Source organism: Pecten maximus, chromosome 13 (assembly GCF_902652985.1).
Source record: "Pecten maximus chromosome 13, xPecMax1.1, whole genome shotgun sequence".
Taxonomy (NCBI): domain Eukaryota; kingdom Metazoa; phylum Mollusca; class Bivalvia; order Pectinida; family Pectinidae; genus Pecten; species Pecten maximus.
The window spans coordinates 16,073,428-16,145,516 of NC_047027.1; the positions used below are offsets into that span (position 1 = coordinate 16,073,428).

A 72,089-nucleotide genomic window follows, 5' to 3' on the forward strand; every position below is an offset into this window, starting at 1 on the left:
AATCTTAACTTTGTTTCGTTTTTAACTGCATATCTGCATTTTGCATTGACCGCTACATTGACCAATCACATACTTCATCTTGACCAGCAACGCCACCTGTCGCGTCATATCCGGGGCCAAAACAAAATTAGACGGCTATGCCGAAAAATGAAAGTTTTAATGTGACAAGTGCAGTATCCAGACTTTCGTTAACCATAACAGTACATACGTCCACTGATGATACTTCTATATAGAAAATAGATGTTTATCTTAATGGGTTTTAATGGAAATTCTAGCATTAATTTAATGAAAAAAATATCTCTTGAATCTAGGAAATACAGAGTATAGTGTTATCTATGTTGAAACTGAGATATGATGTTTACCTATGAATTAATGATCCTTGACGACAAACACGAGAACAATTTGGGAGTTTTGTCAAACAGCTACATCATTAACCCTTTCACCTCTACTGACCATATTGGACTTCAAATAATGAAATGAATGGCAGAGTCCACTACAGTTTCTCAGGGTTGAAGGGTTAATATACATCTTTTACTTGAAAGAAAATATAGTTCTATTATCAAATAATATTTATTATGAAATAAATATTCTTCCTCTTCAAAACCTTAATACACCTCTTTTATTATTAATAATGTAATATTTAATATGATATGATATAATATAATAAAATATGATATAATATAATAAGTATACAGAATATATACATTGTGAATAAAACCCATTATACACATATTTAATATCACTTTTGTTGTTTTTTTAAACGGACTGTCCTCAGTGTTAATGACCGTATAAATGCCACTGACGTCATCTATGTAACAACTAGACTCCTGCCAGTGGTATCAATGTCGGACTTGAAATATACACAAGTTACACTATTACAAAGCCATGTATTTATATCTAATATATACACACGTGAGGACATAATGTCACGCGGTGTTGAGTTCAGGGTATAGCGCTCAGAGAGTTATAGACGGGTAGCTACTACATCATGGTATTTAAGTCGATAAGTAGAAAACACTGATTCATATGACTTACCTATGTTTTTCTTTAAGATTTTCACTTCTTGTCCTCAAGTCCTGAGTGGCTTCTTTGTGTATTCAAGTGGCTACATTGTACAACAGGTAGTGGGACTACCAGTGTGGAGGTTAAACGTACGATTGACTCCTATATGTGTACACATGTGATCAGGTAAAGGGGATTATTATATGATAAAGGTTAGCGTGGGCTGTCATGATATAGGTAGCTTAACTCCAGATGATCTTAAGAATGTCCTTTCATATCATGTTAAATAATTTTTCAGTGATTCAAATTAGTACTTTTTGGAATATTATACTTTTTTGGAAAAGCTATATCACAATGAGTATAAATTTTGATATATATATATTCTTGTGAAATAAACCATATTCAAACAAGCGATATTTATATCAACATTTTTTTTTTGTATTTGTTCTATTTTCAGGGATTTTCCGTTTATGATCAGAGATAGCGAAAATAGAATTCCCCAAAACATAAACTCTTGCAGTACTCGCTCCAAGCTATACATCATTGTTACATTGGTTTGCATGTTGATTTGAGGTAGCATGAGCTATTCTGAAAAATACATTTCATTGGTGTAAATGTGTTGTGATGCACTGTAATAATCTCTGAAACAGCTTAATTTAACTTTAGATATAGTTTAGAGTACAATTAATGTAGCAACACCTCAAAACGAAAGGAAAAAGAGCGACAAAAAGTATATTAGGTTAATTAAACTCTATACCAATATTATGTAGTACTGACAATCACGTGTTATGGACAATGATTATTTGTTCTGTAGAACTATTATCATAGCAAAACAATTATATTTGCATTCAAGTGAAATGCTTTAAATGTCATGAGCAGGTCCATCCCAATACCAGGGACAAATGGGGATTATTATATTGAATATCTAATTGATGTTAGAGTGATATGTGTATTTTGGTTGAAATGTGTTGTCGACTTTCTGAACTACGCTTAGTTTATTGTTGGTGGTACATGTCGTTTTAAATTGATTAGACTTTAAAGAGGCATTCCTTCGTTCGCACATCTGAAACATGCACAATTTCTATTGATGAAATCTATATCAGAACGATGACTATACGAGTGTTTGTGCCTTCATGTAATGAAATTAACGCCGAAATGTACAGGAAATAGGCGTGTCATATACAAATACCGTATGTCTTTGTGGTAATTAGTGATACTTCGGGTCGAAATAAGATTTTTCTGGACTTAATATTTAAACAACTTTGGATAATCTTGAGAGTAAAATCGCTATATTAATGTAAAGATTATAACTTTTACTATTTGGAAATAAATACAAACGAAGGAATGCCCCTTTAAGATAGGAAAAACATTTAGATTGAAGTAATGAAGTAAAATGTCAAAGGAACCGTTAAAACCTAACGGAAATTATAACAATTGGCTTGTCTATTATATATATTTATTGTTCACAGGCCGTTCCCCTCCAGGTAGCCAGTTATTGTTAGTTATAAACTAGACTACTGGTTTACTAATTCACTATCAGTTTCCATTATATGTAGAACAAAGCCAGCAGCGATATTCAGACCTCGCCACAGGGTGACATCCCACTCCAGTTATCGATCAAATGCTGATCACCACCTATAGTCGGTGTACATGTATATAATCAACTTCCGTCTTACTTACCTTCAGTACGACAGGGACATGTTCTTCTCAGCGCAAGCATTTCGTGGTATCTTGTCTACTTTGAAGTCATATTAAATATTAATTATCATAATAAACCTGATTGATTAAAACAGTGGTTGTATTTGCATATGGCGTTCGATTTTGACGGGAAATATATTATCTGCCATTCAAAGCGTAGTATATTTACCATGTCGATGAGAGAGGAGGGGGGTCGATAAGTTCGGTAATGACGGTTAACTAGCAGTCAGTGTGTCTACCTGTACTACCGGCCAGTACCTAAGGACAGTGTTTGTTTTATTGTCTGTGAAGTCAATACCCAATACAAATTATTCATAAAACGCAACCATGATATTATCAGGTTGAAATGCATAGTGAAATATCGATAATGATCAGCCTTGCCAATTACATTTGTAATCTTACAAAAATTAACTTGATATTTTTAATTAAATTTAGTTTATACAATTTTTATATCAGCTAAATACATACATGATTATGAGTATATATAATGAAAGTGTAACGAATCACTAGACCCTATATAGTCAGTACCTTGGTATATTTTTTGCTTGCGAAGTCCTATCAATATATATTCATAAAAAGCCACCGTGATATAATGAATCATGTTCAGATAACTTCAGTATGGGGATCAGGGCTGTCGATTGAATTTTTCAAACGTTTTAAAATAAAACTGATGTAATAACAGTCACTCTACCCGTTAGTGTATTCTATGACGTTACACACTCATTGTATTAAAATGTAGCTATGGTAGGTAAGTAAATAAAAACACGGTTATATGTAGCAATGTAAACTGTTTACCCTACTAGGACCTCACACAATATTTACACAACATATTATACACGATGAAAAACGTGGGATCATACTACAATCATATTTTCGCCATGATAGATTTTCACGATTAAAGTTTGGGGATATAGGAGAAGAACATCACTTTCTGTTAAGATAACCATTTTTTACAGATCAAAATGTATTAAAAAGCAGTACTGAAAAACTCATTGGTATTCAATTTGATCTAATTAATAATACAACAAACTTGAAAGATTTACCAATGTTAAGTAATTTGTATATGATGCTACACAATTTAGCAGTAAACATGGTATGAAGTCTAAATTTGTTAGCAGATTTGTCCATTCTCTAAAGATATTAGTTCTAACCTGCTATTTGGCAGTGATGCCAATGTGTTTTATGTTATATGCACCGATGAGCTGTAAATGAGTGGAACTCGTATGCGCGCGGTCGCTGCCACTCAATCTAAAGAATGGAGTGGTGATCTCGGTTCCACTTACTACTTATCTACTGTAAACGTTTTCTTTACTCACTGACGTTTAATTTTCGCGATTTTCCTGACGTGCAAACATTGCGAAACTTAATCTACAAAATTCTAAAGAGAATGAAAAGAAATGATGACAAGAGAGAATAAGTACCCGTGGAGGACTGAATTTGGGCTACATATGTTGTTTGTCCACTTGTTGGTTTTAAACCTTCCTTTATTGTCTTTATGACAATGACATTTGATTAGAATGGACGACCAAGATTTTCTCCATGGAAGATTATTTAGAAGTGGAACGGGTTTAAGCCAATTTTCTCACGGAGCGTTTGATAATCCTATTTTGGACTTTAAACACTTAATCCTCATTATCATTACCCCATATACATGAAGGTGACGAACAGACGCCTACTTTGAATAAAATCTCTTTAAAGCCATCGGTATGGTGTGAAATTCGTACGATTACCAAGACGCTATTTAAGGTAAAACGGCTGGCTCACATCAGACAATGGATGGAATAACACTTTTAGTAGTTATCTTGATCACTCAATAATCTGTTGCGGAATGATCGTAGATTATAGAAATTATCTAATCTACAGTTGTTATTCACACCGATACTTAGTTACAAAAACCATGATGAGGAATGCTGTTTTTGAAGGATCTAACGGTAAAGATGACCCGGAACTGATTTGATATAACCGTCAGGGGGCTGCTCAGTCGGTTAGAGGCGGCCATGTTACCCCCTTCGTACAATCCATGGATATTGCAGACAATGTATTTTAGTCCCAAGAAGGGGTCATTTGTTGGTGTTAATATGATATAGTTATATACCGTGGATGTCATTTTATGTTCTTTCTTTCCTCTTTTGGCATAGCCGTATAATACTCTTTTGGCCCCGGATATGACGCGCCAGGTGGCGTTACTGGTCAAGATGAAGTACGTGATTGGTCAATGTAGCGGTAAAAACGAAACAACGTTAAGATTGAATACAAGTTGAATAAGTGGATGTACATGTATCTTTTCAAATGACACATTTATAAAATTATATTCCTGATTCAAATGCAGTCTTATTATCACCAAAATGATTCAAACTGATATAATTTTGTTATCTGTGCTGAAACACATAAGTTCGTTAATTTATTTCACCAGCGGTTTTACATTTTAGCCACCAGCATTAAAACTGTGCCGTTTATCTGGGTTTTTTTTAAAGATACTTCTTTCTTTCTTTCTTTCTTTCTTTCTTGTGAAAAGCAGTGTATACACTGTCAGCAATGCAGTATAGATATCTCTATAAATAGATAGAGGATATCTAACAGTGTCTTTAGTAATACCAAATATATTTCACGAGTGGGGCTAATATTTTGATTTTTTTTTACGAGTGCGCAGCACGAGTGAAAAATATCAAAATATTAGCCACACGAGTGAAATATATTTGGTATTACTGAAGATACTGTTAGATATTCTGTTTATTACATTTTTTATCAACGAAAAACCTACCCCGTATGCTAACTAGGCCTACAGCGAAAGTTTGCATGCAAAAAATGTAGTTCCCCCTGTCCAGGTGCTGACATATATGTCGGGTTTTCTGATTGGTCAATTATTGTGGTATTTTCTAATCATTAATTTGATTGGTCAAATCAGCAAAAGTGATATTTTTCACTAATGAAAAATATGATATTCTTCACTAGTGAAAAATATCACTTTTATAAAATGAATAATTTTTGATATTTCACTGGTAAAAATGTAATAAATTGATATTTTACCTTTCTCAAATAATAATAATAGAACTTGCGTTGAACTCCGGTGGCCAGACAACTTAAATGTTCCGAGCGTCCGTCTGGTTTTCAGAGGTCCCGGGTTCGAGTCCCGGTCTGGTTGTTGTATTTTCCCTCTCCCGTTACAGAACAGCTTAGCTGTTCATAGACAGTTTTTATTCGTCTTTTGTCTGGTGAAGGTAACAGTGTACATATCGTACCAGCCATCAACCTGTCATATAGTAACATACCGTACGATGTTACATATGGGTCTGCATACATAAAATCTGACTCGGATATTAATCGTACATTTATATGTGTAGTGGTGTAATGTATATATATACACACAATGCAAGGTTTCTCTCTCCTACTTAGAGAGTCATTTGCATGTGACAAAATGTCAGACGGTTGACAGGTAGACATGTGCTAGAATCTGTGTAAGGATAACGGTATACCACTCCCGTCCAACAGGTAAAACCAAAAACAACCACATCTGATAACAATGGTGTAGGTATAAAGGTAATTCTGTATCACATACATGCTCAAAATAATAGAAAATACAAACAAGCCTTATAAATTGTAATGTCATTTTTATCATATTTTTCTTAAATAATTTCATCGGTATTTTATTGAATTGATGTAACATTTGTTTTCACACAACTTGATTTCCCCGAATTCCTTTAAGTTTCGCCATACTTATCCTGTGAAACTGACAGGTCCAATAAGATGGACTCCACGGCTGTATGACGCAATCCTACATACATTATTTGTACATCATATTGAATTTATTATTTTCTTTCTTTTTGTAGTTTTTACTCAGTAATTTTTGTTCCCGATCCCTTTTGGGCCCGATCCCTTTGTGAAATATCAATGCAATAAAATGATTTATATTCAATTCCTTAAATATATATTTACATGTGATATTCAGTTGTGAGTATGTTATACAGTCCTACAATACACACACCTATAAAGTAAACGATAGTGTGTAATTACACGAGTGTCTGTCTATAGTAACAGGCATAACATTTAGAGAAATGTCAATCCTCACTCGTGAATCTGTGCGTCATAAGTTAATAGGTGTGATTTATATGTACTTAATACATACAGTACCATGTATTCTGTCATACCTACGGGTGCAACATTCTGGTTCATCACATAATATTTACATCTCTCCCTTCTTCAGCTTAGCAAACTCTGACTGCAAATAAATTAGCATATACGCAGTGAAAAAAGGCTCAGCGGATTAATAAGCGCAGGAATCGGTAACATAATTATGACGTCGTCTATTTGTGACGTTACCGGAGCGTCAACTAGACGCACCGAAACGATACAAGTATAACAAAATACTTGTAAAGTTCAAATTTGGTTGGTTGAGGTCTTTATTCCTTAGTTCATTCTTAGCTGCGTGAGTTCGATATTCTCTTCAGATCCGTTAAAGTCGGTTGTGTGTCTTTAGTCCCATCTACGTACGTCACGCCTAACGGCGCCATTTTGAAAGGACTGATTAACGCAATTTTAGCGTTTTCTCCTGTTACCCAATTATCTCTGCCCAAAAAGCTAACATCAAGTGAGTATTTTGTCAACGAACATATACTATGGAGCGCTAACCATAGGAAATGGTCGGTACCAACTGCGGGCATACTACCGTATACGCAGTTATAATGAGGTACAATTCTTAATTATCAACTCATGTTGTCTGTGGCTGTTCTGCACAGTAAAGCCTCGTGATTTGATCATAACGTCACAATGAAAAACAATGACGTGATGTCACGGTGTTAATAAAATGGTAGTACCCCCGTACAAACTTGAATAGAATTCTCTGAAACCCAGCTGGCTTTCATCATTAGACACAAGCAATTAGGGAAATTTGGGGATTTTTGCCCAACCTGAGGTTGTCATTTTCGGTAAAGAGCATACATTTCCACTTATAGTTTAAAACAAAACAATGTTTTAAATTTTCAAAATGGCTAAATATCTGATTCAGGATAATGGAAAAAATACGAAAGAAAATCCAAATATGTGAGAAAAATACTCTATGCCATGAAAGAATGGAGGATATAAATATTCTACCCCGGAAAGAAAAAAATACCGTAGCGTCTGAGTCGGAACTCGCAATCTTATTTGGAAACTTATTTGGCTATATTTGTTTATGTCCTCACAAATATGATTTATCGATAAATACAATCGAACTCTCGAGTCAATGTAATATGTAGTAACTATTGAAGCGGAAAGCATTTAATTTTTTTTCTTGACGTCCACCACTGCATGACCTGAAAGGCATTTATTTGTTCTATGTACGGTCTTTTCTCTGCTTTGATCTGATAACATTCCCTCATATGGAATCTACGTAACATCTTAGAGAAGAATTTTGGCAATAGCAATGCTAAACTTCAACTGTCAGCAATTTTGCGTTCAGGAGCAAAATGTATACCTTGCTTACAGAAATGAAATACCTGTATTAAACTATTTCGTTAGATTTTATTTGTTTCATCCTGATCCTAATTACGTCTCCCACAGGGAACCTGCGTTATATTCAGAGATCCGTTTTGTCCTTTACCTTTTCAACCAAATGTTCTTTCTGAACCAAGGGGAATCGATATATGAAGTTTGAGGAAAGCCTTCCAGTACTTTTCCGGAAATAACGATAATAAGGATTGTATGTCAATCACAGACGAAGGGCGGTTTGAATAGCCCACCTTAAATAAAAAAAAAATTATCAGAGAAAGACAACGTAATGCGAAAAGAAAGTAAAGAATTAAGATCCCAAGTTTTGCAATAGGGCCTGAAAATCTTCATTGTATTTTGGTCTCTTCAATGTCCTCATCTATAGAAGAAACTCTCCAGTTTCTCGGGAGACCAAATTTAATAAAGGTGTTTATAAAATTTGAACAATTGTTGACAACATATAAATACAAGCTTTCGATAACTCACTCTCTTCCGTTTGTATGTGCTTGTCATGGTCCAGTCTGGGGGCCGCGGTGGCCGAGTGGTTAAGGTGTCCCCACACTTTAACACTAGCCCTCCACCTCTGGGTTGCGAGTTCGAAACCTACATGGGGTAGTTGCCAGGTACTGACCGTAGGCCGGTGGTTTTTCTCCGGGTACTCCGGCTTTCCTCCACCTCCAAAACCTGGCACGTCCTTAAATGACCTTGGCTGTTAATATGACGTTAAACAAAAACAAACCAGTCTGAAATATTGCAATCATGCTAACTGATAGGACATATAAGCAGCTAAACAGTGTAGTCGACCAGCAATATCACGGATGCATTCCGCTGTCATGAAACTAAATACTAGTATATACCAGCCACAGCTGTTTCTCCAAACTCAACAAATAACTGGAGACAACACCATTTGCTGTCCGTGAGAATGTCTGCTGTCCCCATTTCATGATCGTAAGAGGCGACTAAATTTGACATTCCTTCGTAAGTATTAATGAGGTACCTCAATACTCAATATATCTTCTTTATGTATATGATAACCATCACTTTGTACTCTGACAGACATTGTAATGTGTATTGGTGAAGCAAATCCTTTTAAAAGATATTATGCGATTTAAGATTCTTGGAGAATTCACTGGACTCCTACACGATTTAGATAAATAATATGGCGATACGGACGTAGGAGTTGTTTCCCTTTAATTGACTATGTCAAGAGCTAACTAGGCTATACTTTAAAGTTTTGCTTTGTTTACTTATTTTTTTTCTTCACTTTTGACATTTTATTCAGATTTCCCACATGAAGTATTCATATGCTAGCTGAATTAGCTATAGCTAGGATATGGACAATACCTGAAAACAAACCTTTGCATGGAAAGGCAACATAATTTTTTTTCAGAACCGGTGACAAAATGCAAGAAACAATTCTTTTTTTTTTCAAAAAGATTTTGAAAAAGCCTTTGAGTGTATATAATTACTAGTTTTCAATTTTAGATAAATATCTATGGGTTAACAACCTCCATACTCCAGGGATGGTGGTCGTACTCGCTCGCTGCAACACTGGAGTATATCCTGAGAAAACCGAAGACATTGCTTTGTGTCAGGAAAAAACACTGACCACTCGCTAAAGTGAATACATTTCTTTTGAAGATCACAAAGGAGCAACAACAAAGATTAAAGACAGTCAGTATAACAGTATGGTAATCTAGTATCCCTTTGATGCACAATACGGGTCACAGAGTTTGATAGTATATACATGATGGCGATGATTGTGCCTTCGGAATTTCTATGCCGTATTCTCGTTCTATTCTATTTCGAGTTGGTGGTCGGTCCTTTGATGAAACAGTTGTATGACGAAGTTTGATTCATTTTGGCCCCACTGTGTCGAACTCTCATTTTTCTTAAATGTGCTAATGTCTTGTCTGTTGTTTGTCTTTTTCCTATAGATAGTATATTAATACCCTCGCCAAACGAAAGAGGGATATAGAAATGGGTTCCATCCGTCCGTCCTTCCGTCCGTCCAGATTCGCTTTCAGTACCATATCTTTTGAAAGATTGATCGGATTTTGACGAAACTTTCTTGGTAGACTTATTACCTGAGTCCCTTGCTTAAGTTCGTTTATCGGCATATTTACTGAGGATGCTGTGATCTGATTGGCTGATTGCTTTTCGCACGATATCTTTTGAAGGAATGATCGAATTTTGATGAAACCTTGCATGGTATACTTATTACCTAAACCCGTCGCTCAAGTTTGACTATTGGCATATCCCGCGCTTAAAATTGTAGTTTTATTATAGGAATGGTGCTAATTCTCAGGGATGTCAATGTGATGAGGCTGTAAATATGTTACACACCTGATAATGGAGTTATTGTATAAATACAAAGTTGTTTGACCTTGATCTATAAATAATTTTGACCGGCATTGTATTAATTGTCACAAATGACAGATGTCATAAACCCAATGTTAATCAGTCTTTCTAAAAATTATGTATGTTATCTAAGCAATTATTAAGAATTATGTGAGAATTCACAATCTGACAACTTTCTATTTCGTTTGACATGGTTATAAAGTTACAATGCAGTGCAAATGGAAATATCTACAGATTGTATATTTTGAAGTATACATACTCCGCTTGGTAATAAAAAAAAAATGGACCTTCATATGTTCATGATATATGTAATATTGACTTGATTTATGCTAGGGATATCACAGTTATAGGGACCACATACACTCACTGATAAACAAAAATAATTGACCAAATCATAAATGAACAAATTGTACTCTGTATAATAATGCTTTGAAGGCTTAGAGGCATCGACGGTCGATAAAAGAAGTTAGAACATCTCTTGGTTTCACAGGTTATTATAGATAATTTGTGAAGGGCTATGCCAAAAAAAGCAAACCCCTGAATGAGTTGTTGGTCGGGCACCCCACAGTCAAGGTTAAAACCAAATCTAAGGTTAAGGTTCCATTTGTCTGGAGTACGGAATGTCGGGTAGCATTCGAGACTCTAAGTTGTAAGCTTACCAGCCAACCTATTCTAGCTTATGCGAATTATGACAAACCTTTTAGACTGAATACAGATGCATCCTTGGATGGACTAGGGGCCATACTATACCAGAAACAGGGTGGCAAAGATATGTTATGCCAGTAGGGGTTTAAGGCCGAGTGAATTAACGTTTGTATCCTGCACACAAATTAGAGTTTATGTGTCGAAAATGGACAGTAACAGAGAAATTCAAAGAATATCTGTACGGTAGAGATTTGAAGTCTATACAGATAATTAACCTATTGACATATGTTACCTCAATTGCCAAGTTAGATACTAGGTAAGTTAAACAAGGATGCAGATGGTTTATTCAGGATGTTTTTCACAGAAACAGTTTAGGTTGTATGTCAGGCTGTAGTGACTGACAAAGGGAAGTTGCCTCTGGTTGAAAGTTTGGTACAGGTTCCAGGTGCAGAAGGTGATCAATATTTAAGAGACAGTAGTTCAGGTCAGGTGGATTGGATACGGAACAGAGCAAAGATGCAGATGTCCATCGTGTGATACAGTTGATAAGTTCAGGTATCAGGTTGGTAGGTAAGCCGTTGGTGGGAGAGTCGATAGGGGGCTGGGAGCTACTTAGAGAATGACACAGGTTTGTTTTGGAAAATGGTATTTTATATCATGTCAATACTGCAGATAGCAGATGAATTCTGTTGTTGGTATGTCAAGCTTATCTACAGTGTCGTTGAACACTGATACACTGTAAGTGTGATATTACAGGATTCACCATCAGAGCAGGAATCTGTATATATATGTCTGCGAGAGAGGGGAATGTTCCGGTTTCTGGAGGGATGTTTTCCAGGGGTATGACACAGTCGGGTAGCAGTAGGATCGTCTCCCCTGGATCGTAATCTGGTAACAGGAGTGAGATTACCTCCCCTGTTCCAGTGGGTGTTATTAATCCAGAACCGATAAGAGAAAGCTCTCAAGTGCGAAGGTCCACAAGGATCCGACAGATCTGCTAGGTTCAATGATTTTGTGGACGAATTGTGGAGAATGGTTGGATTTTATTGTAAAATTGCAAATAAAGAAATAGCTGTGAACATAGTGTTTTATACTGAATTTGTCATTTGAATTTTGTCAGAAATTAAGAACATTTGTATGTTTAAAGTATTCTTCGGTTACTGTAGAGGCTGACAGTGATGGAGAAACAATGTGATGATTTATTTGCTTGTACATGGTATAGCCTTGTAGTCATGGATTTCCAATATTCAGAATGATGTTTTGTTTGTTCCCAATTGTTTTATACTTAGGAATGTTGCACATTGCACTGATATAATAATGAACACTTCAGATCTTTTCAGGTGTTCTATTGGAAATGTGTTTTAGCTCATTTTCATATAAATAATGAGTGTGATGGTGGTAATGTGAAAATGTGATTATGCATTTAATGATTAAACATTGATGTTTAACATGTACTGTATCTAAACTAAAGTTTCTTTTTTTATAAATTAATGAACATCAATATTTTTGTCTATTGCAGGTTCTTTAATCTTTATATTTCAATCTACTTCCAGGTATTTCCCAATCGATATTAGATTTACTCACAGGAATTTAGACTGATGACGGGACGACATTTCCATGCAGGGGGAGTATGTCACAGGGATATAAAGTGTGTGTATATATATATATTTACATAATTAAAAATATATAATGTCATTGTGATGGATATACATAGTAATAATAATAAAAAACACAAACCAGACATTCACATTCACACTCTGTGAATTTCTGGTTTGTGTTTTTTATTATTATTATTACTATATATATATATACTAGATTAATCATTATTTAATTAGTTATCTTGTATCCGTATGTCTAAGTACATATGCACGTGCTCCAAAGTTTACTGTCAGTGTCTTCTCTGTATAGTATTCGTTACTGTTCGTACGTTGATGTGTAATCCTATATAGACCCATGTATATAGCCGTGATACATATTAACAATTGATCATGTTACGTCTGTTCCATTGCATCAGAGAAGTGATTTACAGGCGTGTAAATATCACTGGATTTACTCTTAACATGAACCCATTCGAGGCGGGTACCTTTAACTGTCAGTTTTGCTGTCTTATTCTAAATTTAGATAAAAAAAATGTAACATAAAATACAACATTCCGTCATATTCCCGGAAGATCACCTTCAGAGATACTACGAATAGTATATACTGACAAACTACAGGTGAGTGTTCATGGCGACTCAGACATCAGTCTCTGTTGGTTTAAAATCAACTTGACTTAGTAACATTCGTATTTCATCTAGGACATACTGTCCTATCATCCTGAACTCATCGGGTGTTGTCACCAAAATTAGTATATTCCCAGATGAGTTCCGAATGACTGTCCTATACCCGGAAGACTGAGATATATGTACTAAGAAGTGTTGCCGCCATATTGACAGATATTAGCGATATGGCGGCCCAGACACCAATACCTGGATGTCCGCGCCATGAAGGCATGGGATTCATTTACGTGTGCAAGTCGTGTGAGGATCAGTTACTTTGTATGGACTGTGTTACGGAGAGTCACAACGGCCACACACTGGGTAAACTGACTGATAACGTGGCCGAGCAGAAACGGGAAATACAGCAGTTTGTTGACAAGCTTTCCAAAACCGACATTCCCGAAATCGAGAAGGATATCCGTGAATGCGAGACAAATAGTGAAGGATATCAGAAGGTTATCAGTGATATTAAACGTCAGGGGAAACAGCTGAAAGACAACATCGATAATGCCATTGACTTGTTAGTGAAGATGTGTACCGAACTAGAGAAACTGAATACAAGTATTTCTGAGGAAAACCAAACTGCACTAACCAAACATCTGAGAGAGGACCTAAAACCTAAACTGGATAGATGCCAGCAGGTACTGACATCCGGTTCAACTGTTGACGTCACTACATTAACGCGGGAAATCAGGAATACCTCCGTTCACCCACCCTCTCATAAACGTCTGCAGACAGTGGAGTTCAAAGCCGGGACCATCTCAATTGAACTGCTTAAACGCATGCTTGGTAAGATACTTGTCGACGGGGAAGATCAATCCTACAAACAAATTCCAAAACCTGTGGTCCTGTCCGAGTTTACCACGTCGTTTCTTTTCAATGTATGTCGTACATGTCTTACTGGTGACGAGGCATGGTTATCGTTCATGCATAGTGAAAGCTTGTACCGGATGGACTTAAAAGGCAATGTGAAGAAAAAGATCGAGTGTAAAGGTCAAAGTCCAATCGATCTCCGTATCCCCGACCACAGGCAGAGTGTGGTTCTGTGTGCGTGATGACCGAAGTATCCGGGAAATCACGACGGGTGGTGACGTCGTTACACGCTTTCACCGTTCAGATCACACCAATTTCTCTGTGTATCACTAGTGATGACATGGTAGTGGTGGGGATGTAAGGAGGAATACAACTGTACACTACATACGGCCGGGCAGTGTCAGCTGGAGCGGGCAGGCCTTGTCGACAGGTGGCAGTGTGGCCTCATCACATGGTGTCCTGTACACTTACCGGGGATGTGACTGTTGTTGATAGTGACGGTATAGTTGTTGATGACTACTTGGCGGGAAAGAATCCAGACAAACAGCCACACGTCATCGTGATGGGTAAACACCTAAACCTGAAGTTTCGCTGTAAAGACGTTGGTACAACTAAATCAAACAGAAGTTCCAAACAGTCATCAAAGTTTTACCCGTACGATGTTTGTTTTGATGGAGTTGGTGATATCCTAGTAGCGGAATGGATCACCAAGTCAGTGCTACTGATTGACGGGAATACTGGACGCTGTATGAGGACTGTGTATACATCTGATGGAAGTGAACCATGGTGTATCAGTCTACACGAGGACGGTACCCTCTGGGTCGGACACAGCAATAAGAGAATGAAGATAATGACATACAAATAGATGTTGGACAGAATGATCTTTACGTGCCGTGGATAAGAAACTAGAAACTAAAACTTAAACCATTGTATACAATATACTTTCTATTCTTGACTAATAACCGGATACTAATTATTTGAAATAAATGCAATATGTTATGGAGAGAACTTTAATACAGGCTTAGCCTGATGTTCAATTCATTTGATTTCAAATAAAATATGTTGATGAAACAAATTTGCCCTATATTGTATCACAAGATACCACATTTTACGTACAAGATAAATAATTTTGTAGTGATCCAAATACGCCGCGGTGCTATTGTCATATCCAGAAACCGTCATTTCTTATGTAAGTGTATATGAACGATACAATGTAATTTGTGTCCGTCTCAGGAAGTTTTTTTCCATATTTAGTTTGAGAGAATAGAACAGACCTTGGAAACAAAACATGTGTTTGAACATTTCCTCGACTGTACATCCTTACAAATCTAATCCCTAAACCAATCAACCATTTTGTCGGACATTATTTTGTTAGGAAAGCTAATGTTCCTGAATATGAGCAGGAAGATAACGCTCATAAATAAATAAATTTCAAAAGAATAAAAAAGTAAATGGTGATTTATATATAATAAATTAACTAAAAGTCAATGTTCCTGTTACTTATTTTATCAATACCAGTTAAATTGTAAGGAATAACGAACACCCGTCAATTGTTTAACAGTTGATGTTGCCAAAATTTCCAATCCGCATTTTGGACGCAATATACGGTAGATGACTGACCAATAAAGTTGCAAGCTATATTTTCGAACCGCAATTATGTGACTTCAATTATTCTTACTTTGGTTCACATCCGCCTTCAATGTTTTCTAACCTTTCCTGACCTTTCATCTCTTTTGACCTTCCGCCGGCAGTTTCTTAAACTTTGACAACAAGTTAACGTTCTTCCTCACTTGAAGTTGATAATTGGTGTTTTTTCTTCTACAAATTGAAATAATAAATAATCCGCAGAAGTCTTAACTGTGAGGAACCGAGGCTTTATATCGTGATTAAGATCTTGCAATATCTCTGTTTTAGAGTACAACTAGAAAACATGAAGTGAATATTCTGATTAGGTCACATTATCTGAAAATATCCTACATTACATGTACTTTCAAATTTTCCTCTTCCCAGCCAAGATTTTAAACAACAATTCATCAATATATGTTTCAATAACAATGCTTTAAAAAATCGATATGGAAACATCAACCATGAAAATATGTATTAATAAATCTGATATTCAGTTTCTATAATCCAATACATTTTTAAAACAAACCTCAACTGGATTGACTGAAAGTTGGAGTTGACAGTACAATATGACGGTGACAACAAAGACTGGTAGAAGGAAGGTGGGTCCTAAAAGATCTCGATGATATGGTCACAATGGCACGCATAAAATTCAAACCAGCCAAGTCCCCGAGTCTCGTGCTGAAGGCAGGCAAAGTAAAAGAGGAGAGGCTCAAGATCAGAGGAGAGGACATACCAGCAATTGCTTTGATGGTTCATTAAACGACAGAATTAGCGTGGTCGAGATAAAAAGGCAGGTAGAGGAATGGATGAAGACAGTTGGTGAAAGTGGAGTACCAGGGAAGTCCAAGGCTTGGATATATCAGTATGGTGTGCTTCCAAGACTCTTGTGGCCATTACTTGTCTGCAGAATCCCGATAACATCTGTTGAAGCAATGGAGAGGACGATCAGCGGTTACCTTCGGCGATGGTCCGTACACCATACTCCAACTCCCACCCAAGTCAGTGACGGAAGAGTTCAAGGTAACCAAGGTACGACAGGTCATTAAGATGAGGGACAGGGCAGACGACAAGGTCAGAGGAGCTCGGTTGTCACACTGACAGGAAGGAAATGGGATGTCAAACAGGCACTTAAAGATGTAGAGTCAAGACTCCGGAACGGGGATATAGTTGAAACGGTGGCATCAGGGCGCCTTGGTCTAGGAAACTCACAAGACCAAGGTGGAGCAACACTAATCAGTGGGAACAAAGCGACATAGTTCGGGCAGAGTTTAGGGCAATGGGTGAGGAGGCTTGACAGGCTAGGGCAGTTAACATGAGGCAGAAGGGAAGCTTAATCCACTCGGAGGGAGTGAGGTAACGAAATATATCCTGGGGTGAGATCTGGATTATGGAAGGCTACTAGCTTAGTTTTCAACTTAACTCAAATTATGATGTACTGCCAAGTCCAACCAACCTGCTCTCCTGGGACCTTAAGGACAGTGCGGCATGTGCATTTTGTGGGCGACCAGCTAATCTGGCACATATTCTCACATCTTGCATTATACATTACATTTTACATTACATTTTTCTCACATCTTGCCAGGTAACAATGTCGAATGGGGGGAACACATGGAGGCATGACCAGATTCTGAAGGAGAGAGCAGCAAACATTGACTGTACCAGACGGAGAAAATGGACTTTATCCAAAGAGCCAAAATTGCCACCTTCGTGAAGTCTAGATCAGGAGCGCAAAGCAGCGTGGAAGCAGGCGGGAAAGTTGCAAATTCGGGAGACTGGGAAATGAGGACGGATATTCTCCAGAGGATGAGTTTTCCAGTAGAGGTGGTCTCAACACCGCTCCGCCCATACATCGTGTTGTGGCCCCGTGGCCCCAAGTAGGTAGTGATACTTGAATTAGCAGTACCATGTGAAGATGGGATGGAGGAGACCAATGAAAGGAAGCAACAGAAGTACCAGCACCTAGTAGAGGAGTGTAAACAACACATTGTGTCTGCCTATAGAGGTCGGAAGTAAGAGATTCCCCGGTCAGTCAGTCTGGAGAGCCTTACGACTATTATCATAGGAACAGATCGGAAGAACCTGATACAAGCGGCAAGTAGGCAGGTAGAGGTTCCTTCAGCTGGATATGGGGGAAGATGGAGGAACGACGGGGTGGTCACCATACACAGTGCTAGCCACAAGGTGACGAGAGACAGGTAGGTATCAAAGCCGGAGATGATGCCGCAGGCGACAAGATATGTTGCGGAAACAGCCAGGGCATCACGCCTCGATTAGTACAAAGCAAGCGAGACGTCTTTAGTGTAGGACCCACATGATGACCTGGTGTATTCAAGGTATCAGGTGCTTTGGTCAGGAACAAGGTAAATTTTTCGAGAGTTCAAAACTTATTGGAGTTGTGTGGGTGTTCACATAAAGGGTGGGTATCATTACGTATAAAAAGGACCTTTTTGTTTTAAATGTAATTGATGGTGAGCATACTGTAAATATGTGGGCTATCCTTATCTCATACATTACTGATAGAGAAGCTACAGACATATTTAATTAGAATTAAAGAATGAAAGACCGAAAATCGGTTTTTGTAGTAGGAAGTGTCTTAAACCAGCCTGGTGATTCTGATTATTGCTATCATGGTTCCAATTATGAGATTGAAACATTAGCTGGATTTAAGATAAAATTTACATGACGTCACAGTGTCATTCATGAACACAACAGGGCCGGGGCTTGGCATGAATTCAAAACCCGTATAAGTGAATTATATGCAGAGGGGCTTAGTATGAATTCCAAACTCGGGTTCCATATAAATATATTATATGCACAGGAGTCTTAGCATTAATTTCAAACCACCGCCTTGTTTTTAATCTTCTGATTTCCTATCAGCAAAATCTATCAATGGAATTGTGATAAAATACAAACTACATAGTATTTAGGTACAATGGTATGAACACGCCTGAAATTAAAGAGGCTTGCCCGCAGAGAGATCAGAAAAATTGGCTAATAGAAAAAGATTTTTTACACATGACAGATTGTTGGAATTGTTGAGTTTTTCATTTTATTTTCCTTATAAAACGCTGAAAAGTGATATTAAAACCTCATTTTTTAAATATTATTTATTTAATCGCAACCCGCAATAAGTCCCCGCTATAAAATGGAGTCTAATTTGATTGACACATCAAAGAAACAAGCACGTGCACAGTGCCGCACAGTGATAACTTCAAAGGCAGCGGCGATTTACAAAGAAGATTTGCCGTTATATTCTATACATTTCCCTCTCAGGTTGAGTTTTAAAACGTCTTTTAAATACATATTCTGTAATTGTTTTCAAGAAATAAAGTCGGAAAGCCTCTAATTTTGTCACATAGAAACGTGTACTGAAGTTTATTTAGTGATCGGAGATGTGCCGTTTACCGGTCCGTCTGCGGGTAAGCCTCTTTAAGCTATACACACTGCAATAGTACAAAACACTGTGAAAAATTCTCGGGTCCCTGTGTATTTAAGCTGTGATATCAAGGCCCAAATGTAACGTACATGCATAAACAAATGTAATGAGATTGATATACCACAACAAACGAATTTCTAGGAAAGAAAACAAGACCATTTCATGTGTTTATATAATTTTTAATTTTATTTAATGGATTAACAGTAGTTAGGAAATTAAAGATTTATATCACAGAAAAATCAACATCACAGATCTTTAACGAAGCGTAGACATTAAAATGCATCACAGCTCACAGTCTAGTTGCTAATTTTAACTAGCAGGGCGACATATCTTCTATTGACTCTCTATTTTTAGATTTTATAGTTTGAGTCTGAGTGAATAGGAATAGAATACAATGTACAATTAAAAGAAAACACAACATCCATCATCAAATTGATATGAAATTCAAAAATAGAAATGTACCAATAGTACTAGGTGCTTTAGATTTGGCAGAATTTATTTGACTGGGAAATCCCGATACAGAGTGGAATAAATACATGTTTATGACTTAATGATAAAATTTACACATTGTGACATATAATATATTGTTTGACATCGTAGATAATATTGTAAAATACAGTAAATATAAAAATATTTACATAAATACTGCTATATATTTATATTTGTATAATTCTCACGTGCAGTTTGGTATAAACATATCCTGAATTTACATGTACTTTTGGATTATTTCCCTTTGAAATAAGGGTGACTCTATAGTGCTTGGACATATGATAAATGATACATATTAAATATGAATACAAGATGTTGCCCCCATGATTGAAAAAAAAGAAGAAAAATCACGTGTCTGATTTACATGGTGCACAACAATATACCAAATAAACACTCAAACAAATGATGTAATTTCACTTAAATTAGGTGCGACACAAAATGTAAATTACTGCATTCAACCTAATAAGTGCCCTGCGTGTTTAAAAATACCATGGGAAAAGTTTACATGTGAAATCCAGATGGCAAAAATAACTTTTTTTCATTTATTTAACTTTTATGTAGCAAAAACAATTCAGATTCTTTGGTTGAAAGATTGAAGATATTATTGGCAGATCAGTGAGTTAATTATTATTTCAGAAATACAGACACACAAATTAAGTTAAAACTTCAGTATATGAAATAATGAAAGACATGGAGTATACTATAACACAAAATACTGAAAAATCAGGTCAGACAAGTGCGGTATGGAAATTCATGAAAGATAATGAAAATTATCACGACATGAATTTTTATAGTACTAAATCAATTCAGTATTGAAAATGGAAGCAAAGCTCTTAAAACATGCACCACTTACAATAAAACTTATATAAAAATATTATTTTACAGTTCTGGGACATGAGAAAGTCAAATCTCACATGCTATCTTTCCACAACTCTCCCGATAGTGTTATGCAACATTTGGCGCAAAGGGAGTGATACTTAGAATGATGCATACCGCATTGTGGTTAAGACTTGTTACCCACAAGGGAGGTAATTGAGAAAATATTATATTCAAGACCTTTGGAAATAATAATTTGATACATAATTCTCAGATTTTTATGTAAATTTGATACAAATAGAATCAGAAAAGTAATCAATTGTTTCTACATATATACGTGTTTGAGGTCAGTCTATCTCAGTCTCTGACATTTTGAAGCACAATCTATTTGACACATTTCTTTCATCACACTAAGAAAAATAAACTTTTCTTGGATTAAGAGCTAATTAATTAATTTGTAATAATTTTATCTACCTACTGATAATAGGTTTTTGATTTAGATTGGCTCGGCTCATAGTCATAGAGATTAAAGCACTTAACCCATATTTTTTTTAAAAATATCCCTTGGACATAATACTGGTAATTACAAAAAATAACAAGCTTTATTTGATTGACATGATTCATAAGATGTATTTGTCATTAACAATAAACAACAATTTCTTATTAAAAAAAACAACACAATTACATGTACATATATATATATGCCATATTTGTTGTAATATTAAGTGCCCCTCCCCTTTAAGCCCCTCTTGCTCAAATGCCCCTTCTTTTTTTCGAACAAAATATTTTGTAAATGAATATATCTGCATCAATCAATTTACATCAGCATATGATGATATATAACAATTACCAGCATTATTAAGTAAAAATGGAACCTGATCTTTATCACATATCTCTGAAAACTAACATTTTGACCGGTCTTAATGTCAAAATGTGGAGGACAAATTCAAACATAGTCATGCAGCAATTTTGCTGCACCATCTTCAATTCATGAGATCACAATCGATTTCTGTCTGGCACTGCCAATGAAAAATGCTTCATGGTATATTACACTCGTAAAACATGCAAAAATATTACACAGGCAGACTTACTGGATTTTCATGTGATAACAATGATCAAACTATTTGCCTGACATGAACTAAAGAAGTAATTATCCTTCAGAACCAAGGAAGTCACTTTCCCCTCTAGTTTGTCTGCTGGAGTTATTACCCTGTGAACAGCTAGGGTTATTTTGAGGTGGGGCCTCCTTGTAGTAGTCGGTGACTACCTCACTCAGTAATAAATGGGAGCACTGACTGGCCTGTTTATCAGCTTCCCAAGAAATGCAAACTGAGATCAAACCATGCACCCCAGACCTAAGATTACGTGTCTGGCACTCTTACCTGAATGAGTTATCGTGGCCCCGAATTCCCCTCTGACCTCTTGATGGCCTTTTTATAAATAAATCATCATTATTAGCGGCTATCTTTTCATCAATTAAGGACCTAGGTACATATTACAGCAAATACAGCAACAGAAAATCTATTTAGAAATAGTGAGACATAGTATTATGTGTCAGTATTGTTATGGAATCAAGTTAGAGTTAACAGCCAAGACATTAAAATTCCCACAAACTAATAAGCTACGTAATAAAATGCCATTTCCATTGTTCCCCAAAAACAAGTTTCACATCAATTACATTGAGCAATTATTAGTAGATTAAGTCTATTTTCTAGCTATTTTTGAAACTATGAAATATACATTGCACAATATATATTAAATACTGTCTTCACTCTTAACCTAGCAACTCTGAGAGGTTTCAATAAACTCACCTGGCAAATATATAAATAATACATTTCTGTAAAACAATAATAATAACATGTTTTTTTGCTTCAGAGGCAGTTTCTAAAACGCAAATAAAAACGGTTTTATTTTCTTCTGTAAATGAATAGAATGTTATATGTTAAAGTCCACATTTTATCTCATCACCAAAAGATACAATACAAGTGGTAATTTTCAAGGAGTTTTGTGCTTTGAAGGATTTTTTGAGGATTGAAAAAAAAAAGAAAATAATCCTAACTGAAACAACTTAAAAACTTCCCATATGGAAGTTTTAGAGATTTTAAGGCAAGTTTCCTGCTTTCCAATGAAAAAAATTCATGAGGCTGAAGCCTCATATTTATATCAGCATCTGACTGTTGGAGAAAAAAATATACAGGGCATATATTAAATCATCAATTTATCTAATATTTAATGAGAATATTGAGACCGCCTGTGTTTTAGTAAGCTATACATACAGCTTAAATTCTCAAATGTATCAAAGTGGAGGACAATTTTACACAACTTAAATTGACATGAAGTCAATATTAAATTTCAAAATCCTCATTTTTGAAATCTAATCATATTTTATGCAGCAGGCATTATCAAAGGGAGGTAACTCATCTCCACATCTGTTCAGATTCAAGAATGCTAGTAATAGTGTAATTTGGCCGACATTTCTTACTGGTGAAATAATAGAGAAAATAATTACACTATGATACACCATATATGTTTCCAGACACAAAAAAACAACAAATTATTGCCATTTACTGTGCACTCCACTCCCTATAAAGCCAAGATCAGATATAAGAAGTGTTCTTATCAATCATAAAAAATTATTTGATCAGCAAAATGTATGAAATCTCAATTATCGTTTTGATAAATGTAATATTTCATAGGACAATATCATATCAATAGATATTGTTAGAACTATGGCTTGTAAAGAAACACTGTTTGGGACTAAGACATGTTCTTTGAACGAAATTCATTTATATGTTTTATGATAAAAAACATTTTAGAAACAGGCCAAATGATAATTGGGATCTTGCCTCAGTAAGTCACTTGTTTACCGCCTACATGACTCTGCCTATTGCTTGGTCTCATCTCACCAACTTTATAGTCAGTGTTCTCTAGGCATTGAGCCAATAAAATGATGGGCACTGAACGGTGCGGTCATTTAAGATGTCATGAAGGACTGCCACTTTCGATCAGACAAGCTTTTAGTGCGAGGCTATCGCCTTTGCCCGCTGTTGCTTCATTATCTCCTGTTTGGCCAGGAAGATCTGAGCGCGGCATGGTTTAACAACTGGTTTCTGGAACGTATCCCTGTAAACAGTGTCAAACACAATCTCTCCCTCTTTATTTATCGCCTTGTGTTGTGGACGGAAATCCTTGGTTTCCACTACGCCCTTGGGAACAAACGAATCTTTGGTAACACTGATCCCACCAAATTTAGAGACTGGCTGGACGTTGAGGTTCTCGTGGAAGTCTCCGTACCGGACACGCTTCTGTGGTCCCCAGTTTTTCATGAATTCTTTGTTTGTGGTCTGACCGTCAAACTTGTGGCTACTTTGGACATAATTTGTACTAGGGGCAGAAGCTCGTCTCATGAAGTTTGTCTGGATGTCGATAGGTACAAAATCTTTCTGTAAGTTAGAACAAAATCATCAACATGTGAACGACATTCAATGACCAGACTGGGAATCAAATCCAGAACCTCCAAACTTAAATAGATAGATACTCTAACCATTTTATCTACCATGCCACCAGCATACAGCTCAGTCCAGTTCTATTACATAAGCGACAAATGTTTTGCAAAGTTTTGATTTCATATCAGTTTTACAATTAGTTAATTCCAGTTATACTTTAGTAGTTAAACTTGTCTCTGCCTCCTTTTAGTTAGTTTTTACCTTTCTTCTTCTTTCATTCTCAACCAAACAGCATAATTACTATCTTCTATGTGACTCTCAAGATTTATCCATCCATCACTAGCACTATCTGTCTTTCAATTCTCCATTCTGTGTTAACCCCCACCCCTTTTCAATCCCTTCTTCTCTAAAGTTTTATAAACTTGACCTTATCAACATTCCCCCACCCCCACCAATCTGAAGTCTGGGTACTAAAACATTTGTCTAATCTGACCCCTGAATACCCAAACAGACTCTCTAATCTGACCTCTGGGCATTTTGACATCCTCCCGAATCGTATCCATGAGTATGGTACTCCAACATCCTGTCTAATCTGACACCTGTACACTTCAACAACCTGTCTAATGTAACTCCTGGGAATCAAACGTCCTGTCTAATCTGACCCCTGAATACCCAAACAGACTCTCTAATTTGACCTCTGAGCATTTTGACATCCTCCCTAATTTTAACCATGAGTATGGTACTCCAACATCCTGTCTAATGTAACTCCTGGGAATAAAAGGTCCTGTCTTATCTGACCCAAGAGTGCTCCAACATCCAGTACTAATCTGACACCTGGATACTCTAATGTCATGCCAAATGGATAACCCAACACCCTGTACTAATATGACACCTGGATAACCCAACATCCTGTACTAATATGACACCTGGATAACCAAACACCCAGTACTAATATGACAACTGGATAACCCAACACCCAGTACTAATATGACACCTGGATAACCCAACACCCAGTACTAATATGACACCTGGATAACCCAACATCCTGTACTAATATGACACCTGGATAACCCAACATCCTGTACTAATATGACACCTGGATAACCCAACATCCTGTACTAATATGACACCTGGATAACCCAACACCCAGTACTAATATGACAACTGGATAACCCAACACCCAGTACTAATATGACACCTGGATAACCCAACACCCAGTACTAATATGACACCTGGATAACCCAACATCCTGTACTAATATGACACCTGGATACTCCAACTTCTTGTAATAATCTGACCCCGGATACTCCAACCACCCTGCCTTATATAACACCTGGATACTCAAACATCCTGTACTAATCTGACCCTGGATACTCTAACATCCTATCTTATCTGACACCTGTATACTCTAATGTCATACCAAATCTGACACCTGGATTCTCCAACACCCAGTACTAATCTGACCCTGTATACTCCAACAATCTACTAATAAGACACCTGTATACTTTGACACCTTGTACCAATCTGACACCTGGATAGTCCAACATCCTGTCTTATCTGACCCCTGGATACTCCAACAACTTGTAGTAATCCGACACCTGTGTACTCCTATATCTTGTACTAATCTGACACCTGAATACTCAAACAACTTGTAGTAATCCGACACCTGTATACTCCGATATCTTGTACTATTCTGACACCTAGATACTCCAAAATCCTGTACTTATCTGACACCTGGATACTCCAATATCTTGTACTAATCTGACACTTGGATACTCAAACATCCTGTCTTATCTGACACCTGGATACTCCGACATCTTGTACTAATCTGACACCTGTATACTCCGACATCTTGTACTAATCTGACACTTGGATACTCAAACATCCTGTCTTATCTGACACCTGGATACTCCAACATCTTGTACTAATCTGACACCTATATACTCCGACACCTTGTACTAATCTGACACCTGGATACTCCGACATCTTGTACTAATCTGACACCTGGATAGTCCAACATCCTGTCTTATCTGACCCCTGGATACTCCAACAACTTGTAGTAATCCGACACCTGTATACTCCTATATCTTGTACTAATCTGACACTTGGATACTCAAACATCCTGTACTAATCTCACACGTGTATATTCCAAGTTCCTGTCTAATTTTGTACTTTGAAACCCCGACAACCTGTCTTATTGGACCCCTGTGTACTCCAATATCTTTCCTATCCAAGAGTATATGTGTTTTGTAATTTCAATTTATGAAATATTTTAACACAGATAATTAGGTTGTACCTTATGAGAAGTTTCTGTAGTAAATTTCTCTGTCGGTGGGATGTATTCATCAGACGTGAACTTGCAGGGTTTTACCATTGGGTTTTGGACTACGTCGTGACCCCTGTAGATGGCCCGTTGTTCTGTATCAAATGCTCTCCTAAAGAACACAGCATCATCAGACAAATTATGATTTGAGTAACATTTTTTTTAAAAATTTTTGATACCTACATCAACACCATTGTATTTCGAAATTTAACATGGATTCATTTCACATACAAATATGCATTTGTGTATTACGTGTACATGAACTTATGTCTCTATAAAAATATTGTCAAATCAACTTTTTATATAAAAATCTTCATCAAAAAATGGTTAGAAGTAAAATGAAATCAAATCCTATCAAAACTATTAAATCATGCCCTAAGTAGTGTAAAGTGTTTGACTAATTGTGTTTGACTTAGTACACTTGTCCCTATAAGTGTACCCCTAATGTTGTGTAAAGAGGATGCACATGCTTATAATTTCAGTCCATATAAGGGTTGGCCATTTTTACTTCACGGATATGTCAATGTGGGGAAGTGACAGTGACTCACTTTTTCTACTGCCATATTTATTCTCGAATAATCCCCCTCCCCTAGTGTTAAAGTTCAGTACCGTATTTTATAAACCCCCTCCCCTAGTGTTAAAGTTCAGTACCATATTTTATAAACCCCCTCCCCTAGTGTTAAAGTTCAGTATCGTATTTAACCTCATATAAGTCCCCTTCCCTTGTGTAAAGTTCAGTACCATATTTATCCTAAAATAAACCCCCTCCCCTTGTGTTAAAGTTTCAGTACCGTATTTAACCTCAAATAAGTCCTCTCCCCTTGTGTAAAAGTTAAGAACCATATTTATCCTCAAATAAATCCCCTCCCCTAGTGTTTAAGTGTTCAAATAAGGCCCCTCCCATACTGTAAAAGTTTAGTACTGTATTTATCCTCATATAAACCCCCTCCCACAGCATAAAAGTTCAGTACCGTATTTATCCTCAAATATTAACCCCCTTCCCTAGTGTATCATCAATCTTTGTCATCAATTTTTAAAATAGAAAGCTAAAGGTGGTTTACAGATAAGCCCCTCCCCAAATTTTAATTCTATTATTTACACACTAAGACATGAAAAGAGCCATATATGAAGATACATGTTACGATAACAATAGATTTCGGCCATACTCACTTATTATCAAATCTGAGGTCAATAGTCGAAGGAGGGGGACAAGCAGGCCTCATGCGGGTGGGCATTCCATTCGCATATCCAGGAAAGTCATGCATTGACTGAGTTTGCTTTTGGAAACGCCCCAACTTTTTTCCTAAATCAATTTTCGGCTGTTGGAAGAAGGCATCTGCCCTGTGGACCCCCTCAATTTTCTTGTAGGTATCATTATGCGTTGTGTCCATGAAGAATTCACCTAAAAAGTAAAAAGTTAGTTTCCTCCTTAAATTAAATATATTCGTCTGGATTTTGTTTATTTTTCCTTTCTTAGCATCAATTGAGTTCATCTTTAAAGACACATGACATATAACGAGACTTGTCTGGGTTGGTTTTTTTACAGTTCTTTTTATATAGCCTCATATTTTAAACATGCTTGTATTTAGTTTGTTTAATTAAATTGTTCTTTCATTGTATGCCCAGTTACTATCAGGGTGTTCAATTACTAACTAGATGTTTTATCCATTGTTTGTATATGAAACTTAATTTGTCATATAGAACAATGCTTCATTTAAAAAAAAATACTGATATTTAAAACTGTAATGAAAATACAATCCCTTTGTAAGATATTATGAAAATTGACATTTTACAGGGAGACAAATGTAATAGAGATTAAAAATGACAATAAATTTCTAAACAAAAAGAATCTGGTGTCAAAAAATGTCTGAATCTGTACATTCTCTCCTGTATTAAGATATTTATTGTACATGTGCACGCTATTTCTCTTTTCTCCATATCTAGATTTATTAAAATTCTGAATATAATTCCTATGTCAAAAAATTAGTTATCACATACCAAAAATAAATTGATTTTAACTAAAAAATATCAGAAAGTAGTTCTTGAATCCAATGAGAAATAAAATTATCAATATTTTTCATCTTCAGAAATTAGATTTGATTTTAAGCACTGTAGCAGTGTATTGAGTAAGCTATGGTAATATTTGTGACCTGGCGTGGTAAGTATTTGTGAATTATATATCAAGACAAATAAAGATCAAGAATGAAAGTCTTAAGATAATGCTATTGGAAAGTAACATGCAAATATCAGTTACAGAAATCATGCAGTGTATTATTTGTGATTGCCAAATATAATTATACAACAAATATAAACATTTTAAATCTGGGATACACCAGTATCACAAGAAAAATAAAATCAATTTACAAACATAACCATGTGTAGGTGTTATATTTATGTATGACATTGTGCAGAATCATGCTTTGGTGAACAACTTGATTTTCGCCAAGTTCCTATACTAGGGCAAGTGGATTTTGTATTTGGGCTTGAGTGAATTATTGTCATTTTTTCAATTTCGATATATACATTGTATATAGTATGTATTTTTTTTTATAAACCAATAAGTATTTGAGATGTCAGTGTCACCTGTCCCCAGTGATCACATAACCCTCAAAATCAGGGATGAAAGGGACATAATAGCTTAGGTTTTAAATGTCCAGCAGATAAAAAAAAACTCAATTATCTTCTTTTTAAAATTAAATTTTTTCGGTACATAATCATCACATTTTGTGTATTTGGATGACATATTTCTTATTTTTCATTATTCATTTTTTTTAAACTTTCAATTATTCCTAATACAAAAAAAAATCTCATCAAAATGTAAGCAATAAAATATCAGGTAAAAATCTGGTGAAATAACTAAATCAAGAAAGTTGTGACAATGAATTTTTACACACCTTGATCAAAATATAAAACTCAAATTAAACAATATTCTGGCCCCTTTAATACATGTGATTGAAGCATGACTACACAATACTTTGTGGATTGATGACAATTAATATTTAAATCCTTACTGCCATCAAAGTTGTCTTTTCGCTGCACCTCAAATTTAAATATATTAAAAATTACACAGGAAAATTGTTAATGATGGATTTACAGGTACATGTATATTCAAAAATTGATTATTCATAAAAACATTTACATCTATAAGGTTATGCAGTTTCATAAAAAAAAGAGTATGAATTTGTTTAGAAACTTTGAAAACTGATCAGACAGTACTTAGTACTCATCATTCATAGAGAAATGAAGCTGACTTTTTGGGCTATTGTTGTTTTATACATGAATGCTTGGATATAGAAATTTAAAAAAAGAAATAAGACTATGCCTATCAATTTCTGAAAGGCATGAAGTGATTCCTAGCCAGACACAATAAGTTTATAAAGAGATATAGATGTATGTAATTATTTTATCTTTAAAATTTTCTGCAGAAAAATCAACATCATGATGGAATGTTATGTTATGTTTTATTCATTGCTAACCTGTGTACAGTTATTTTGACAGCAATCACTTACAAAAGTGTCAAAATTACAATTGTGACGTAACGGGTAAAATAATTTGGTAAAAGGGGAAATAACTCAGTATGCCCTATACACAATATGCAATGTTGATTCTTATCCGGAAAACTAATACATTTCTTGTATATTATTCACACACAAAATTCACATTTAATATGGGAATTTATATTTAAGCATTTCTTTTTTTAACCTTTCATGATAAAATTTTCACAAGTGGGTGGATATTGAGACTCTACTGGCTAACTACCTTCCATTTTAATGTTCGCCTCGTCCAGTCGGACAGCGTCCGGCCTCTTCTGGAACTCGCCTTTAAATTCCTCCTTCGTCTCACTCTTGTTCTGATTTCTGTGTTTGGTTTTAGTGTTGGGGAACAGTATAGACCCTGGAATATCAAATTGGTTACTCACCACAATCAAACATCTCAAGTGATCATGAGTTTTATATATAACTTAACATCTCAGTGATCATGAGTTTATATAACTAAACATCTCAGTGATCATGAGTTTATATAACTAAACATCTCAGTGATCATGAGTTTATATAACTAAAGATGCAAGTGATGATGACTTTACACAAACATATGATGAATGATCATGACTTCATAACTAAACATATTAGAAGTAATCACGACTTGGTCCCTTTGGCCAGTTGATCTAAATAGCTCAGTTTAATAACAAAATCTTAAGATATTTAAATGTTAACTAACTATTGGGCTAGATAATACGCTGTCAGACTCTATAAAATACCTGTGAAGCTTGGAAGCTCTCCAAATGTTATCGTCGGCTGTCGCACCCATTTCTTAAAATGGTCTTTGTTAGTTGTGTTATCATCAAACTTCGCAGACGAACTGATGTAATTACTAGCTGGCTCCATCCCTCGATATTCCTTGGGGAGCGGTTTCTTCATGAACTCGGTAGAATAAGAGGTCTGTCCCTCCATGGGTACATCTAGTGCCTCGTAATTTGCATCCTAAAATAGTGTTTTTCAATTGACTTAAACTTCAATGAAAAAAACATACCTGCCACAGACAACAACATATCATTGTTTGCAAAAGATATTTGTAAAAGACTTGTTAAAATAAGCGTATCTTAATAAAAAGTGATTGAATATATAAATATATCTGACAATTTTGAACATTTTGAAACACCATAATTTATGCTGTATATATTTGATGTCTAAGATAAAATGTTCATGTACCGCATATTAAGGTATATGAGTAAAATCTTCACTCATTTAGGATGTCAGGTCTTTTTGTCTCTTTAGGGAAGAAAAATGTGAACTTGGAAGGAAATGTTAAGGTGTTAATTTGTAGGAATTTGCCTTTGATACTGTTTTGCTGATTAGCTCATTAAAATACCCATGCATACATTGATCAAGTTGTTTTCCTAGAAAATGTAAATTATGCGATTGAATTCTAATTTTGAGTCTGGTTACTGCAGATTGATCAAAATAATGACATCCCCTGAAATTTAATATGATCTTGTAAAACACTTACAGGAACTATTGCCATGGTGCGTTCCTTGACCTGAGGATCCTTGAAGTCATCACGCTGATTTGTGTCAAACACCATTCTGATCGGCTTGTTGAGAACCTCATTTACACCGCCTGGGGAGTCAGGCGGTCTCTTGGAAGATCGTGGACGGGGCTGTTTTGCAGCCTTGAAAGTTGATTGGTAGTCTGTTTCTGGAAATTGAACTCTTTTGACTCTCCCCTGCATTGGATTTCTAGGATGTCGTCGTTTGTGATGGCTGCAAAAAAAAAAAGAAAATGTCTGTAAGATAGAATTGCCCCTACTGCCAATCGACACCGCAAAACCTTAGGAATTCCTGGGATCAGCTAGTTACATTGCATCGGGACGGGACAGACACCGTAACACTTTATGCCCCCACCGCCACCCATTTCCTGACAGGGGCATGAAAATGAAACTATTTTCAGACATCGACTCAGTACATTTTTTTTCGCATCCTTGATGTTTTTATATTTATTATCAGTGTAGTTTTAAACTCTAGGATGCATCTGATTGGCCATACATTATGCATATTTTTCAGTTCAAATATGAATCTATTGACTTTGAAAAGAACAAAAAAAAAATAAGCACAAGTCATTGAAACTTATCAAATGTTATTCCCAATTTATATTATATACTACATAGAAACACAGATTTTGTTCAAAGGATTTCTTTTGTGATTTAATTATAGGTTAAATCCATTGAAGGTAATATTGAACGAAAATATATTGTATAGTGTAAAAGATAATTCCAGGACATCAGATACATAATTCTTTTTGATCCTTTTATTTTTTTTTACAGTTTAAAAGGTCAGCAGGCAGTCAGTTTAATATTCATACTGATGTGACCACTCATGACTAGTCTGACTTGTTTGCATAAACATATTATCAATATATGGATAAATATCACAGAAAAGAATTCAGCCAAATGTTTGCAATGATTTTATCTTGTTTGCATAAAGAAATTAAAAATCCATTAGAAACCATGACCAGTGAATTTTTTATTCAGTACCAAGCTGGGATATTATAGACTTGAATTGTGGACAATGGATGATTTTTCTCCCAATACTTTAGAAAGCCAGATGGAGTTTAAATTGTGATGTGTTCTTCGCTCTTTTTACTTGTACAAACACTTCAAATGACTCCTGTTTGTTATAGCTGTTAGAGCTTAAAATGTTTTCAATAGAAAGAAAACTTCAATCTACATATGAACATCATACTGTATGTTTTGGTCTATAACCTATTTAATTAGTTACATGTAGGACGTACTGGAGTGCTTTCTATATTGGAATATTTATGAAGCCTAACTATCATGAAAATACACAAGTTTCTCAACCAACAGAAACCAATACAATTATAAGGATAAATTCTTCTGTAAAAACTTAGATAATGTATTATGCTAATTGAGTGTTTGATGTGAAAAATAATGGGTTTTGTAGTATATACATTCCAGTCAAACCATTGATAAGAGGCAGTAAATGATGACATATCCTTTTGCAATTATGATTTTATGAATGCAGTCATATCTGTACATAATCAAACATTCAAGACAATTGCCATAATAAGACACCAGAGATGGATATGTCTCACAATTAGGACTACACATATTTTCATATTCCACCACAAAAATCAAGGATCATGTTCAATGTAGTATATACAAATGTATAATTTCCTTATATTCAATAAAATGTTTAACATAATCGAGGAACATTAATTGTATCATAATCCAATTGCATAAGTTTTGACAACAATTGATTATGGATACTGAGTATAATATGCTTTTGTTACAGACGGTTTTTCAATATACTTTTCTTTAGCTTGTTCAACAGAATGTCAATGACAAATCCCATTCAATAATTAAAAAAAAAATCATGTCCTAATAATATATTGAAAAATTGTACATTGTAGTAGAGGGTGTAATCATCGATTCAATATAATAATTATTTGAACGTTTGTATTAATACTGAGCATGCAACAGTTGGATGGAAGTTAAGTATACACCCATGTATGTTCGTCAGAAAATAGTCTTTAATCTACATTTTATTGCAAGAACCCCCCTCCCCCCCTTACTACTTCCCATCATTTTTCATCACACCTCTACAACTTTTAAAAATAGTTTCTGTCTTTCACTTTGAAATCATTTCAAACGACATAAATTCAGGATATAGGGGGTAACTATAAAGGAAAGTAGAACCCCTTTTTTACTTACCCACAATCACAAAGGTCAGTGACGGACACATCATCAGGAAAATGTTCAGCTAAAATCTGCTGCACATCCATGGTGGTCAAACTATTAATTGGCGCGTGCTAGCAATTATTTACCGAATCTAACCTAGTCTACGATGATATTCCGGTAATATGTAGCACACAACACTACATACTTTCAATGAATATCAATTTAAAAATCTCGACCTCGTCTTATCGGTAAACAATCGGCCGACATATGTACATAATACGGATATAAGCACACAGAAGCAATGTACTCGTAACCACCGGCGAAAAGTCCTTAGCGACGTATATTAGTAACGGCTGTTACATTTAACCCCCTAATTTTATATTATCGAATACTAGATATCTGTTTATTTGAGGTCTTTTCGATAAGAATAGAAGTATTTTCAATTAATATGTTTGTAACAGATACAATATTATAGTCCATTTTTACGCCAAAACAATAAAAAATATACGAAAAGGTGGAGATAAAAATGCCAAAAATATTACGTAGCCCATTACATCATTCAAAATTGAAAGCTCATTGTCAAGAGAGGGATGTACTTTTAATATCGTGAGAGAAAATTGATTTTTAAACACAATCCTGCACAAAATTTAGGGCAAAGTATACACACATTTCTCAGTAAATTTAATTTATAATGGTGTAAGCGATAATTTTGTACATATGTCACATGACCTGTCAAAATGGCGTTGGACTTGCGTTTAAAGAAAATCAACAAAGTTTACAGAGAGGGGGTAAGCTCGGCACGGTCGTCAAATTGACAAGATGGGTTTATTGTTCCCTGTAGAAAATTGACTGATTGATTTAGGACATGGCATTGCCCTGATGCCATAGATCTAAATTTAACCTAGATAAATACATAACTCACACCCCTCTTGGCCTCGAGTAGACTGCACGGATGCGGCATGCGCATCACAGAGGGTGTAAAATATGATGTCTGGTATCTAGATCATAGCCGAAAGAAAAGCATCTGACAGATTCATTTTTAATTTTGAGACATTCTTCATGTACTTTCAATCACAAACAGAAATTTTGGGCAACTTTCTAAAGAAGAAAAAATAACGTAGAATCTTGCATCTAAGTGCTTATAGGCCATTCCGGATTGAATTATTATTTGGCGTGGTAAATTGTGTAATTATTCTGTAATATTTAATTGTCAAGTGGAGCCTTTCGTTGCCAAACCGGCCTCGAGCGACTTAACTGAAGCGGAATATAGGTTCGGTATTGTCAAGCGTTTGCGTGACTATGATCGATTGTATAATATTCCGGTTAACGCGCGAGTCATCAGCAGGTTGATCGTTTTTTGACAGCACTTTCGAACTTAGTCAATCAACGATGGAGTCGTCGGACGATTCTGTCCTTGATGACGAGGACATCGACGAGGCCAAATCAGTACTTCTTTTCAAGCAACACGAAATTGAACAGGCCGAGTTCTACAATGAATCTGACATAGAAATTTCTGACGATGATGAAGTCGAATCTGGTGATGAACAAGAAATAAAAGAAATTTCTGACGATGATGAGGTGGATTACAGAGTCGAATCTGGTGATGAACAAGAAATCAAAAAAGAAATTTCTGACATATATTTGGACATAGATATAGCTGCTGATGATGAGGTGAATGTATCCGAAAGCTGCTGATGTAAAGGAAATCGAAAAATTGAATGTGGAATGGACTCGGTCTTTATCAGAAATTGTTTTGCCTAATTTCACAGAACCTAAAGGTGTGAATCATGGCTTGCCATCAGACGCAAATCAGCTTCAATATTTTACAAGATTTTTGCCCCAGAGTTTCTTTGAAACCGTAGCAGAAGAAACCAATAGATATGCAGACCTAAAATGCCCAGATTCAAAGTGGATTCCGACGTCAGCATCAGAGATATGTTCCTTCATTTCAAGTAAACATAATGATGGGTGTACGCAGACTTCCAAGGTTATCTAATTACTGGAGTACAGATGTACGGTTTTCAGACCCATACATTAGTTCAATATTAACAAAAGGGAGATTTTTGCAGTTGAACAAATATATTCACCTGAGAGATACCAGTAACATGCCTGATAGGAACGACCCAGGATATGACCCTTTATTCAAAGTAAGAACCATGATTGACATGATAGTCCCAAAGTTAAAAGAAAACTACATTCCAGGACAGAAACTCTCTATAGATGAAGAGATGATAGGTTTCAAGGGGCAAGTTCACTTCAAACAGTATATGTCAGCAAAATCTAGAAAATGTGGTATCAAAGTATGGCAGATTTGTGATGTAGATACTGCATACTGTTGTAACTTTCAGATCTATTCTGGAAAAAAACATGGAGCTGATGGGAAACACGGGCTAGGGTATGATGTTGTTTGGAGCTTATCTGAGCCTTACCACAACCAAAACAGACATTTGTACTTTGATAGATTCTTTTCATCAGTGACATTAGCTGAACATCTGGAGCGTGTAAATACCTATGTTTGTGGAACTATAATGTCAAATAGAGAAGGTATTCCAGATGATGTAAAAAAGGCGAAACTGAAAACACGGGGTGAACTTGTACAGATGCAGAAAGGAAATCTCCTTGCTACAGCATTCAAGGATAAAAAAACACAGATAACATTTCTCTCCACATCAGAACAGCCACACATGAATGTGAATAAACCTCACGTAAATGTGTCGTACGACATGTACATGGGCAGTGTGGACAGATTCCATCAAATGGAATCTTACTATCCAGTCGGAAGACCAGGAAACAAGTGGTGGCGATATGTCATGTGGTACATTGTGAACTTAGCTGTTGTAAATGCTTGGATTCTATATAAAAAAACGGAGAAAAAAGTTCCCACACCGAAGAAATATTATGATCACCTACAATTCCGTGTTGATGTTGCTGATCAGTTGCGGGCAGGATTTACGTCCAGGAAACATCGAGCTGGAATTAGGAGGTCCACAAAGGAGGAAAATCATCCTGTTCTTGGTGATCATGATATCAGTCATCACAAGCTAGTGAGGATTGAGGGTCGAAAGAGGGTGTGTCGGGAATGTGTGAAACAAGGACGTAAAACTCCGAAGGGACGTGCAGTGGAGACATCTTTCATGTGCCAGTTCTGTACTGTGCCCTTGTGCAGAGTTGGATGTTTTACTGATTATCACGACAGAAACTAATTAATTCTCAAACTGAACTTGTGTGAAAAGTGACTAAATTAATGCTTTAAAAACTTACTATTTTTGGAATTGGCATTTGAAAATATTTACCTGTATATCTCACCTGGCCTGTTGTTGTTGACTTATATATCGACCAACGAGGAACAGTCATCAGACTTAGCTGATAAGATGATTCTACCAGTACATCACATTAGTGCCTATTTGGAGGATTCATTACCAAAATGTTGTTTTATGTAGGTACATTACGTATACACTGTTAGCATTAATATACTAAGGATTTTGATTACCCGTACATATTTGTGGTCATTAATTACAATACCATGATCTTATTACCTAATATAAATTGAACTTACCTGAGGTATATAAGTAATAAGTGTAACTTTCTTCAGGAAAAATTCTACTTTTACTGCTGTATTTAGAAATCAATGATAACAAACACATATAAATGCTTGAAACATATATTTAACAATGTTCAGTCCTATAAGGATAGATGGTACAAGTCCTATAAGGATACATGATACCAGTCCTATAAGTCCTATAAGGATACATAGTGCCAGTCCTATAAGGGTACATGGTACCAGTCCTATAAGGGTACATATATTGTACCAGTCCTATTAGGATACATGGTACCAGTCCTATAAGGGTACATGGTACCAGTCCTATTAGGATACATGGTACCAGTCCTATAAGGGTACATATATTGTACCAGTCCTATTAGGATACATGGTACCAGTCCTATAAGGGTACATGGTACCAGTCCTATTAGGATACATGGTACCAGTCCTATAAGGGTACATATATTGTACCAGTCCTATTAGGATACATGGTACCAGTCCTATAAGGGTACATGGTACCAGTCCTATTAGGATACATGGTACCAGTCCTATAAGGGTACATATATTGTACCAGTCCTATTAGGATACATGGTACCAGTCCTATAAGGGTACATGGTACCAGTCCTATTAGGATACATGGTACCAGTCCTATAAGGGTACATATATTGTACCAGTCCTATTAGGATACATGGTACCAGTCCTATAAGGATACATATGGTACCAGTCCTATAAGGGTACATGGTACCAGTCCTATTAGGATACATGGTACCAGTCCAATATAAAGGGTACATGGTAGTATTATGGTACCAGTCCTATTATAAGGATACATGGTTCAAGTCCTAAGGATGAACGTGGTAAAAGTCCTTAGGATGTTTTAATTTGATGCAAGTCCTATAAGGATGTACATGGAACAAGTTGTAAGGATGTACACAGTACAAGACCTAAAGATGCGACATGCATATATATATGGTGCAAGGCCATAGATGTCTGAGTTCCTGTTTCAAGACTTTATGTCCGGAGTAAGGTTTAGCTTACACAAACAGTATACGTAACAATGCATACAAGTGTGCGTTGTCAGTATACTATTGGTGTAAAGATAAACCTTGTATATATATATTTTATATCTAAACTGATGACTCTTAGATGTCTGATTTCCTGTTTCAGGACCTCGTCCCCATAGCCGAGCGTAATTAAAAAATAATGTATATATATATAGATGTCTTGACTTCCTGTTTTGGGACCTCGTTGTTTCGGGACCTCGTTGTTTCGGGACCTCGTGTCCGGTGTGATGGTATCATGCTATGTATGTCTGATCACTTGATTGTTTCAGGACCTCGTGTCTGGAGTGGTGGTGGTGGAGAGCAGAAGCGATCTGCAACATCAAGGTATCCTCCTTGCGATGGAGGGGGCTGTCACTCTACAGCTCAGCGCCAAAAGTGTTGGTTTGTTTGAAGCCTTTTACAACTCTCTGAAGGTAAGTAAACAGATTATTCAGACATTTTTAAAAACAGGCAAGTCTAGATCTCTCAGTCCCCACCAAAATAGCGAAAACATGTAAAAATGAGCAAAAGAAATGACAGAAGTTTTATGTGACAATTTAATGTAGTAATATATAATCATTATCATCATATCGCACCATTAATAATGTGGATGTAGTATACATGTAGGAACAGAGTTTTCCCTGACACTGCAGGTTTCCTGTGCCTTGCATGCAGAAAAAACATAAAGGGCTCCCAAACTAAACGTCTGTGCATCCTGGGGATGCATTGTAATTCTGAAAACAATGTAGAAATAAGAGTTGATTTCAATTAATACTAGTGTTTAATTGTGTTTGTGGTTTATTACTTAAGGCAACATTGTTATACCTGATAACCAACTTGGATGTTTTACCCTGATTTTGTCAATTTTAAAATGTCATGGGGCTCTAGGATTTTAAAATAGGACTTCCAATATAATTGTCACATCTGAGAGTCGCTGGGACCCCGCATATCAAAATTACAGGGAAAACCCTTGATATAAGCTGGGGGGGTTATTACTGGCGAGGTACTTCAGTCTACTAGATGGTGAATTTGAGGATTGCATTCAGGACATGAGTCATGAATTTATCTTCCTGCATCATTTGTGTTACTACAAATATGTTTATATCATATGCACAATTTGTGGTTAGTCTAAAGAAGGTTAAGATTTTCCTGTTGTAGTTTTCCTGGGTTGACTACTGGTAATCATGCAATGAATGTATTACAGTATTTTGGGTATTAAAAAGTTTTTTGTGGGTTTTAAGGACATAATTTTTATGTATATATGTTCTCTTCATCTTTAAGCTTAATTAAAAAAAATTGCAGTCAACTGAAAATAAAATCAAAATGAGTCGCATGGCCACATCCTGATTTGGTGATAAAAAATCCCTGGTTAACTGACATTATGACATATTTTTATCAATAGTTTGAGATCAAAATGTGTCAAGCTTATATAGATACTGTATTATCAACAACAAAAACAACATTATGCAAATTACTCATCTGTTGCAATCTAACAGGCCCAAGGCCCTTTTTAAAATAAAAAGTTTGTGGCCTTATTCCCAAATGAAAATATTTATTTTTTTCAGCTAGATTTTAAACAAATACTTTTTCCTTGTCAATTCAACATTTTCCCTTCAAATTGAGGCAAAAGGTTCATCCCAAATTAATGCAGTTATAAAAGTCCTGGTTCATTAACACCACCACATGATAGATATTGATCTAGATACTACAAGGTTGAATCACAGGGACCTGACACATTGCTATGACCAGTAATTACAACTTAATTAACTCTATGGTCTTATCTTTAGATCACATTATTATATCTAGGGTTACATATGCATCATTTGAGTGATCTAGGGATCAGACCATAAGTTTTCATTCTGGTTCATAGAAACATGATCAGTGCACAGGAACTTGTCATATTCCTTGGTCATAGAATAGAAGTCCCTGTGCAATCAATTATATTGATAAGGGAAACTGCAAAAAAAAAATATTATAAAGATGATTAATTAATTTTTTTCTCTCTGATCTTTTTTAGCCCATCCAATTGGTAAACTATACACTAGAGATTGCCAAGCCTGGTCGCCTTCCTTCAGGAAAAACAGAGATCCCTTTTGAGATTCCACTGAAAGCCAAGGGAAATAAAACTCTGTATGAGACCTATCATGGAGTTTTTGTTAACATACAGGTATGTATGAGAACCTATCATGGCGTTTTTGTTTTGCTGTTCAAAAGTTATAATTTATACATGTATACCAGAGCAGAGGGACTGTGGGTTGGAAATTCCTGCCAAGTCCGATGTTTTTTCTTAACCCTAAGTTTGGAGCTCATATTCAGTCTGCATTCATGTTTCAAAGTGATTAACATTTTGCCCAATTATTTTTTTGTTTTACCCATTGGAAAATGTAAAAAAAAAAAAAGATGTTGAAAGTTGAAAGATAAACTACCATGTTACTCGATCAAAAACCTCATCACTGGAAAAACTGCCTAGCACTTGATAAACTACCTCGTCACTAGATAAACTACCTCGTCATTTGATAAACTACCTCATCATTTGATAAACTACCTAGTCACTAGATAAACTACCTCTTGTTTTACAACATTATTGGTCAATTGTTAAGTATGTATTAAATAAAAGTTAAAACACTAAATTTCCCAATATTAAAGGCCCTGGCCCCATTCCAGAAAAAGGTATATAAATCACTAAGTCCCTGTGTACAAGAGGAGAACCTGAATGCAACAGGGCCATTAACAGAAATATTTCCCATACAAATAAAAAGATGTACGGTATGACAACCTTCGTTAAAGAGTTCTCCTCCTCTTTGTTATTTGTCGGGCCTTAACATTTAGTACTCGATAGTATTTTTAGAAACTGTTTGTTTTAATACAAATTTGTCTCATTTCAGTATACGCTCAAAGCTGACATGAAGAGGTCACTGCTGAACAAAGATCTACAAAAAACATGTGAATTCATTGTTGAGTATAAGGTAAAGATTGTATAAACTTGTACCACTCACTGAACAGTAAATTATATCTAGCTGAATACTAGATGCCCCAAATGTTGATGAACTCGGGTTTTTTTTTAGGACATTGTATTTTTAACAGTAATTAATGTCTTTCAGACATGTTATTTAATAAAGTTGAATTATTGAAGATTTTTCAAACAATGTAATAAATACCATCAATTAGATGTGCTTGTATATTTCCATCTTATTTAAAAGTATGACCAAATGTCTACCTGGCAGTTTGACTAAAATTATAGGTCCGAGTTTGACTAAAATTATAGGTCCTTGAATACTGACATGGAACATTAACAAAACAGTTATCACTGTTTGAAATGTAATTCTCACTTAAGTGTACATTTCTGTTACTTTTTTATCAAAAGGTAAGTGATAAAAAACATTGTGTAATTTTATCAATCTGCTCCTATTCAGAATCAAGATGAAAAACCCAAGTTGAAACCAGTGAACTTCACAATTACACCAGAAACTCTAACCAATGTGAAAGAGGTTGGTATAGTGATTCACAATTACACAGAAACTCTGAGGTGTCATTTTGCATATCGTGGAATGTTGTGGTTGGATTACAAATTGTGTATGAGGAATGCTCTATCACAATCACTAGGAATTTCCTATTACAAAACATCGCAATTATGATTGGTAATTAAAAAAAAGACCAAAATGTATGGATTTCCAGGAACAAAAGTTTACATGTAGTGCCAATATCCAGTAAATATGCTATGAGTTATAACAGGAGGACACTAGAAATAAAGAAATCCTATGATGGCTGGCAGGGCTTTTTCTCACTGGTTTGAGAAAGGGCTTTTTGGTATCAGTTTGGGAAGAAAATTGGTGCATTGGGAAAATTTTTTTCAGGAGTAAACTGTAAATTTTGGGAATTTGGCTTAAATATGAAATAATTTCAATTGGGAAAGGGGCCCATTAACGCCCCCAAAAAGCCTCCAGAAAAAGCCCTGGCTGGTGCTAGAGACAACACAGCTTATTGTACTGAAAATGTTCAGATTTTATAACTTGGTACAACAATGATTCCTGTCGTTGGGTAGATATTTCACTGGAGTCGCCCATACGTACTGTTAAGTTTTTTATGAAGAATTTCTCTTTGTTTCTGCCTCATTGTGTTGCATTTATCTATTTCCAAAAAATAACAGAACAAATAATGTCCAAGTTTTATACAGTTGTTGACTTAGTCAGTAATTAAACATTTTTATCAATTTTGAATGCCTGTTGTGTTTTTAGAAACAAAATGTGCCCAAGTTCAAAGTGCGAGGAAAATTAGAGACATCAACATTATGTATCACAACACCTTTGAAAGGGGAGGTAACTATATCTTAATACTTTCTTTCTGTCATTTGCCATTCAAGACTCAGATTATGTTTTTTATAATTTATACACATTTTTAGCCCACCATCATCAGATGGTGGGCTATTCAAATCGCCCTGCGTCCGTGGTCCGTCGTCCGTCCGTCCGTCCGTCCCTCCCTCCGTCCGTCCGTCCGTCCGTCCGTCCGTCCGTCCGTCCGTAAACAATTCTTGTTATCGCTAATCCTCAGAAAGTACTGAAGGGATCTTTCTCAAATTTCATATGTAGGTTCCCCTTGGTGCCTAGTTATGCATATTGCATTTTGGGACCGATCGGAAAACAACATGGCCGACAGGCAGCCATCTTGGATTTTGACCATTGAAGTTTGTTATCGCTATTTCTGAGAAAGTACTGAAGGGATCTTTCTCAAATTTCATATGTAGGTTCCCCTTGGTACCTAGTTATGCATATTGCATTTTGGGACCGATCGGAAAACAACATGGCCGACAGGCAGCCATCTTGGATTTTGACCATTGAAGTTTGTTATCGCTATTTCTGAGAAAGTACTGAAGGGATATTTCTCAAATTTCATATGTGGGTTTCCCTTGGTGCCTAGTTATGCATATTGCATTTTGGGACCGATCGGAAAACAACATGGCCGACAGGCAGCCATCTTGGATTTTGACCATTGAAGTTTGTTATCGCTATTTCTGAGAAAGTACTGAAGAGATCTTTCTCAAATTTCATATGTTGGTTTCCCTTGGTGCCTAGTTATGCATATTGCATTTTGGGATCGATCGGAAAACAACATGGCCGACAGGCAGCCATCTTGGATTTTGACCATTGAAGTTTGTTATCGCTATTTTTGAGAAAGTACTGAAGGGATATTTCTCAAATTTCATATGTGGGTTTCCCTTGGTGCCTAGTTATGCATATTGCATTTTGGGACCGATCGGAAAACAACATGGCCGACAGGCAGCCATCTTGGATTTTGACCATTGAAGTTTGTTATCGCTATTTCTGAGAAAGTACTGAAGAGATCTTTCTCAAATTTCATATGTTGGTTTCCTTTGGTGCCTAGTTATGCATATTGCATTTTGGGATCGATCGGAAAACAACATGGCCGACAGGCAGCCATCTTGGATTTTGACAATTGAAGTTTGTTATCGCTATTTCTGAGAAAGTACTGAAGGGATCTTTCTCAAATTTCATATGTTGGTTTCCCTTGGTGCCTAGTTATGCATATTGCATTTTGGGATTGATCAGAAAACAACATGGCCGACAGGCAGCCATCTTGGATTTTGACCATTGAAGTTTGTTATCGCTATTTCTGAGAAAGTACTGAAGGGATCTTTCTCAAATTTCATATGTAGGTTCCCCTTGGTGCCTTGTTATGCATATTGCATTTTGGGACCGATCGGAAAACAACCTAGCCGACAGGCAGCCATCTTGGATTTTGACAATTGAAGTTTGTTATCGCTATTTCTGAGAAAGTACTGAAGGGATCTTTCTCAAATTTCATATGTAGGTTCCCCTTGGTGCCTAGTTATGCATATTGCATTTTGAGACCAATCAGAAAACAACATGGCCGACAGGCAGCCATCTTGGATTTTGACAATTGAAGTTTGTTATCGCTATTTCTGAAAAAGTACTGAAGGGATCATTCTCAAATTTCATATGTAGGTTTCCCTTGGTGCCTAGTTATGCATATTGCATTTTGAGACCAATCAGAAAACAACATGGCCGACAGGCAGTCATCTTGGATTTTGACCATTGAAGTTTGTTATCGCTAATTCTCAGAAAGCACTGAAGGGATCTTCCTGAAATTTCATATGTAGGTTCCCCTTCGTGCCTAGTTATGCATATTGCATTTTGAGACCAATCGGAAAACAACATGGCCGACAGGCAGCCATCTTGGATTTTGACAATTGAAGTTTGTTATCGCTATTTCTCAGAAAGTACTGAAGGAATCTTTCTCAAATTCCATATATAGGTTCCCCTTGGTGCCTAAATCTTAAATTTTATATATAGGTTTCCCTTGTTTGAAAAGTACTAGAGGTTTCTTCTGAATTTACACAGATTAGTAAGACTTAGAAGAAGAGAAAAGTAGAGAAAAGATCAATCTGACATGGAACCTATGAAGAACATTCAATGGTGGGCGCCAAGATCCCTCTGGGATCTCTTGTTGCATGTAGAGGGAGAGAGATAAGCAGAGATAAAGAGCAATGGAGAGAGACTTGAAGAGATAAACAGAAATAGAAATCGATGGAGAGAGACTTGAAGAGATAAACAGAAATAGAAACCGATGGAGAGAGACTTGAAGAGATAGACATTTAGAGAGCAATGGAGAGAGACTTGAAGAGATAGACATTTAGAGGCAATGTAGAGAAAGACTGGAAGAGATATAAACAGAGATAGAGAGTAATGGAGAAAGACTTGAAGAGATATAGACAGAGAAAGAGCAATGGAGAGAGACTTAAAGAGAGACTTAAAGAGAGACATTTAGAGAGCAATGGAGAGAGACTTAAAGAGATAGACACTTAGAGAGCAATGGAGAGACACTTGAAGAGATATAGACAGAGAGAAACTTGAAGAGATGGAGAGCGACTTAAAGAGATAGACAGAATAGAAACCAATGGAGAGAGAGACTTGGAGATATAGACAGAGATTGAGAGCAATGGAGAGAAAATTGAAGAGATAGAGACCAATGGAGAGAGACTTGAAGAGATAGACAGAAATAGAAACCGATTGGGAGAGAGAGATTTGAAGAGATAGACATTTAGAGAACAGAAATAGAAACCGATTGGGAGAGAGAGATTTGAAGAGATAGACATTTAGAGAACAATGTAGAGAGACTTGAAAAGATATAGACAGAGAAAGAGAACAACGGAGAGAGACTTGAAGAGATAGACATTTAGAGAGCAATGGAGAGAGAGAGAGAGACTTGAAGAGATATAGACACTGATAGAGAGAAACAGAGAGAAAGGGTTTACCCTGCTCCAGTCACTAGACATATGTATATGTTAGTTGCTTGTGTTAAGAGTTTGTGGTTGATACCATTCCTAACTATCTCCTTCTAAACACTTGTTTATATCTGTTTGTATCAATAGTTGATGGTTGACAGCTGTGAGTCTCAAATCAAATCTATAGAGATACAGTTGGTACGAGTGGAGACCTGTGGGTGTGCAGAAGGATACGCCAAGGATGGTAAGATTATTTTATTATCTTAACGCCAAGGATGGTAAGATTATTTTCTTATCTGAATGCCAAGGATGGTAAGATTATTTTATTATCTGAATGCCAAGGATGGTAAGATTATTTTATTATCTTAAAGCCTAGGATGGTAAGATTATTCTATTATCTTAAAGCCTAGGATGGTAAGATTATTCTATTATCTTAACACCTAGCTAGGATGGTAAGATTATTTTGTTATCTGAATAAAAACTTAAAACCAGTAGTTATATCATTGTTTATAGTACTGAAATTAATACATGTTCAAAAAATAAATTAGGCGGCCCTGGCTTTTCAGCACCATGCTCTTCAGCACTACCGGGTTCATATATAGCTCTCAGCTATACCCTATCTGGTCCAAGGGAGGTAACTGATAAGGTGACAAGCATCCCTTGTCCGCAAAAATTCTTTTATAATACTGTCGTTTGTTAATTGTGGTGTAAATTTCAGTATAATTTGGTATCAGTCTAGGATACAATATATTAGAATTATTAAATACATTGAAAAGTGACCTACACATGACATTATTTGTACATTTTTAGCCCACCATCATCAGATGGTGGGCTATTCAAATCGCCCTGCGTCCATGGTCCGTCGTCCGTCCCTCCGTCCGTCCGTAAACAATTCTTGTTATCGCTATTTCTCAGAAAGTACTGAAGGGATCTTTCTCAAACTTCATATGTAGGTTCCCCTTGGTGCCTAGTTATGCATATTGCATTTTGAAACCAATCAGAAAACAACATGGCCGACAGGCAGCCATCTTGGATTTTGACAATTGAAGTTTGTTATCGCTAATTCTCAGAAAGCACTGAAGGGATCTTCCTCAAATTTCATATATAGGTTCCTCTTGGTGCCTAGTTATGCATATTGCATTTTGAGACCAATCGGAAAACAACATGGCCGACAGGCAGCCATCTTGGATTTTGACAATTGAAGTTTGTTATCGCTAATTCTCAGAAAGCACTGAAGGGATCTTTCTCAAATTTCAAATATAGGTTCCCCTAGGTGCCTTGTTATGCATATTGCATTTTGAGACCAATCGGAAAACAACATGGCTGACAGGCAGCCATCTTGGATTTTGACGATTGAAGTTTGTTATCGCTATTTCTCAGAAAATACTGAAGGGATCTTTCTCAAATTCAATATGTAGGTTCCCCTTGATGCTTAGTTATGCATATTGCATTTTGAGACTAATCGGAAAAACAAAATGGCCGACAGGCAGCCATCTTGAATTTTGACAATTGAAGTTTGTTATCGCTATTTCGTAGAAAGTACTGAAGGGATTTTTCTCAAATTTCATATGTAGGCTTCCCTTGATGCTTAGTTATGCATATTGCATTTTGAGACTAATCGGAAAACAACATGGACGACAGGCAGCCATCTTGGATTTTGACAATTGGAAGTTTGTTATCGCTATTTCTAAGAAAATAATAAAGGGATCTTCCTCAAATTTCATATGTAGGTTCCCCTCGGTGTCTAGTTATGCATATTGCATTTTGAGACCAATCGGAAAACAACATGGCTGACAGGTAGCCATCTTGGATTTCGACAATTGAAGTTTGTTATCGCTATTTCTAAGAAAGTATTGAAGGGATCTTCCTGAAATTTCATATGTAGGTTCCCCTTGGTGCCTAGTTATGCATATTGTATTTTGAGACTAATCGGAAAACAACATGGCCGACAGGCAGCCATCTAGGATTTCGAAAATTGAAACTTGTTATCGCTATTTCTAAGAAACTGATGAAGGGATCTTCCTGAAATTTCATATGTAGGTTCCCCTCAATGTCTAGTTATGCATATTGCATTTTGAGACCAATCGGAAAACAACATGGCCGACAGGTAGCCATCTTGAATTTTGACAATTGAAGTTTGTTATCGCTATTTCTAAGAAAGTATTGAAGGGATCTTCCTGAAATTTCATCTGTAGGTTTCCCTTGGTGCCTAGTTATGCATATTGTATTTTGAGACTAATCGGAAAACAACATGGCCGACAGGCAGCCATCTTGGATTTCGAAAATTGAAACTTGTTATCGCTATTTCTAAGAAACTGATGAAGGGATCTTCCTGAAATTTCATATGTAGGTTCCCCTCGATGTCTAGTTATGCATATTGCATTTTGAGACCAATCGGAAAACAACATGGCCGACAGGCAGCCATCTTGGATTTTGACAATTGAAGTTTGTTATCGCTATTTCTAAGATAGTATTGAAGGGATCTTTTTGAAATTTCATATGTAGGTTCCCCTTGGTGCCTAGTTATTCATATTGCATTTTGAGACAAATCAGAAAACAACATGGCCGACAGGCAGCCATCTTGGATTTTGACAATTGAAGTTTGTTATCGCTATTTCTCAGAAAGTACTGAAGGAATCTTTCTCAAATTCCATGTATAGGTCCCCCTTGGTGCCTAAATCTTAAATTTTATATATAAGTTTCCCTTGTTTGAAAAGTACTAGAGGCTTCTTCTGAATTTACACTGATTAGTAAGACTTAGAAGAAGAGAAAAGTAGGGAAAAGATCAATCTGACATGGAACCTATGAAGAACATTCAATGGTGGGCGCCAAGATCCCTCTGGGATCTCTTGTTATTTATGTTTCTGGACATCACGCATGTATTACCATAAACTCATAAAACTGATATAATATGACAGCTTAGGACATGCTGTACTGTTAAACATGCACTGTATATACATACTGATGGATGTTTGTAATTAAGTATATAAATCAAGATATTAGTGGATAGAGCCCGACTTCGTGTGAAATGTCAGAGTTGCTACACTAAAGTATATGGGGGGGGGGGGGGGGGGGGGGGGGGGGGGGGGGGCAATTCATACACAAGTTCGAAACCCATGTGGGGAAGTTGCCTGTAATTGACCATAGGCCAGTGGTTTTTCTCTGGTACTCCAGCTTTCCTCCACCTCCAAAACCAGGCACATCCTTAAATGACTCTGGTTGTTAATAGGACGTTAAACAAAATAAACCAAGCCCAGCTGAGATTTTAACAAAAGGCTGGGTCAGAATATTTCAACGATATGTCGTGTACCAAAATAGGACACTTTAAACTTTGATTGAAATACTTATCACCTTTTACCAACATCAAAGGAAAAAGTTTTTTATTTCTTGGTGTATAATCGGTGGGGGACTGTACTTCACAATCTGTGGGGGATAGCACTTCACAATCTGTGGGGGATAGTACTTCACTATCTGTGGGGGATAGTACTTCACAATCTGTGGGGGATAGTACTTCACAATCTGTGGGGGATAGTACTTCACATTCTGTGGGGGATAGTACTTCACAATCTGTGGGGGATAGTACTTCACAATCTGTGGGGGATTGTACTTCACATTCTGTGGGGGATAGTACTTCACATTCTGTGGGGCATAGTACTTCACATTCTGTAGGGGATAGTACTTCACAATCTGTGGGGGACTGTACTTCACAATCTGTAGGGGATAGTACTTCACATTCTGTGGGGGATTGTACTTCACATTCTGTGGGGGATAGTACTTCACATTCTGTGGGGGATAGTACTTCACAATCTGTGGGGGACTGTACTTCACATTCTGTGGGGGATAGTACTTCACATTCTGTAGGGATAGTACTTCAAAATCTGTGGGGGATAGTACTTCACATTCCGTGGGGGACTGTACTTCACATTCTGTAGGGGATAGTACTTCACATTCTGTGGGGAATAGTACTTCACATTCCGTGGGGGACTGTACTTCACATTCTGTAGGGGATAGTACTTCACAATCTGTGGGGGATAGTACTTCACAATCTGTGGGGGATAGTACTTCACATTCCGTGGGGGATAGTACTTCACATTCTGTTGGGGATAGTACTTCACATTCTGTGGGGGATAGTACTTCACAATCTGTGGGGGATAGTACTTCGCATTCGGTGTGATACTGTAATCTGCAGAATTGTCGTTTTCTTTAAAGTAAAAAAGTTGCAATTTTTCAAGAACATTGGCTCTACAAGTATAAATTTCCATTATTTTTTTTCTTTATTTTTTTTCTGGTTTGGTTACTCTCTCCTCCAAAGCTAGCAAAATTAAACAATCCCTTAACATGATGAATTGTACAGTACTCTTCTTCATTCTTCATTTCAGCCACGGAAATACAGAACATACAGATAGCAGATGGAGATGTGTGTCGTGGTATAGCGATCCCCATACACATGGTCTTCCCACGACTGTTCACCTGCCCTACATTATCTACAAACAACTTTAAAGTTGGTATGTATGATGTCCCAGCTCCTTTGAATGATGAGATACATATGTCTTAGTACTGGTTATTGTTTTCATTTTTGTGGATCTTGTGAGTTTTGTCCAAGGTTAATTATTGAACAGTTAAAATATTATATAAAACTTAAAACATGCATCACCCAGACATTGTACAGCAATCTTTGTTAAAGTAAACAAGAAATATCTTAAAAAAAGATAAACGGCATAGTTTTAATGCTGATGGTTATAATGTAAAACTGCTGGTTAAATAAATTAATTAACGAAGTAATGTGTTGCAGCACAGATAACAAAATTATATCAGTTTGAATCATTTTGGTGATAATAAGACTGCATTTGAATCGGAAATATAATTTTATTAATGGGTCATTTGAAAAGATACATCCACTTATTGATTCAGCTTGCATTCAATCTTAACTTTGTTTCGTTTTTAACTGCATATCTGCATTTTCCATATAACACTACATTGACCAATCACATACTTCCTCTTGACCAGTAACGCCACCTGTCGCGTCATATACGGGGCCAAAAGTATATTGTACAGCTGAAAAATTCAATTAGGTGCCAAAGTTTCCATCCAATTTAGTAATGGGCATAGGTTTTTATATACAGATATCTTGATGAAACCTGAGGCATATTATATATGCATCCCCACAGACACTTTAATACATACCTACAATGTGATAAAGATTTATTAGGGAGGAGTGCTTTCTGCAAAAAAACAAATGTTTATCTTTCTCTTCCAATGACCCTTTAATCACACTTTTGATGTATTTTTCAGTATGACAGGATGTTTAGGAATTTAGGTTCTTCTCTGGTTTATTAATGAGTTTATGGAGTTAAGTATAAAAACAAGGAAGTTATTGCTCCTAAGTACATAAAGTTTTGGTTACATTTTGTGTAAGTAGTGATTTTTCTGTCAAAATGAGAGATTTCTGAGTTTCAAAAACATTCATCTGATGATAAATCCGCCATGTGCTTGATAGTTTACCATATAAGTTTTAAAACTTTAATTATAAAATGATTTTTTTTCAGAGTTTGAAATCAACATTGTTATTGTATTCCATGATGACCACCTTGTGACAGGAGAATTTCCCAATTAAGCTGACGAGATTTTAGAGACCAAGACTCATTGAGAATGTGTGACAAGTGGTGCCAGTATGAATGTGTATTAGTGATGATGAAGACTTTTATAGTGAGAGTTTACATTACCAATGATAAAAAAGACTTTTTAAAGCAGGAACATTTTCAGTAAATGTTGAGTCTTCCATTCTGTTATAAAACTTTTTTATGACAAGAGTTATTTCCCTTGAAGAAGATGGAAATTATAGATTTTTCTATGAAAAAAAAAGGATTGTTTCTGCAAAAGAAAGGGAAACAGAACAATTATTTTTGAAGGATGGACATTGTTCAAGAGCGTAAGTTCATAGACATGTTCATAGACACCTAGTGTTAAATGAGTTTGTGCCATGGACGAGACATGTATGGTGCTAGTGAATTCTGAGTAGAATTAGATTTTTAGAAGAAATCAGATTTGAAAAAATGTTAGCATATGAGCATATAATCACAGATACCAGAATTTAAGTTTCAGTGCTTGGTCTACTCTCATGAATTTTCCTGAAGGTGATCTGAAATAGGTGCTCTTTAAAAGGATATAATTAATTTTTCTTTGTTTTCATGGTAAATACTCAAATGTGATTGGTCGAAAAATTCTTTTCATTCTTCTATGAAAGAAATTCCGAGAATGGCGCGAAAAATGTGACGTCACAATACGACAATTGACGTTGCGTATTGATTTGAGAAAAAGAATCCCATTTAAAACCAGTAAAATTGTACATAAAACATGTTTTAAATTAGAAAATCATTTTCAAAAATTAATTTGTTTTGCAAACTTCTGTAAGAATCAGCTATGCGGATTCATACAGTTTGCAAACAAAATTTGTTTCATCCCCGTTATACCCCGATGAAACTAAAAAAAAAATGACATCAATGCTTAAATAATCGACTGTATGACTGAAGCATGGCATATTTATGTCACAGGTGAAAAAAAGTCTAAAATTTCATGTTAAGATGTTGTGCTTGTTTGATATAACACATGATTATATAAATGTCATCAAAGTCATTAGGGTTGGACCAAAACTATCTGTGTGGGAGGGGTGGGAGGCATTTTTTGAGAGACCCCACCACCCATAAAATAATTAAAACATTTACCCATTTAATTTAAATGCATTTGCCTCCCACCCTTCCCACAAAGATAATTCTGTGTAAGAACAGTCTTTAGTCTTCCCCAACATTCTGACCAAACTTTCAAATTAGAGAACATTACCAAACTTTCAAATTAGAGAACATTAAACTGATGAATTTGGTTCAAAACTTTGGTCAGAATGTTACGGAAAAGTACAGACTGTTTTAGCAAATATGAGGTATGGATATGTCTAGAAAACAGTATGACATATATGCTCACAACTCTGGAAAGTCTTTATAATGAGTACTTTCTTCACTGATGACCGCCATTTTGAGTTTGTATCTTCAGACCACCCGATCCCCACCATGATAAAACGTATTGTGAAATAAGAAAAGTAAATATATTGGGTACTCGTGTACTGGGTAGGTAGACACCTAGCTATCTCAAAACCTCCCTTTAATGAAAATAAATCTGTCCCGGGACTTAATTGATATTCTGTACACAGGTAATTTATAAGTGGTCAAATGCGACCTTTGAACGTGATCCTTCCCTGCAGATCATCAGATCTATTCCATTGTAGAACTTTGTTGTTATGTTATTGAGTGAATATGAACAAAATCTGTTGTTGGTGTTCATGAGGAATATTCTACAGATGTCTATTTTTTTCTTGAAGGAGCAGATTAAGTGCGACTTTCTATCTTGACCAGTAATTACCAAAATGTAATAAGGTAAAGAATTTAATAGTATAGTATCTTTTTGTGAACACAAACATTGTCATCAGTGTCTATCCTAAATTTGTTCTTAGTTGCCCATTGTCTTCAGTATCCGTATCCTGAAGCCGTTCGTAGTTGCCCATTGTCATCAGTATCCGTATCCTGAAGCCGTTCGTAGTTGCCCATTGTCATCAGTGTCTATCCTAAAGTTGTTCTTAGTTGCCCATTGTCATCAGTATCCGTATCCTAAAGTTGTTCTTAGTTGCCCATTGTCATCAGTATCCGTTTCTTGAAGTGGTTCGTAGTTGTCCATTGTCATCAGTATCCGTTTCTTGAAGTGGTTCGTAGTTGCCCATTGTCATCAGTATCGGGATCCTAAAGTCATTCGTAACTATTCATTTCATCGTAGTAACTGACTTCGAGTACCTCCATGTTGTCATGAACTACGGCGTTGGGAATCACATATTCCCCGTCATCTTAACAGCAGGGAGCATACTTCTCCTCTCGAGTGGTCGTTGTTACTGATTGTAACTTAGTTCTATGGTGCTGTCCATAGAATTTGTTTGTAAAAACGCAGTATAAATGACAGGATAATGAACATAATGAAGAAAGGGTTTGTCAAGGGTGACCCTTGATCTCTATTTGTGATAACTAAAATGAAAAAGGTAAAGAATATAATTTTATGTTGTGAACACCAACATGTAGGCATTTTCCTCGAGTGTCCTCAACTAGCAGCCATTCATAGTTGCCCGTTTTGATAGTTGATGCCATCGAGTATTGCAATGTATATGTGGTCAACGAAGTTGGCAGCTACATACTCCAGGTCGTCTTAACACGACCGAGCACACGTCTCCTCTTGAGTTGTCGTTACTGATCGTAAGTTCTATGCTGTTCATAGAATTTCTTCAAAAAGCATGATAAAAATTGGTAACAACATGATGAAAAAACAAGGCATGTTTTCAACACAGGCCTTTTTTCGAAAGTTAAAGTATTTTTTGTTACTGATCATTAGTTATTTCTATGCTATTAATAGAATTTCTTCAACAAACATGATAACAATTGATAACAACGGGATTAAAAAAAACAAGGCATGTTTTCAACACAGGCCTTTTTTTCGAAAGTGAAAGTAAAAGGTGACCTTTAATCGTGACAATGATTAACAAAATGTGAAAAGATAAATATTGAATGGTATAATATCATTAGCTTACATGGCCTGAAGTGTCTCTGAGCTTATTCCATGGCGCAGCGTCTGTCTTCCCCGTGTCTGTGTCTGGCATGCAGCAACTTGTCAACATTTCCTTTATATCCCTATTAGTCCTGAGCGCCAGAATGGATTTTGATGAAATTGTGTCTGGGGCATTATTGGGCAAAGTTGGTCTTATGTTGCATAAACTGAGGACGTGCCTCCCCTGGGGTTGTAGGGGCAGGGTCCCAATATGAGAAATGGAGGCAAACAGTTAACACCTGAATGGATTTTGATGAAATTTGACATAGAAAATTATATATATATCTTGAGCAAATGGGATCTTATCTTTTTTAAGGAAAGGTGTGGCTACATTTTGGCTGGGGAGTCGGGGCCCAATAAGGGAAATATTTATAAAAGATACTCAAAGTACTTCATCTTTTTCTTGAAGAATGACATGAGTTGTTCCACATTTGGTTTGAACCATTGATGGGAATGGCAGCAAATAAAGTATAGTAATAATTGTAATGTAACTTAGATGAAAGTATTTTACCATGATAACTGAAATACCCAGGTGAGTGATGCAGGCTCTCTGGCCTCTTGTGTTGTGAACACGAACATGTCACCATTCTCCCCGATGTCCTCAGCGCTCAGTCATAGATAGTATCTTTTTATAGTTCGAGTCATAGAGTATCACCATTTTTTTTATATCAACGGCTCACGCTCCCTTAGTTCAATTTCTTGGTAAAAACATGGTAAAAGATTGTAACGACAGGATGATAAACACGAGATCTTTTCTCCACATGCCTTTTTAGAAAAAAAACCATGTAAAGCGTGACTTTTAATCTTGACTGAAGATTACCAAATTGCAATAAGGTAAAAATTTGATGTTATAATGTCATGTTGTGAACACAAACATTCTCATCGTGTCTGTAATCTGCAGCCATTCGTAGTTGCATATTCTCATCAGTGTCTGCAGCCTGCAGCTGTTCATAGTTGCCCATTCATCTAATCGTAGTTACTGACCTCGAGTAATTCGATGTAGTCATGGACTACGGCGTTGGGAATCACATACTCCCAGGCGTCTTTACAGGAGGGAGAAAACGCTTCCTCTTGAGTGGTCGTTGTTTCTGATGGTAAGTTCTATGGTGTTGCCTTCGTAAAAAACGCGGTAAAAATGAGAACACTAATAATCGTTGGCTCAAATATATTTAATCCCTTTCCCTTCTCAATAACCTAACTAATCTGTCCGAGTGTTCACGGGGTATATTGCTGGCTTGTGCTGTTATAGTCCAACTTACAAAGGACATAAATAGTATACTATAATCTTAGCGTCCATGCGTTTACGTGTTTCTATGATAAACTCCCTTTCAAGATATCATATGAAACTACCCTAATTGCGCTGGATAGCATGCGATGAGCCTCCCATATCCAGTGAGGTAGCCAACATCCACTCCAATATGACACTGCTTCAAAAATGACCTTTCCTGTTCACAGGGTTTTAAACTAAAAAAAAACATGTTTGTCTGTGACATTTGTTGAATTGTGGTGTACTCATTATCAGAACTGACATTTTAATCATTTTTTCGTCATACCCTCTTGTCGTTGGACCGTAAATTCCTCCTTTGAATCACGAGACATGTTGCCATTATTATCAGTATCTGATCCTAAAGTCATTCGTAACTATAAATGTCATCGTAGTTACTGACCTCGAGTACCTCCATGTTGTCATGAACTACGGCGTTGGGAATCACATACTCCCAGTCGTCTTTACAGCAGGGAGCATACGCTTCCTCTTGAGTGGTCGTTAGTTACTTCTATGCTGTTGTCCATAGATAATTTATTCCTAAAAACGCAGTAAAAATGATGATGCCAACATCGTAAACCTAATGAAGAAATTGCAGGTCAAGCGTGACCTTTAATCTCGATTGATGATAACCAAAATGTAGTAAGGTAATGAATATAATATGTTGTGAACATTTAACCATTCTCCTCAGTGTATATGTCCTGAAGTCTTTCATAGTTGCCCCTTATCCTCTATGTCTGTATCGTGAAGTCGTTCGTAGTTGCCCATTTATTCGTAGTTACTGGCATCTACTAACTCGATGCTTTCAATATCTATGGCATTGGGAACCACGTTTTCTCCAGGTCGTCTTCACGTGGTGGTAATTTAGTTCTATGCTGTTGTCCATTGAATTTCTTCGTAAAACACGGTAAAAATGATAACTACAAAATAATGATTGGTGGCTTAACTTGATATATACCACTAGCTTGTTCTATTATAGTACATTTATAAAGGGGATGTAATATAATCACTTTTCTGTTTATCCATGGTAAGCTTGTGTATGGAACATCTCCTGGACATATTTAGTTCATATTCACTCACCATAGCATCACACTATCACTTGAGTTTGTGAGATACTGCAGCAAATTTGAATTTGTGAGATACTGAAACTAAATTGAATTGTTGAGAGAGATACTGCAGTTAAGTTTAATTTGTTAAGGTTAGTGCAACACAATTGAATTGTGAGAAACTGCAGTAAAGTTGAATTTATGAGATATTGCAGTTATATTGTTAGTTGAATGAGGTAAAAACTGCAAAAATGTTGAATATTTTAAAACTGCAGTTAAGTTGATTTTTTGGAGATAGTGTAGCAAAGTTGAATTTGTGAAATACTGCAGTTATATTGTTAGAGGAATGAGTTTAAACGTTTACAAGTTTAAGTAAGGTCTGATTGAGTCGCTGGTAATACTTGTCAGTATTTTGATTCTGCCATCCACGAAACTTCAGTGGTTCGAGGCTACTTTCTCTGTGTAGAGCGGGGAAGTGGATCAGAACTCATTGAGGAGCAAATATGGCTATATTCTTAATATTAGTCCGATAAAGAATCATGCTATCTGTGACATATATCAGGGGTTTTAGTGTGAATGTCAAGCTCACTATTACTATTTTAGTGGCGGCGGTATGGGTATTGCTTTACCAATAGCCAGTACAATATATATGCTTGTTTCACAAGATTGTCAGCATTCCACGTATATGATGATGTAATGCATCCCAATAGAAATGCGAGATCTAAGGGAAATATATGTAACAACCTGACCTAAATGCCTGTGGCTTGTCGATTGGTCATCTAGAAAAGTCAGCTACATTATGTATATGCATTGTATATATATTTTAACTATGTGCAATATAATAAAAAATGTCTTGAAAATGGGATTTTGGAACTTTTTGTTGTGTATTTTTAATAATATACTTAACAAATAGCTTATTTTCTATATCATAACCGAATAAAAAAGAAACAATCGGAAAGTTACCTGTACAAAGATCGCCTCACATGGTATATCACTATACATGTACCCCACACTAGCATTGGATGGGCGAGTTCCTCATCGGTACAAAGCTCTCCTCACATGGTATATCACTTAACCTCACACTAGAATTAGGGGGCGAGTTCACCATCGGTACAAAGCTCTCCTCACATTGTATATCACTATACCTCACACTAGAATTAGGGGGCGAGTTCACCATCGGTACAAAACTCTCCTAACATTGTATATCACTATACCTCACACTAGAATTAGGGGGCGAGTTCACCATCGGTACAAAACTCTCCTCACATTGTATATCACTATACCTCACACTAGAATTAGGGGGCGAGTTCACCATCGGTACAAAACTCTCCTCACATTGTATATCACTATACCTCACACTAGAATTAGGGGGCGAGTTCACCATCGGTACAAAACTCTCCTCACATTGTATATCACTACACCTCACACTAGAATTAGGGGGCGAGTTCACCATCGGTACAAAGCTCTCCTCACATTGTATATCACTACACCTCACACTAGAATTAGGGGGCGAGTTCACCATCGGTACAAAGCTCGCCTAACATTGTATATCACTATACCTCACACTAGAATTCGGGGGCGAGTTCCTCATCGGTACAAAGCTCTCCTCACATGGTATATCACTATACCTCACACTAGAATTCGGGGGCGAGTTCACCATCGGTACAAAACTCTCCTCACATGGTATATCACTATACCTCACACTAGAATAAGGGGGCGAGTTCGCCATCGGTACAAAACTCTCCTCACATTGTATATCACTATACCTCACATTAGAATTAGGGGGTAGGTTCACCATCAGTACAAAGCTTGTCTTGCAATGTATCACTATGCATCACACTTATCATTAGGAGACGAGCTCACCAACTGTAATCTGCATGTATATCCCAACACACTGATATTGTAACAAGACATATTGCAATATTTAAAGGAAAAATATATAAACGTGTTTAAATTAGGTTTTGCATCGAAGGAAACATTGAAATTATCTTTTTATGGTAAACTTTTTTCCCGAAACAATTATTCATTCCTTCTCCGATAAGAAATAGTTAACCCCACAGCAATTCCATAACCAAATAGAATACTTATTTAGGAGTGAAGAACATTCTTTCAACACTTTCACCAAAAAAACTTATCATTCAGAATACAACGCCGACGCCGGGTTGACAATATAAGGTCCCCTCTCATCAAGAGGCGAGCTAAGAAGATATAAAATAAAACAAATAATGGCATACAATTGAAATATAGGGAACCACACTGTCGTCAATGAATTTCGTCCATGTATGTTTAGTACATTGTCAACTTTGAGGTTGACTATATAGGACGAGTCTAACACAGGGATCAGACGTAGGCCGTGAAACCACCCAGTTAACACTGGCGCAAGATGAGGAAGGGAATTGTGTACCAATGAGGACGATCAATACCCTGATCAATTAAATGCACAACAGAGTCATTGTATCCACTGCAGCTTCCCTAACAGATGACAGAGTGGTTACATCTATATTTCAATCACACCATTATTGCAGGTCTATAACATCTTTTTTCCCTATAAATTAAACCAGGGCAATTTCTAATTGTGTTTCTTGTTCCTTTTCAGTATTGAAACAATGGTGTTATGTTGTTAATTTTTCCCTCCATTTCCCATGTGTATAATTACAATACATTGTAGTATGATATTGTGATTTTTTTTTGAAACTATAGGCTCAATATAAACCATTAAAAATATCAACTTCAATTTTTGTGTCAGATGAATTATTGAAAATTAATTAAGCATTTATCTAATTATTTGTCTTTTTTTCATTTGTTTCAGTGTTTAAATATAATAAATCAGCAGATATATAGCGTACTGTAAACAGACCTGGTTTGTTTCTTCGTTTATAATTGACATAACTCATTGAACCTCTATATAAAGGACACCTCTCTATAAAGGACACTTGCCTTATCCCTTAGGTGTCCTTTACACACAGGTTTGACTATATATTCTCTCAAACCACCAATTTCATTAGTATTGCACTTAAATGATATTTTTAGCCCACCATCTGATGATGGTGGGCTATTCAAATCGCCCTGCGTCCGTGGTCCGTGGTCCGTCCGTCCGTCCGTCCGTCCCTCCCTCCGTCCGTCCGTCCGTCCGTCCGTCCGTCCGTAAACAATTCTTGTTATCGCTAATCCTCAGAAAGTACTGAAGGGATCTTTCTCAAATTTCATATGTAGGTTCCCCTTGGTGCCTAGTTATGCATATTGTATTTTGGGACCGATCGGAAAACAACATGGCCGACAGGCAGCCATCTTGGATTTTGACCATTGAAGTTTGTTATCGCTATTTCTGAGAAAGAGCTGAAGGGATCTTTCTCAAATTTCATATGTTAGTTTCCCTTGGTGCCTAGTTATGCATATTGCATTTTGGGACCGATCGGAAAACAACATGGCCGACAGGCAGCCATCTTGGATTTTGACAATTGAAGTTTGTTATCGCTATTTCTAAGAAAGTACTGAAGGGATCTTTCTCAAATTTGATATGTGGGTTTCCCTTGGTGCCTAGTTATGCATATTGCATTTTGGGACCGATCGGAAAACAACATGGCCGACGGGCAGCCATCTTGGATTTTGACCATTGAAGTTTGTTATCGCTATTTCTGAGAAAGTACTGAAGGGATCTTTCTCAAATTTCATATGTTAGTTTCCCTTGGTGCCTAGTTATGCATATTGCATTTTGGGACCGATCGGAAAACAACATGGCCGACGGGCAGCCATCTTGGATTTTGACCATTGAAGTTTGTTATCGCTATTTCTAAGAAAGCACTGAAGGGATCTTTCTCAAATTTCATATGTAGGTTCCCCTTAGTGCCTAGTTATGCATATTGCATTTTGAGACCGATCTGAAAACAACATGGCCGACAGGCAGCCATCTTGGATTTTGACAATTGAAGTTTGTTATCGCTATTTCTGTGAAAGTACTAAAGGGATCTTTTTCATATTTGTTATGTAGGTTCCCCTTGGTGCTTAGTTATGCATATAGCATTTTGAGACCAATCGGAAAACAACATGGCCGACAGGCAGCCATCTTGGATTTTGACCATTAAAGTTTGTTATTGCCATTTCTGAGAAAGTACTGAAGGGATCTTTCTCAAATTTCATATGTAGGTTCCCCTTGGTGCCTAGTAATGCATATCGCATTTTGGGACTGATCGGAAAACAACATGGCCGACAGGCAGCCATCTTGGATTTTGACCATAGAAGTTTGTTATCGCTATTTCTGAGAAAGTTTTGATTGGATCTTTCTCCAATTTCATATGTAGGTTCCCCTTGGTGCCTAGTTATGCATATTGCATTTTGGGACCGATCAGAAAACAACATGGCCGACAGGCAGCCATCTTGGATTTCGAAAATTGAAACTGGTTAACACTATTACTAAGAAACTAATGAAGGGATCTTCCTGAAATTTCATATGTAGGTTCCCCCAGGTGCCTAGTTATGCATATTGCATTTTGAGACCAATCGGAAAACAACATGGCCGACAAGCAGCCATCTTGGATTTTGACAATTGAAGTTTGTTATCACTATTTCTCAGAAAGCACTGAAGGAATCTTTCTCAAATTCCATATATATAGGTTCCCCTTGGTGCCTAAATCTTAAATTTTATATATAGGTTTCCCTTGTTTGAAAAGTACTAGAGGTTTCTTCTGAGTTTACACAGATTAGTAAGACTTAGAAGAAGAGAAAAGTAGAGAAAAGATCAATCTGACATGGAACCTATGAAGAACATTCAATGGTGGGCGCCAAGATCCCTCTGGGATCTCTTGTTTGAAGTAAACCTGCTTGATTAATTCCTTACTCTGGAGGACGAAATAGCTGTATGTTGCATCTTTTTCCCTAATTACTACTCAGTATTCATTGTATCTTAATCACACTTAGAAATGTTATCCACTTGTGTTTTTATACAATCACGTGACTTCAAATTAAGCCTGTTTATTTTCGTCATTTTCCCCCCAGATGTTCGATCAATAAATAACATGCATTGTATTGCAGCACGCGATACAGGTAACTAGCCGGTGTCTATGGTACACGGTTTTATCGCCGTCTTCCCGACTTGTTTACCTCCAGATATCCTTGTTTATACACCAATCTAATATTGACTTCCTTGTCTAAACAGCATTCTGAGGTACAGATGGAAACACTGAAGACGGAATCTCCTGTTTGACGTACCATTGCATTACCTGTATACCAAGAAAATTTCAGGAACTATTTGATATTTGGCTTGTAAGTGGAACGTGAGGGCAATATATCCGGACTCGCAAAGCTAATTCAGCCAATTCAAACAGCTGCTGTTTCACCCGAGCCAAGTGTGTTTCTGAGGTTTGTAGCTCTTTTCCGAAGTAATTGACATATGGATTAGACACTCTTGTGTACAAGAATAAAGTCTTAGATTAATCTCTTAAAACCTGAAAACCAAAAATACAGTAATATACTGAAAATAGAATATGTGAAAGTGTTGGAAATTCCCAAGGTTAGAGTTTCCCCGTCCCATGTAAATATTAAGATTTTTGTATTTAGAATGCCTGTATGTTTTTATATGCCATTAAAACTATCTAGTAATATCATTTCTCAGATAGTGAAAGCATTCAAACTTTAGTTTGATATCAATTTCACATCAGTTAAACTTCAAATTAGCGATTGATAAGTTGTATTCTCTAGTTATAACATATAGTGAAACATTTAGTTGTGCGAGTCCTTAAAAGCCTGGTCAAAAGATCTCTAATACTCTGTACGTTTTACTTCAGTCAATATGTTAACATGATTAATTGTTTGTAATTGATGCATGTTTGTTTTCATCTAGTCACGTTTATGACGTGTATGTTATGAAAATGAAGTTCGAGATATTACTTTAATGAACAAACAGCTGTCAAATCTTGTCCTACCGTCGTCCATTTTGTTTTCCTCTCGTAAACGTGCTGAAACACGGAAAAAGGAAACAGTTCTTCCACTGCTTTGATCAAAATTTTAAAGATATATTTTTTGTTGATTATGATCATATAAATACAAAGACATCCCTGTATGTAATATCTAGTAAGGATTTGACATTAAATGGATTGGTAACTCCTGTTGGGTCGTGACGCTGATGAAGAGAAGGTAGGTAATTTACTATTTTGTCGTGGTATTCGTACGTTCAGGTACATCGCATTTGTTTCAATAATTGACATGCAGGCCTTTTCATTCTCAAAACAATTTCAACTTACATTTATTGGTTCGCTGATTGGTTTGGTTGGGTTTTGTACTGTTTAACGTCATATCAATAGCTATGGGCAGTTAAATACCGCCTCTCCTGTGTGCAAAATACATACATGTAGTGGTTATCTTTATGCGTTTTTGTAAGTTGAAGTATCGTCCTGCCTGTCTGCTTGTGATGGTACGGAAATGATATCAACTTTATAGTGCTATCTCACTGAAGAATAATTCCGAAAATGCCACGTAGGACACTCAATCTAGTCATATCATACTGACAACGGGCACGTTATTGTAGGTGCAAGCTTTGTTTTTCTCATTTGTCTTCTGTTATTGAAATATTGGAAAGCTCTAGAATAACGCCACTTCAACACACAATAGGTCATATAATACCAATAAATGGTCAGCAAAACGTATAAAAAAACCCAGCATAAAATAATATGTTTCCCTATCCGGTCACATTATACTGACAAGGCGCAAACAATTCAATCGAATTAAAATCTAAATGGTCATTCTCACTACGTTACACGAACATAAAACAGCATCGCATAAGTGATCACGTTCTTGTGAACATTGTTATTTCAATATTTCACTTTCAGGTCGAATTGTCAATTTTTCGATGTCATCGATCTCATCCTTTCGTAACATTATGCATATGAAGCTAACCATTTCGGTACAGCATGCATATAGCTATAGGCTTTGTTGGACGAAATGACTGGGAACAGATTGACATATTATGCAAGCTATACACTCTAGCTATGGTATTTCACACATACGAAATTTACGAAATCCAAAATGTCATCCTGACGTGACCCCTTATGCGATGTCGTCAGCTGTTCATGTAACTTAGTGAGAATGAGCATATATATTTTAATTAGATTGCAAACAATTCGTCCCACTCCCGCAAACGCTGAGGACGAAGCAGAAGTAGCAACTACCATTTTTTACATACCCTGGTATGTCTCAGCCAAGGGTCAGAACCCAAAGCCTTTCTCACAGCGGCAAACGCTCAACTCAAGGTCAAAATTGAGGTAATGTGAAGAGAGATACTAGAAAGAAGAGAAAATAAAGGTAATATGAAGAAGTAATGAAAAATGTTCTTCCCCGGGCCTCGTGCAAACTGTCTTTCTCTCTCAAAGCAAACATCCTACCACTAGGTTAAAGTGTACCCTGAACGAAAAATTATATTTTAATATGTTATTGGTATTGATTAATAAACAAGAATGCAGAAAACCGCATCAAAATCGGCCGACCCATTACCGAGTAATTGCGATTTTTCTCGAAAACACACCTGAAGCCCAAAGCCGAATACCTCGTTTTGGTGACCTCTGACCTGTGACGTCACAGGTTGAACACGATCGGAGCGGCCATATAGGAAATATGTAGAAACAAACGTGAACACGTGCCTGTAATTAATGCGAATAAGACAACAAAAATGAAAGTGCTGAATAAACTCTCTGAGTTATATTTGTGAATTAGTTAATAACAAGTGCTACCGAAACCAGGGGCATATAATTTTCTTTTTAAACGGGCCATTTTCTCCCATAACGAGCCACATACAACATGTAACATCTTACTAATTTTCTATTCTAACGGGCCAAATACAACGTGTATCATCTTATTTATTTTCTATTATAACAGCTGGTCGTATATATTACAACAGGTCGTATATAACATGTATATTTAAATTTTTATTTTTTTTATTTTAACGAGTCGTTGTAACATTATGACATTTGAATAACGGGCCGTTTAAAATGACTTACATCGATCATATAGCCTTAATTATGAGGGTATGACCGGTTTGTTACATACAAATGTACCAGTATTGATTTTGGTTACAATACTTCAAGTAATACAAGTTTAAAATGCAATTCATACAAGATGTGAAATAAATGCTAATCATTTTGATTTTTTTATTAGCCAAAACAGCAATGATACCGTTATTTGTGATTTTTGGGTAATTGTTCGCAATTGATAAAACGTGTCCATGAAAGATTATTAACTCCCAGACAAGATTCATAGAGTAAATTTTCAACATCATGGGTATATGAATGAGGCAACGTAGGTTAATTATTCTATAGACAAACCTTTGAGGTACGATTTTTTTCGTTTGTAAGGAAAACGACTCACTTCATTCCAAAAATAACGTGTTTGATTTCAACAACTTGAAGATGTATTCCCTATAGTATAAACGCAATTTTAAATAAAATTCAAGCTCAATTTATGTACAACCTGTAAAAGCATGTCTTCGGAACTTTTTTGAAGTGCACATAAACAAAACACGTGAGCTCACAAGCAATTATCGGCGTGTGTCGATTAGGCTGTATCTCCATTTGCCCACTTTTTAAAATCCTATAACGAGGGGAGTGTTGTGACAAGAATTATAGTCTACTTCAGAGTAGTTAACCTAAATTTACCTGTATTTTTTATCTGTGTTTTTTACCTGTGTTTTTCACCTGTTACCTGATTATATCATGATGGTAACTTATACTTATAGGATGTACATATCAAGAAAAACTTATTAATTAAGAAAAAATGCAATAAATTACAATATATATATATATTAATTGCATTTATAGACTATAATGAACTAATTATCTAAAATCAAAGATTTTCTAATAATCATTTTATCATTACTTATAATAACAATAAAATTTCACCAATTTACAATGATCATATGTAACAATGTCCAATAATATTAATGACTGAATGATGGAGATGACTCGCGGATCATCAGCTTTCCAACCACGGACAGCTTATTTGACCTCGCCAACGCCGACACCATCTACTGCGAAGGAACATTCTTCACCTTTATTATGCAAACATTTCAGTCTCCATGTTAACTATACCAGTGCGATTTATTGTCTAATGTTAATTATTTGTGTATATTCTGGTGTTGCTCATGTATCGTATATATGATCTTAGTGTCAAATAAAAAACTTCTGAAACTTCTGAAACCTGCCCAAGCTTTTCTATCAGATTTATACCATCCATGCAGACATAGACGGACAGATGTACCCACTAGTCTACACTTTAGTATAAATGAATTGTTTCCATCTCATGAAATTTACATGTATATGGTAAAATAATGTTTAATTAAAATGTAATGATATGAAACTGTAGTCGATATGTATCGCATAATGTATTTAAAGTAACATATTGTTATGATATCTAAAATATGTCTTAAATGAATGAAGGGATTTATAGTGTAATATCTTCCATAAAAAAATGAAATTAATGCATTTAGTTTTTTCTTGGTGATATATGTTGCTGATTGAAATGTATTATCTATATACAATTTGTTTGTCTGTCGTTGTATAATTTAGTTTTATGTCATTAGTACTCATTACATGTCTTCTTTCTAAAACATTTAATTTTTAATTAAAATGTATTGATATGTAACTGTAGTTATGTATCGCATAATGTATTTAAAGTAACATATTGTAATGTTATGTAAAATGTGTCTTAAATGAATGAACGCATTTGTATTATAATATTTTCCATAAAATGAAATTAATGTAATATTAATGTTACATCCACAGGTATATATATCTCTATTTCCCCACTTTCTCCAGGTAGCACAGGTAAATGACTACAGGTAAAACACAGGTAAAATTAAAATGGAACAGACTATAATTGGTTTTCCTTTGTTCTCCTATATCAACACTTTTCTTTGAACTTTAAAAAGTGGGCAAATGGAGAACACCCCGTCGATTAGAACACCAGAAATCACAGACACCTGTGGTGCAGTGACAGGTGTGACGAGCTTGTGGACCGTAATTTCACACCTCGTAATTGTTTAGTGGTATACTAACCCATTCAAACATGTTTAAGTGAAGATATGACTTGCAACACGAATGGAAAGCAAAACCACAAGGCTCTCGATCACTTCACAATAATGACATAATAATAGCAAAAAATACATAACATTTGAAAAAAATCATACACGAAAATCATTGCGAGTTTATAAGTATTAGTATTAATAATGATTAGTCACGATGAAATAAGTTGTATGTGTTTTATCATAAAAAACGGAGCTAAAATGATGGTTTTAATAAGTACCTATGCTTTATACATGTGCAGAAAGTATCAATTATATCATAAATGTTGCGAATCACTTTTATATAATTTCAATGACAACGATCGTATATAAATTATATCTTTCTCAAGCATTTAATCGTTCTTAATCCCGGAGATCATGGCATGTAAAAAAAGGGATAAAATCGGTATATGTAGAAGTTTGTTGTAGACTTCAACACTGGTATTCATACGTGAGAGATTTAGTCTATTGAAGATCACGATGATTATAATATATTACTTTCTAAATTAAGTGTCCTTCATGACTAGAAGCGGGTTTTGTATAGAATATATATAACGCATGAATTTACTGTACGTGTGTTCGTCTTTTCTCACAAACCAGAGTATCCAGAACTGTTGTATTGTTGGTATGTTTATTTGAATATTAATTTGCGAATGAAATGGCACATTATTTTATTTAAAAATGTTGATACTGTGTTCCTTTCTTTGGTAATGATTAAGAAATGGTAAACACATAACTAATATACATTTATTGGTGATCGACCGATTATAACACCAGTCTGTGTTAACCAAGCGGTCATTTTCAGAGTCAATTTCACTATTTTGTTTTTTATTTTTTTTTAAACTCAAACTTATATTGTTGGATTCCGACTTCTTGTCGGCAATATTCGTCAAATTCAACAACCTCAAATCTCATGTCAAGATCGTATTCAGACATGTTTGTGCTGCTTCTGTTCACACTGTCCTCTATGCTACTGGCCACCATAACAGTCACTCCGTTCAACCTGTGACGTCATAGACTGAAGAGTTCCAAATTATCAGTCGACCGACAGGTGCAAATCGCGTACTTCGATGTGCGATATCTCGGCACTCGGCCAACCGATTTTGATGCGGTTTGCGACATTCTTCTTTGGTGGTTACAAAGAATAACATATTTGATTACCTTTTTTCGTTCAGGGTACACTTTAAAAGGAAATTCCCCATACCCAGAGCTAGTAAGATGAGCTACTCTCCACTTTTATATATAAGATCCCAAATCTAATCTTTGCCTTTTACGTTCATGCTTTGGGAGCAGTAGATACAATTCTTACGCCATACATAAAGGGCAGTTATCGTAGGTTCTCTGCAGACAGCTCACCATGTTTCCCTCTAACTGTTGGTATCTTATTTTTTGCTCAGCATTCGTTGCTCTCGAGACCCTTTGTCTGTACTGATAGTTATCATATTCTTAACGACCCACCAACACTGAAAGAGTCATTAGGGGCAATATCGTCAGTCCTGATAGAGTTGTTGTTTGGAGACTATCGTCAGTCCTGATAGTGTTGTTTGTTGTTTGGAGACTATCGTCAGTCCTGATAGTGTTGTTGTTTGGAGACTATCGTCAGTCCTGATAGTGTTGTTTGTTGTTTGGTGACTATCGTCAGTCCTGATAGAGTTGTTTGTTGTTTGGAGACTATCGTCAGTCCTGATAGTGTTGTTGTTTGGAGACTATCGTCAGTCCTGATAGTGTTGTTTGTTGTTTGGAGACTATCGTCAGTCCTGATAGGGCTGTTGTTTGTTGTTTGGAGACTATCGTCAGTCCTGATAGAGTTGTTTGTTGTTTGGAGACTATCGTCAGTCCTGATAGAGTTGTTTGTTGTTTGGAGACTATCGTCAGTCCTGATAGTGTTGTTGTTTGGAGACTATCGTCAGTCCTGATAGTGTTGTTTGTTGTTTGGAGACTATCGTCAGTCCTGATAGAGTTGTTTGTTGTTTGGAGACTATCGTCAGTCCTGATAGTGTTGTTGTTTGGAGACATATCGTCAGTCCTGATAGTGTTGTTGTTGTTTGGAGACTATCGTCAGTCCTGATAGTGTTGTTTGTTGTTTGGAGACTATCGTCAGTCCTGATAGGGCTGTTGTTTGTTGTTTGGAGACTATCGTCAGTCCTGATAGAGTTGTTTGTTGTTTGGAGACTATCGTCAGTCCTGATAGTGTTGTTTGTTGTTTGGAGACTATCGTCAATCCTGATAGAGTTGCTTGTTGTTTGGAGACTATCGTCAGTCCTGATAGTGTTGTTGTTTGGAGACTATCGTCAGTCCTGATAGAGTTGTTGTTTGTTTGGAGACTATCGTCAGTCCTGATAGTGTTGTTGTTTGGAGACTATCGTCAATCCTGATAGAGTTGTTGTTTGGAGACTATCGTCAGTCCTGATAGAGTTGTTGTTTGGAGACTATCGTCAGTCCTGATAGAGTTGTTTGTTGTTTGGAGACTATCGTCAGTCCTGATAGTGTTGTTTGTTGTTTGGAGACTATCGTCAGTCCTGATAGTGTTGTTTGTTGTTTGGAGACTATCGTCAGTCCTGATAGTGTTGTTGTTTGGAGACTATCGTCAATCCTGATAGAGTTGTTGTTTGGAGACTATCGTCAGTCCTGATAGTGTTGTTGTTTGGAGACTATCGTCAGTCCTGATAGTGTTGTTGTTTGGAGACTATCGTCAGTCCTGATAGTGTTGTTGTTTGGAGACTATCGTCAGTCCTGATAGTGTTGTTTGTTGTTTGGAGACTATCGTCAGTCCTGATAGTGTTGTTGTTTGGAGACTATCGTCAATCCTGATAGAGTTGTTGTTTGGAGACTATCGTCAGTCCTGATAGAGTTGTTTGTTGTTTGGAGACTATCGTCAGTCCTGATAGAGTTGTTGTTTGGAGACTATCGTCAATCCTGATAGAGTTGTTTGTTGTTTGGAGACTATCTTCAGTCCTGATAGTGTTGTTGTTTGGTGACTATCGTCAGTCCTGATAGAGTTGTTTGTTGTTTAGTGACTATCGTCAGTCCTGATAGTGTTGTTTGTTGTTTGGTGACATATCGTCAGTCCTGATAGAGTTGTTTGTTGTTTGGAGACTATCGTCAGTCCTGATAGTGTTGTCGTTTGGAGACATATCGTCAGTCCTGATAGAGTTGTTGTTTGGGGACTATCGTCAGTCCTGATAGTGTTGTTTGTTGTTTGGTGACTATCGTCAGTCCTGATAGAGTTGTTGTTTGGAGACTATCGTCAGTCCTGATAGTGTTGTTTGTTGTTTGGAGACTATCGTCAGTCCTGATAGAGTTGTTGTTTGGAGACTATCGTCAGTCCTGATAGAGTTGTTTGTTGTTTGGTGACTATCGTCAGTCCTGATAGTGTTGTTTGTTGTTTGGAGACATATCGTCAGTCCTGATAGAGTTGTTGTTTGGAGACTATCGTCAGTCCTGATAGTGTTGTTTGTTGTTTGGTGACTATCGTCAGTCCTGATAGTGTTGTTGTTTGGAGACTATCGTCAGTCCTGATAGTGTTGTTTGTTGTTTGGATACTATCGTCAGTCCTGATAGAGTTGTTGCTTGGAGACTATCGTCAGTCCTGATAGAGTTGTTTGTTGTTTGGTGACTATCGTCAGTCCTGATAGAGTTGTTGTTTGGAGACTATCGTCAGTCCTGATAGAGTTGTTTGTTGTTTGGTGACTATCGTCAGTCCTGATAGTGTTGTTTGTTGTTTGGAGACATATCGTCAGTCCTGATAGAGTTGTTGTTTTGAGACTATCGTCAGTCCTGATAGTGTTGTTTGTTGTTTGGTGACTATCGTCAGTCCTGATAGTGTTGTTTGTTGTTTGGAGACTATCGTCAGTCCTGATAGAGTTGTTTGTTGTTTGGATACTATCGTCAGTCCTGATAGAGTTGTTGCTTGGAGACTATCGTCAGTCCTGATAGTGTTGTTTGTTGTTTGGAGACTATCGTCAGTCCTGATAGAGTTGTTGTTTGGAGACTATCGTCAGTCCTGATAGAGTTGTTTGTTGTTTGGTGACTATCGTCAGTCCTGATAGTGTTGTTTGTTGTTTGGAGACATATCGTCAGTCCTGATAGAGTTGTTGTTTGGAGACTATCGTCAGTCCTGATAGTGTTGTTTGTTGTTTGGTGACTATCGTCAGTCCTGATAGTGTTGTTTGTTGTTTGGAGACTATCGTCAGTCCTGATAGAGTTGTTTGTTGTTTGGATACTATCGTCAGTCCTGATAGAGTTGTTGCTTGGATAACCATCGTCAGCACTGATAGTGTTGTCGTTAGTAGATGTATTGTCAGTACTGATAGAGTTGTTGTTTGGATACTATCGTCAGTACTGATAGAGTTGTTGTTTGGATACTATCGTCAGTACTGATAGAGTTGTTGTTTGGATACTATCGTCAGCACTGATAGTGTTGTTGTTTGGAGATGTATTGTCAGTACTGATAGAGTTGTTGTTTGGATAACCATCGTCAGCACTGATAGGCTACACATGTTTATGGAACATTGCCCACATACAAAGGCCGCGTTTGCTGAGTGGTTAAGGTGTCCCGACACTTTATCACTAGCTCTCCACCTCTGGGTTGCGAGTTCGAAACCTACGTGGGGCAGTTGCCAGGTACTGACCGTAGGTCGGTGGTTTTTCTCAGGGGATACTCCGGCTTTCTTCCCCTCCAAAACCTGGCACTTCCTTAAATGACCCTGTTAATAGGACGTTAAATATCCAGATGTTGTACCATTTTCACTACTGGGTTATAATTTTCCTTTTGGCCCCAGTAAAGTGACATTATTCTTTTAAGGATGCCTAAGAATAGTGGTTTATAACAGTTTCGAATAATTCGGTTGCCATAGTAATGAAGTGAAAGTTTCTGATTGAATTTCAAGTGATGTATGATTTTGCCTAAATTGGGAACATAGCGGTTTTGAGGGATGCTAAATACGTTTTCGGTTATTTCGAAAAAAATGGTTACAATGGTAATGCAATGGAAATCTTTGACTAGTTTAAATGCTGATATAATCCGATATGTAGGTCATTCATCATAATACTACAAATACAACTGAAATTCATTTGTAATAATATAGAGTAGCTGTCATTTTGTTATCTTCTGTTTGGTAGAAATTAATATGTTCGATTTCGATGAAACATGGTGTTTAAAAGTATTGGACTTAGGGAACATAATTGTGGTTTCCTCAAGCTTAATTGTCAACTGCGGAGATAGTTTTGGCATTCTGTAACCGGCTCCGTACAATTAAGTCTGCCCACTGATCATCCACATCATCAAAACCACTTAGGTACCTGAAATTATTTCTTTCTCTTTGTTGGCATATCATTATTGTTGACGTCAAGTCTGTGGCCTTTTCTAAATTTCGATACAATACAGAACTTTAACATTTGAAAAAACCACCAGAAAGACGCTATTAATAATAAAATATGTTCAACGTAGTTTGATACATGTATTATACTTATTCATTTCTGCATTACATAAACGGGACTTGCTGTTACTATGTTAAGATAGTGAGACTCTCAGATACTTTTTTTCTACAAACAATTACCGTTCACATGTGGTTTATATTTGAGATGACATAAATACAAATGCTATTTTCCTCGTCCCATTTAATAGTTGTTTAGATTATTTGCATAAATGTCAAAATTATTTCAATTAAATAAGCATATAAAATTTAACCACAG

The 72,089-nt window shown here is 36.3% G+C and overlaps 4 protein-coding genes and 1 long non-coding RNA gene across 5 annotated transcripts in view; 3 read left to right on the forward strand and 2 right to left on the reverse strand.

Moving 5' to 3' along the window:
* The window catches only part of LOC117341119, a 13,290-nt gene extending 12,110 nt beyond the window's left edge, over nucleotides 1-1,180 (reverse strand). Inside the window, exon 1 of the long non-coding RNA XR_004535552.1 lies at nucleotides 1,036-1,180. This is a non-coding gene — a long non-coding RNA (uncharacterized LOC117341119). The remainder of the gene's footprint in view (nucleotides 1-1,035) is intronic.
* An 11,833-nt stretch (nucleotides 1,181-13,013) lies between these two features.
* On the forward strand, nucleotides 13,014-15,894 carry LOC117341120. The gene has a single exon (XM_033902959.1). The coding sequence runs from the start codon at nucleotides 13,616-13,618 to the stop codon at nucleotides 14,480-14,482; it is 867 nt and encodes a 288-aa protein (XP_033758850.1). The 5' UTR covers nucleotides 13,014-13,615; the 3' UTR covers nucleotides 14,483-15,894.
* Nucleotides 15,895-19,465: 3,571 nt separating this feature from the next.
* Nucleotides 19,466-33,891, reverse strand: LOC117341121. Its single transcript, XM_033902960.1, has 7 exons — nucleotides 33,604-33,891; nucleotides 31,384-31,636; nucleotides 30,635-30,857; nucleotides 30,136-30,270; nucleotides 27,547-27,778; nucleotides 26,350-26,488; nucleotides 19,466-24,050 (listed from the first exon to the last, which is right to left on the reverse strand). Exons 1-7 carry the CDS (start codon nucleotides 33,672-33,674, stop codon nucleotides 23,625-23,627), a joined length of 1,479 nt encoding a protein of 492 aa, XP_033758851.1. The 5' UTR covers nucleotides 33,675-33,891; the 3' UTR covers nucleotides 19,466-23,624.
* A 394-nt stretch (nucleotides 33,892-34,285) lies between these two features.
* LOC117341124 (vacuolar protein sorting-associated protein 26C-like) lies at nucleotides 34,286-51,671 on the forward strand. The gene is given in 10 exon segments (XM_033902962.1): nucleotides 34,286-34,358; nucleotides 38,439-38,582; nucleotides 40,166-40,315; nucleotides 41,034-41,114; nucleotides 41,562-41,636; nucleotides 42,384-42,464; nucleotides 45,557-45,653; nucleotides 49,789-49,914; nucleotides 50,956-51,005; nucleotides 51,007-51,671. Coding segments are annotated over 10 exon segments (888 nt in total). The 5' UTR covers nucleotides 34,286-34,307; the 3' UTR covers nucleotides 51,040-51,671.
* On the forward strand, nucleotides 35,500-36,901 carry LOC117341122 (piggyBac transposable element-derived protein 4-like). Its single transcript, XM_033902961.1, has one exon. It carries the CDS (start codon nucleotides 35,532-35,534, stop codon nucleotides 36,771-36,773), a length of 1,242 nt encoding a protein of 413 aa, XP_033758852.1. The 5' UTR covers nucleotides 35,500-35,531; the 3' UTR covers nucleotides 36,774-36,901.
* Nucleotides 51,672-72,089: the final 20,418 nt, after the last annotated feature.

Coding starts and splice junctions, on each gene's coding strand:
- LOC117341120 (XM_033902959.1), top strand. CDS start 13,616: ATGGCGGCCCAGACACCAATACCTGGATGTCCGCGCCATGAAGGCATG.
- LOC117341121 (XM_033902960.1), bottom strand. CDS start 33,674: ATGGATGTGCAGCAGATTTTAGCTGAACATTTTCCTGATGATGTGTCC. Junction 31,637..33,603: donor ACTGACCTTTGTGATTGTGG/GTAAGTAAAAAA, acceptor TTTTTTTTGCAG/CCATCACAAACGACGACATC. Junction 30,858..31,383: donor GCACCATGGCAATAGTTCCT/GTAAGTGTTTTA, acceptor ACACTATTTTAG/GATGCAAATTACGAGGCACT.
- LOC117341122 (XM_033902961.1), top strand. CDS start 35,532: ATGATGGGTGTACGCAGACTTCCAAGGTTATCTAATTACTGGAGTACA.